The sequence below is a fragment of the Balaenoptera borealis genome (genome assembly GCF_965194805.1).
Source record: "Balaenoptera borealis genome assembly, chromosome: 9".
NCBI classification, from domain to species: domain Eukaryota; kingdom Metazoa; phylum Chordata; class Mammalia; order Artiodactyla; family Balaenopteridae; genus Balaenoptera; species Balaenoptera borealis.
In genome coordinates, this window is record NC_138873.1 from 54,741,686 (window position 1) to 54,813,774 (window position 72,089).

At 38.9% G+C, this 72,089-nt stretch overlaps 1 pseudogene across 1 annotated transcript; it reads left to right on the forward strand.

Moving 5' to 3' along the window:
• Positions 1–3,968: 3,968 nt before the first annotated feature.
• Positions 3,969–10,259, forward strand: LOC309634813 (large ribosomal subunit protein eL21 pseudogene; annotated as a pseudogene). Its single transcript has one exon. The product of its transcript is annotated as a large ribosomal subunit protein eL21 pseudogene (transcript).
• The last annotated feature ends 61,830 nt before the right edge of the window (positions 10,260–72,089 follow it).

Genomic DNA, 72,089 nt, shown 5'->3' on the forward strand with positions numbered 1-72,089 from the left:
TCCGCAAACAGTGACAGTTTTACTTCTTCTTTTCCAATTTGTATTCCTTTTATTTCTTTTTCTTCTCTGATTGCCGTGGCTAGGACTTCCAGAACTATGTTGAATAATAGTGGTGAGAGTGGACATCCTTGTCTCGTTCCTGATCTTAGAGGAAATGCTTTCCGTTTTTCACCATTGAGAATGATGTTTGCTGTGGGTTTGTCATATATGGCCTTTATTATGTTGAGGTAGGTTCCCTCTATGCCCACTTTCTGGAGAGTTTTTATCATAAATGGGTGTTGAATTTTGTCAAAAGCTTTTTCTGCATCTATTGAGATGATCATATGGTTTTTATTCTTCAATTTGTTAATATGGTGTATCACATTGATTGATTTGCGTATATTGAAGAATCCTTGCATCCCTGGGATAAATCCCACTTGATCGTGGTGTATGATCCTTTTAATGTGTTGTTGGATTCTGTTTGCTAGTATTTTGTTGAGGATTTTTGCATCTATATTCATCAGTGATATTGGTCTGTAATTTTCTTTTTTTGTAGTGTCTTTGTCTGGTTTTGGGATCAGGGTGATGGTGGCCTCATAGAATGAGTTTGGGAGTGTTCCTTCCTCTGCAATTTTTTGGAAGAGTTTGAGAAGGATAGGTGTTAGCTCTTCTCTAAATGTTTGATAGAATTCACCTGTGAAGCCATCTGGTCCTGGACTTTTGTTTGTTGGAAGATTTTTAATCACAGTTTCAGTTTCATTACTTGTGATTGGTCTGTTCATATTTTCTGTTTCTTCCTGGTTCAGTCTTGGAAGTTTATACCTTTCTAAAAATTTGTCCATTTCTTCCAGGTTGTCCATTTTATTGGCATAAAGTTGCTTGTAGTAGTCTCTTAGGATGCTTTGTATTTCTGCGGTGTCTGTTGTAACTTCTCCTTTTTCATTTCTGATTTTATTGATTTGAGTCCTCTCCCTCTTTTTCTTGATGAGTCTGGCTAATGGCTTATCAATTTTGTTTATCTTCTCAAAGAACCAGCTTTTAGTTTTATTGATCTTTGCTATTGTTTTCTTTGTTTCTATTTCATTTATTTCTGCTCTCATCTTTATGATTTCTTTCCTTCTGCTAACTTTGGGTTTTGTTTGTTCTTCTTTCTCTAGTTTCTTTAGGTGTAAGGTTAGATTGTTTACTTGAGATTTTTCTTGTTTCTTGAGGTAGGCTTGTATAGCTATAAACTTCCCTCTTAGAACTGCTTTCGCTGCATCCCATAGGTTTTGGGTCGTCGTGTTTTCATTGTCATTTGTCTCTAGGTATTTTTTTATTTCCTCTTTGATTTCTTCAGTGATCTCTTGGTTATTTAGTAACGTATTGTTTAGCCTCCATGTGTTTGTCTTTTTTACGTTTTTTTCCCTGTAATTGATTTCTAATCTCATAGCGTTGTGGTCAGAAAAGATGCTTGATATGATTTCAGTCTTCTTAAATTTACTGAGGCTTGATTTGTGACCCAAGATGTGATCTATCCTGGAGAATGTTCTGTGCGCACTTGAGAAGAACGTGTAATCTGCTGTTTTTGGATGGAATGTCCTATATATATCAATTAAATCTATCTGGTCTATTGTGTCATTTAAAGCTTGTGTTTCCTTATTTATTTTCATTTTGGATGATCTGTCCATTGGTGTAAGTGAGGTGTTAAAGTCCCCCACTATGATTGTGTTGCTGTCAATTTCCTGTTTTATAGCTGTTAGCAGTTGCCTTATGTATTGAGGTGCTCCTATGTTGGGTGCATATATATTTATAATTGTTATATCTTCTTCTTGGATTGATCCCCTGATCATTATGTAGTGTCCTTCCTTGTCTCTTGTAACATTCTTTATTTTAAAGTCTATTTTATCTGATATGAGTATAGCTACTCCAGCTTTCTTTTGATTTCCATTTGCATGGAATATCTTTTTCCATCCCCTCACTTTCAGTCTGTATGTGTCCCTAGGCCTAAAGTGGGTCTCTTGTAGACAGCATATATATGGGTCTTGTTTTTGTATCCATTCAGCCAGTCTGTGTCTTTTGGTTGGGGCATTTAATCCATTCACGTTTAAGGTAATTATCGATATGTATGTTCCTATGACCATTTTCTTAATTGTTTTGAGTTTGTTTTTGTAGGTCCTTTTCTTCTCTTGTGTTTCCCACTTAGAGAAGTTCCTTTAGCATTTGTTGTAGAGCTGGTTTGGTGGTGCTGAATTCTCTTAGCTTTTGCTTGTCTGTAAAGCTTTTGATTTCTCCATCAAATCTAAATGAGATCCTTGCCGGGTAGAGTAATCTTGGTTGTAGGTTCTTCCCTTTCATCACTTTAAGTATATCATGCCACTCCCTTCTGGCTTGCAGAGTTTCTGCTGAGAAATCAGCTGTTAACCTTATGGGAGTTCCCTTGTATGTTATTTGTTGTTTTTCCCTTGCTGCTTTCAATAATTTTTCTTTGTCTTTAATTTTTGCCACTTTGATTACTATGTGTCTCGGCGTGTTTCTCCTTGGGTTTATTCCGTATGGGACTCTCTGCGCTTCCTGGACTTGGGTGGCTATTTCCTTTCCCATGTTAGGGAAGTTTTCGACTATAATCTCTTCAAATATTTTCTCTGGCCCTTTCTCTCTCTCTTCTCCTTCTGGGACCCCTATAATGCGAATGTTGTTGCATTTAATGTTGTCCCAGAGGTCTCTTAGGCTGTCTTCATTTCTTTTCATTCTTTTTTCTTTAGTCTGTTCCGCAGCAGTGAATTCCACCATTCTGTCTTCCAGGTCACTTATCCGTTCTTCTGCCTCAGTTATTCTGCTATTGATTCCTTCTAGTGTAGTTTTCATTTCAGTTATTGTATTGGTCATCTCTGTTTGTTTGTTCTTTAGTTCTTCTAGGTCTTTGTTAATCATTTCTTGCATCTTCTCAATCTTTGCCTCCATTCTTATTCCGAGGTCCTGGATCATCTTCACTATCATTATTCTGAATTCTTTTTCTGGAAGGTTGCCTATCTCCACTTCATTTAGTTGTTTTTCTGGGGTTTTTTCTTGTTCCTTCATCTGATATATAGCCCTCTGCCTTTTCATCTTGTCTATCTTTCTGTAACTGTGGGTTTTGGTCCACAGGCTGCAGGATTGTAGTTTTTCTTGATTCTGCTGTCTGTCCTCTGGTGGTTGAGGCTATCTAAGAGGCTTGATGGGAGGCTCTGGTGGTGGGTAGAGCTGACTGTTGCTGTGGCGGACAGAGCTCCGTAACACTTTAATCCACTTGACTGTTGATGGGTGGGGCTGGGTTCCCTCCCTGTTGGTTGTTTTGCCTGAGGCAACCCAACACTGGAGCCTACCTGGGCTCTTTGATGGGGTTAATGGCAGACTCTGGGAGGGCTCACACCAAGGAGCACTTCCCAGAACCTCCGCTGCCAGTGTCCTTGTCCCCATGGTGAAACAGAGCCACCCCCCGCCTCTGCAGGAGACCCCCCCCAACACCAGCAGGTAGGTCTGGTTCAGTCTCCCCCAGGGTCACTGCTCCTTCCCCTGGGTCCCGATGCGCACACTACTTTGTGTGTGCCCTCCAAGAGTGGGGTCTCTGTTTCCCCCAGTCCTGTCAAAGTCCTGCAATCAATTCCCACTAGGCTTCAAAGTCTGATTCTCTAGGAATTCCTCCTCCCGTAGCCGGACCCCCAGGTTGGGAAGCCTGACGTGGGGCTCAGAAGCTTCACTCCAGTGGGTGGACTTCTGTGGTATAAGTGTTCGCCAGTCTGTGAGTCACCCACCCAGCAGTTATGGGATTTGATTTTACTCTGATTGCGCCCCTCCTACCGTCTCACTGTGGCTTCTCCTCTGTCCTTGGACGTGGGGTATCCTCCTTGGTGAAGTCCAGGGCCTTCCTGTCAATGATTGTCCAGAAGCCAGTTGTGATTCTGGTGCTCTCGCAAGAGGGAGTGAGAGCACGTCCTTCTACTCCGCCATCTTGGTTAATCTCCGGGGTTAGTGGTTTTAAGCATGAACTTTGAAGTCAGACAGTCCTGAGTTTAAGCCATAGCTCCTCTTGCTTCTTATTTGATGCGTTACTGTGGAAAATTACTTAACCTCTTAAGTCTTAGTTTCCTTGTGCATTAAATAAAAGAGATAATAGTGTCTATAACATGATTGTTGTGATGATTCAATCGGAGTGCTCACTAAACCTTTAGCACATAAAATGCCCTCAGTAAAATATATTTATTATTCATTATTATTGTTAGAATCAGTCATAATAATACTTATATAAATGTCTTGATTAGAGTTTATGGGGCAGCCCATTTGTATAAGAAGCACATTTTAAAAAATTATAAAAAAGCATAAGAACATTGAAGTGAAAATTCAAATAGCATAAATGTGGATAAAACAAAAATGAAAAGTCTTATTTGCCCTACAGCCTAACTTTACTTCCCAGAGGAAGCCACTGAGAAATGTTTAAAAATTAATTTTTCCTTTCAGCCAGAACCGCCATCTTCCAGTAATTCGCCAAAATGACCAACACAAAGGGAAAGAGGAGGGGCACCTGCTACATGTTCTCTAGGCCTTTTAGAAAACATGGAGTTGTTCCTTTGGCCACATACATGCGAATCTACAAGAAAGGTGATACTGTAGATAGTGAGGGAATGGGCACTGTTCGAAAAGGAATGCCCCACAAATGTTACCATGGCAAAACTGAGAGAGTCTACAGTGTTACCCAGCATGCTATTGGCATCCTTGTAAACAAACAAGTTAAGGGCAAGATTCTTGCCAAGAGAATTAATGTGCATATCGATCATATTAAGCATTCTAAGAGCTGAGATAGCTTACTGAAATGGGTGAAGGAAAATGATCCAAAAAAGAAGGAAGCCAAAGAGAAAGGTACTTGGGTTCAACTGAAGCGCCAGCCTGCTCCACCCAGAGAAGCACACTTCATGAGAACCGATGGAAAGGAGCCTGAACAGTTGGAGCCCATTCCCTATGAATTTATGGCATGATGGGTGTAAAGAAAATAAAAGACCTGGACGGTATAAATGTTTCTCTTAATTGAGTAGAAGTGTGTGTTCCCCTCCCCCCAAACACATATTTAAAGCACACACACACAAAAAATAAAAAAATAAAAAAAATTAATTTTTATGTAAAATGTCTCCCAAACACTCATTAAGGTGGTCTGTCAACTTTGAACAGTGTCAGTTGACCACATGCCATAAAAATTGGTGAATGTAGGTCTGTTTTCACATTTTCTTTCTACCTCCACCACACTAACTTCATTTGGGTTAATTACATTTTAGTTTTTCTATTGATTACTTTTATAACTTTAGATTATACACCTAAGCCCTATTTCTTGATCTGATTTAGACAAAATCATGCTCCCTGTGATTGACATGAGGAAAGTAGCACTCCTATCCTTTCCAATTCCCCTTCCCATATAACCAACTCCCAACTATCATCATATATATTACTTTTACTTTGTCAAGATATATTTATATTCTGTGTGGTAATATATATTTATACCTTACATGTTGGTCTGTAGGTTGATTCTGAAAATGGAAAACAAAGAGTTTTTATAATATTATGATTATATAAATATTTTCTTTGCAAAACCAAATAGTATGATTGGACTTGTGGAGAAGCTATAATCTTAATGTCACAAAACTAGTGTTGTTCATAAAGAATGTTCTAAGCACAAAGCTCAGATGGACTTTTTTTTTTTAACACTGTCAGTTTTTCAAGATCATGCCACTGTTTATTTAGACCTCATTCTTTTCCATATTTGTTTCTCCTGACACTTTATTTTTCTTTTTTATGCAAGAAAGCATCATATCTTAAGATTGTCTAGCTGCTTAACCATAATTTTTCTTTAATATAGATTAACCATATTAGGTGCAAGCGTACCATATTAGGGTACAAGGGAAATAAACTTTCTCATTTTTTTATGTCTCAAACTATATCTATCTTACCCTCATATTTGATAGGATTCTTGGGTATTGAATTTCAGTTTCAATATTACTTCCTCTGAATTTGAGGCCATTGTTTGGCTGTCTTCTAACATTTAGTGTGACTGAGGATAAATCTGATGCCATTCTGTTTCTCATTCCTGTGTATGAAACTTTTGTTGGTTTGTTTCATCCTCAGGAAGGTCTTTGGGAACCTTCTCTTTATCCTTGGGATTCTTGAATTTCATAAGGATTTGTTCATGTTTTCTGCTTTCACTGGGATTCCATATGAAGACTCATGTCTTTCTTCAGCTCTGGGAGATTTTTTTCAATCATATATTTCATTATTTTATCTCTATTTCTTTTTTCTTACTTTCTGGAGCTTTTATGAGATAAGTATGTGTTCTTGAGGATTTATCCTCTATGTATCAACTTTTCTTTCATATTTTCTCTTTTCTTTTGATTGTATGATGTGTGTGATCTTTTTATATTTCTCAGTCATATTTTTAGTTTCCAAGAACAATTTGGTTTCTATTTCCTTTCTTTTTTGGAGGGAGAAGGTTATAATATCATCTCAAATATCTCTGGGAGTACTAAGTAGCTTTCTTTTGTATCAGGTCAGTTGTTTTCTTTGCTCGTCTTGGTCCTTCTCTTTGGGATTCTTGCTGTTCCTTAGATAATGCTTGATTGTCTACTCAGATTCGTGAATAAAGAAAAAGTTCATTGATAAAGGTAGCTGCTGGGGGTTTTCTTTGTGTCATTGTGGTGAGGCACTGATTTTTAAAAGATCTTTTTTTGATTGAAAAATTAATGCATACCAAGACTAAAAATTAAAAACAAAAAAAACGTATACACCGAAAACCATCAACCTCTCAGAAACCCTCCCAACTGTTAACCACTGTTACTAGTTTCCTTAGTCTCCTTCTATATAGAAAGTATATACAGGAATGTTCATATTTATATATTCTCTATTTTCACAAAAAAATGGGAGTAAGCTATACATGTTGTTCTTCACTTGGCTTTAAAAAAACAATTTATTTTGCAGAGTATTTTGCATGTGGATATATTATTCTTTTTCATGGCTGCAGAGTTTTACATTGAATGGAAGTGCTGGAATTTATTGAACCATTCTCCTGTTGATGGAAAGGAAGTTAGATTCCATCTAATCTTTTGTATTACAAATGTTACTGCACCAAATATCCTTGTATAGACTTCTTGGGGCTTATTTGTAAATATTTTGAAAGGAGATATTTCTGGGTTATAGAGTATGTGTATTTGAAGCATGGATTAAAATTTTTTTTGTTTAATTAGTTAATTTCTTATATAGGTTATAGGTGTTCAATTGGACAAAAATCCAAAGGTACAAAAGGAGATAGTAAAAATTAAATCTCTTTCAACCCTTTGTTGTCTTCCTCTGACACCCTCCTCAATCTCAACCAAGACTTTTATCACATGTAGATGTGTGTGCGTGTGTGTATGTGTGTTGAGATTATCACATATGGATTTGTGTTTGTGTGTATGTGTGTGTGTTTCCTTCTTAGGTAAATTCCTAGAAGTGGGATAGCTGAGTCAAAGATATGGGAGGCATTTCTTTTTAAAAGTGAGTAAAATTTTTTTCTGTGAAAAATGTTCATATTTGATTACTTATAAATGGAGCCATTTGAGTCCTTCCCGCATTTTCCATGAGTCAGGCCCTGGGAGTTCATCCCATGCCTCCTTCACTCACTTCTGCTGTTCCCAGCCCCACATTCCGTCTGGATGCCAAGGGTTTTTCCAAGGATGCATATTTACCTTCACCAGTATTAGAACAGAGTAGATTCTTGCAGTTTTATATAATCTCTACTCCTTTCTTTGAGTGTTAGAATCCATGGCAAACGACAATAAAGAAATGGCATTTGGCTTGTTTGGTCTCTCTTCAGCACTATAGAAAGTAAATGGTGCGATTAGATGTTTGCATGACAACATAAAGAGGCCAGTATTTGATGCTGGGCAGCTTTCTGTGCAGAACAGTGTAGTTGCTGAAATGCTGTTTGTCTTCCTACCTTTTCATTACTATCATTTTTGTTCAATTCCAGTGCTTTTTACAAGCTTTCATTTCTCTATCTGTGGCCAGTCTTGGTTGGGGTTTCTAATGACACTGATCTGTAGAGAGGCATATACCCCTTATTACAGCACTAAAAGAATCAGAACAGTGTCAAGAAAGCATAGCTTTTGCACTGAAATTCTCAAAGGTAAGTAGTTTGTTTTATTAATTTTCATTGTGGGTTTAGGTGAACATTGTGGAGATTTACATTGGTAAATAAAGCAAGACTGGGTAGTAGAATGTTAATGAGATTTTAAAATCAGGAGATGTGGGATTGGAAACCATCTGTGCCTCCCAGAAATTGTGTGACCTTGGGAAAATCAAAGTAATATCTGTGTCTCCATTTTCTCATCTGTAAATATTCACAGGATTGTTGTGAGGATTAAAGAGATAATGTAAGCAAAGTGCTTTTTCAAGTGCTATCAAGTGTTATGTAAAATTATAATCTTAATGTTAAAGCGAGACATGGACAGAACTTATTAAAATCAACAAGATTAGTTTTCATTATAATTTCCAACATTGCACATTATGCTAGAGTGTTAGCTTCAGATGTGTTGTGTTTTCTTAGCTTAATGGAAAATATGGAAGGCCATAGGTTTTTGGATGGGGCATCTCATGATTCACATCCTTCTTGGTTTAATGAATGTTGCCAGCAGCCTAATAGGACCAGAGCCCAGGTGTAGTGGGAGACAAGGCCAGAAGGACTGGTGATGATGGACTGGGAAGGGCATGGAATGCCGGCCCCAAGGAGAATGGATCTTAGTTGTTGAGTATTGGAAATCTGTGGGGCTGTCACTTTGGGAGGGTGATGTGGAATATAGAAAGATACCAATAGACACAATAAGAGGATGAAAAGTTCTTCAGCGGCAAAAGATCCAGAAACATCCCTACTTGGAAGTAACTACATAAGGCAGGAGACTGTTTGGCATGGTCCCAGGTGGAGGCATAGGTCTCCCAAAGTTCCTATAGAGGGCACTGTGCTGCTGACTCTACTTCTGTGGGTGACCATTTGGCCAGGAGTGAGAGGTTCACCTTTGCGTTCTTGGCAGGATTTATAGCCTCCTGACCACCTGCCTGACTGTGCTGTAGACTCTGGCTTGGGTCTGCCTACTCACCAGGTGCAAGAAACTGTTGCAAATCAAGGTCAGCACATCTCTGAGTCTTCACTCAAGAGACTGGGTGGTGGAGTGACACAGCTCAGCAGACCCAGGCTGTAGGCCTGTCTTAGTTTATTCCTGCACGGTGCAACAAGGGTTTGTAAGAAGGAGGAAACACAATCGCAGAGTACAACGGATTGGTTAAGGAAGAGGCTGGGAGCAGGGAGAGCACTGAGGACCATTGCCATAGGCCAGGCATGGAGTAGCCATGTCTTAAGTTGGAAGGTGTGGTGGGAATGGAGAGGCATAGCCAGATGGCAGAAACAGTGTGAGAGAAGAATCAATATTAGGTGAGCTAGAAGAATGAATATTAGAAGGGAGAAGCTAGAGGGAGGAGTCCAGGACTATGTCAAGATTTCACACTCCAGCGGGTAGGAGTGTGGAAACATCATAATGGGAAATGGGCAGGAGGAGAAGATGTGGGTAGTGGGGAGAAGAGAAGTGGCAATGTCCACCAGGCGGTTGGAAATGCAGAATTTAAGAGGGTATTCAGAATTAGAGCGATAGAGAACAAATTTGGAAGGTTTCCATTTATAAGCCAAAGGAAAAGCCTTGCTGTAATAGAAGGTTCTACAAATTATATTCCAATGAAACAAACAGTTTTTACTTTCACAGAAGAGTTTACTCAGATCATACAAGGTCTAATCTGAGAGAGAATGTTTGGCACCCATGGGGGCTCAGCCTTCCATTGCCTTCCTTTAGGCCCGTGGTGCAGGGCACACCTTGGCAGTCAGAAATCATGATTGAATGAATATGTGGAGCCACAATGTCTGGCAGACCCTGAAAGCAGTAGTATGCACAAGGTGAGACCCACCAATTTTGAGTAATGACCCACTTACTTAGTCACCATGTATACCAGTGGTGCTCAACTTTGCTGTGCATAAGACTCACCTGTTGAGCTTTTAAAATATCCTGAGGCCAGGCTACAACCCAGATGAAATACATTCCTCTGCTTCAGGGGATTTTAATATGCATTCAAGGATCAGAAACACAGCCAAATATGCCCTCTGTGTTGGAAGCACTGTTGCTGCTCAAACTATATCGTCCTGTTGAAAACTGCCCTTGTGGGACTTCCCTGGTGGCGCAGTGGTTAAGAATCCGCCTGCCAATGCAGGGACACGGGTTCAAGCCCTGGTCCAGGAAGATCCCATATGCCGCGGAGCAACTAGGCCCGTGAGCCACAACTACTGAGCCTGCGCGTCTGGAGCCTGTGAGCTACAACTACTGAGCCCGCATGCCACAACTACTGAAGCCCTTGTGCCTAGAGCCTGTGCTCTGCAACAAGAGAAGCCACCGCAATGAGAAGCCCGCACACCGCAACGAAGAGTAGCCCCCGCTTGCCACAACTAGAGAAAGCCCGTGTCCAGCAACGGAGACCCAACGCAGCCAAAAATAAAAATAATAAATAAATAAATTTACATTAAAAAAAAAAAGAAAACTGCCCTTGTGGAGTTTGTGGTTCAGGCATTCTGTCCAAGTGAACCTCCCCACGCTATACTACAAGGCAGTATAGAAGGATGAGGGAGGTGAGGAGTAAGAAGAGGGACTGGGGAAGAAGTCAGAGAGGGAAGAGGAACCAGGAAAACACCACGGCAGGGTCACCAAGAGAGGGAACTTCAGAAGTGTGAGTTGGTCATCAGTATCTGTCACTGGTGTCAAATGCCATGGCAGTTTAGGGATGGTGGGGACCTAGAAGAAGCCAGAGTGTTGCACTGAGTTTCAGCATATGGTGTTTGGAAACCAGACTGTGAAACGAGTAAGGAGTAGGCCCCTGAGGACGTGGAGGAGTGTAGACAGAGGCAATAAAGTGGTGGTGCACGTGCCTCACAAATGTACTTTGGTTGGCCTTCACATTGTTGTCCTCCATAGCATTCAGAGACTTAAAAAAATAGTTTTCAACATTTATAAATTGGGAGGTTTCATATGAAACATAATTTTTGATTTCTGTTGAAAAACTGGAAGATCTGACACTGCGGGTTCACTTCCTCTTGGCAACAATTGGTTGTCCACCTTAGAAATACCATCCTCTCCCGGTTCACCACATGGTCCTGTCCCCGATGCTTATCCTTTCCGCCCAGCTCGTTTCTCTCATTTGCATGACCTCCCTGGCCTCTGTAGGAAAGTGAATTTGGGACTTGTAGGGATGCAGATGTCTGTTAGGTGGTTTGAAAGGGAGAGGAGGAGCCCAGAGCACCATTGTAGGTGTTAAAGAGAAAACCAAAAGCCCCAAATGGTATTCCTTGTGCTAAAGCCCATACCAAACCTAGATTTAGCACCTGACCTACTGGCAGTTTCAACTTCCACAGGAAAGAAATCAATCAGCCAGTCTGGAATATTCTGGTCAGCACCAATGAGGTAATCTGTCACATGGGCCCTCTCCATTTCCCACACCTGCCCCCCAAAGGAAGAAGAGATAATCTGCATGATAGACCTTCACTTTTCCCCAAAAAGAAGGTGACCTGGCCTGAAACAATCCTTTCTTTTCTTTCACTAGTAGCCTCCTTGCCCCACCACCCTGCCTATAAAAACCTGCCATTTTGTACAGCCTATCAGAGTGCTCTTCTGTTTACTAGATGGGATGCTTCCCAATTCATGAATGGTTGAGTAAAGCCAATTAGATCTTCACATTTACTTGGTTGACTGTTTTTTTTAACATAGGTGAGGGGGGAGAAGTCTGTGTTGAGGCTGTCATCGGGGCGGGCAGCAGGGGATCGGAACAGGTAGAGGGGAAGTTGGAATAAGGGAAGAGCTTCTTGGGGTTAGTCTGGAATAGTAAGAGCACAGAAATGGGGAGGAAGAAGAGGATGTGTGAAGATAGAGAATTTGGGGAGGAGAGAAGAGGAGAGGTGGAGGACGCAGCATTGGGTCTAAGCAATATGGAGAAGATTTGGAGCAATCATAATAGGAATAATGAGAAGAAACTTAAACTCAGGGTGAGGAGTGGGAAACTGGCCCTGAAAAGTACTCTCAGTACGTAAGGATTTCTGATGACTTACTTAGAAACAGCTTTTCCTTATTGATCTGGAGACAACCGTTTTAAAATAGAAAATTATATTTTGTAGCTTTTGGAGTCATGTTATTTTAAAACTCATCTTTTTGTAATTTATAATTTCAAGGGCAGTAAGGGATAAGTTCCATAGAAACCATTAGCATAATAAAGCTTATTTACATTTTATGGTAACTCGATTGTACATTGCAAAGTTTTCCGTTCTGTTACTTTTCCAGTGCTAGCACCATTTTTATTAAATCATGTAAAGGAATGGTTTAAAAGTACTTCTGCCAAAATATTCAAATGTTGTGGTTCAACGCCAATATTTCTGTTTGACTGAACCCTTTCAGATAACATAAAAGCAATTTGTTTTTATTGAATGGAACAAATGTTTGTTTCTTAGGGAAATTTTTTTTTTTGTTATTCAGGTCTGCTTATTTTTAGAGATGGAAGGCATTATATAAACCGAAATAGTGTTGCATCAAAATTATCCTTCATCAATTTGTTTTACACCACTTATTTTTAATTGATGCTGGCAGCTCCTAGGTTACTCATGGGTAAATTTGTTTTGCTGATTTAAGTATTTGGAGATTGTTGCATGGAGTCTGGAGAGCATTACAAATCCTGAGCTTGTATTTGAGGAGGTCATGGCTTATAGAAAAACAGGAGGGTAAAAATTCATAGTGTTTTATTTATAAGTTAGGCAGAAAATCAATTTTCATATTAAGAGTTTACGTATCTATCTTTTTATACTTCTCAGAATTGTGTTACATAACTTTTTGTACCATTTAATTTTCTTCACAAGGAGGGAAAAATTTCTGTGTTTTACAAGGCAGTCTCACAAATAGTTAAGTAAATTACATAACTTGAGAGGTGTTGGGTGTCGGGGTTTGAAGGTGCCAGTCAGTTCATTCCATCTCCCATCTGAGTTTTGAACCAACTGGGAAACAGACCCGAGAAATGGACTCCGAGACTAGAACACAGAAGTAGACATAGGAATTTTATTATGAATAAAACTGGAGAATGTAGCTTAGATGTGGGGCCAGAATGGGCTTCCTATTCTCCTCCCTTCCAAGTAGAGCCTGTGAGACCTTTGTGGTGGATGGGTTGGGCCTACAGAGTGATAGTTCTCTGCCATCTTCTTGAAAGACTATGGCCCAGCTAACACCGAGCGAGAGGCCACTCACGTATAGCAGCCTTGAGCCCACTGATTCACCCAGTGGTGAAGGGTGGACAAAGGCCATCAGACTCTCATCATGAAGCACAGAAAAATTGCTCCTTGTACTAGAAGCCAGTGAGTAGGGTCCAGATAGCTACAGTTTCTACAGGTAGAGCTACAGTTTCTACAGCTAGAGCAGAAGTTCTTATTTTGTGAGTCAGCAAGAATGTGAGGACATGAAAGGAAGGTTCTACTCATACTCGGAAACTCCATTCAAAATACCTCCAACTAAGTGCCACACTGCACAGAGTTTTACAGTTAGGGCTTATTTCTCTGGGCTGTTTCTTCTTTTATTCCTGTGATTTATTTAAAATGAATTTGATAGAAAGAGAAGGACAGTCATATTTTAAGTCATGAGAAGAACCATAGTATGTGTCAGGTAGCTTTTAACATGTTGGGAGAGGGTGACGTAGCATGAGACAAGGAATTGTTTATGCTTTTTTCCTCTTCCTTGCTTCTGTTCTTCTTCTCTACTTCCTTTTCTGGCTGCCACTGATAAGGCAGGTAGCAAATCCACTTCCCTCTGTGCCTTTTGCCCAAGCCCAAAGCTCATTTCTGTGCTTGAGTAACTGGGCCATGGTCTAGTGAGGCTTTTACTCTTGCCTGATTAAATAGTTGCCCATTAAAAAAAAAGGCAAAGATGCTTTTTTCACTTGTGAAAAAAAAAGTCACTTTATAAATTTGTTGCCCAAATTTTAGTTGACAAAACATGATCTGGTGGCTACACCAAGTACTCACAAATGACGCTCAGCTGAACTCAGACTTATGTTGTCTCCTACCTGGTCTCCTGGCTTCCAGATTAGCCTCCTCTGATTCCTCTTCCACAGTTCACCAGGAAAAGCTACCACATTATATGGAAAAGCAAGAGAAGGCTAATTACAAAGTTCATAGTGGATACTTTGGGGTGAGTAGGTTTGGAGGGGTCAGGGGTGGAGTTGGGAGAGGTCTTACGGTGCCATCAAAGGCACTGGCAGAAATTTTAAAATTGGGTGTTAAGTACAAGCATATGCATTTTTATTGGTATTTTTCTACTTTTCACCAATATTATTTATACCTTTTATAAATATTTCATCATTTGAAATTATAAAACTAATTTAAGAAAGAATCCAGGTCACTTTTCTTCTTGGCTCTCAGAGGCCCCTGTCCATCAGCTTGTAGGAGTATGAATTTAGGAACTTCATATACGCTTAGCACACAAGGCTACATTAGTCAATACTATGACAGAAATCCAACTCAAATTATTTAAGCTCCCCCCACCCCCATCCAAAAGAAAAAGAATTTGTTGACTTACATAACAAAGAAGGATACTTGTGCCCTTAACTTTGGGTCTGGCCACATCCAGGAGCTTAAACAATAGTGGGTTCTCTCTTTTCTCTTTCTCTCTCAGCTCTGTTTGTCTGCATTTTGGCTTCAGTTTGTCTCAGTACAGATGGCTTCATCCACCTGGCCAGGGAAGATGAAGTTCACATTGTTCTTCTAACTCGAGATCTTGGAAGAAGTAAGCATCTATCCTGGTAGCCAGGGGTGGCTATGTAATTTGTGGGGCCTCTTGTTCAAAAACCAGGAAAAAGTATCCTTAAAGTTACTAAAATGTAGAAGTGTTTTCCTTTCTTCTACATTCTCTCTCAACTGGTCATGGTGTTTTTAAAAAAATTTCTTATTTAATGTATTTCCAAGTAAAGAAAAACTAAACATTTAAATTATGAATACAATTCTTACCATTCATATTGTGCAATGCCAGTTTTCAATGCATTTAACTCAAAATGGAAGCTCCAAAAGTGCATAATTTTATTTCGTACATGCATATGTGTTTTGTTTTTACTAGATCAGTGGAAATGTTGTACAAAATGAACTCAACTGTTTTCATTTCACTTCTTGATACGGTTACATTCTACCAATCTCTTCAGCTTACTGATGAGTAAGGAAGAACTGAAAGGAAAAAGAACTACATGTTCCTGTCCTTCTATATCATCATTTTCAGTGAGTTTGTCTAGTAGAGGGAAGTAACACATGTAAGAAAGGATATGATGAAGTTCTTTGGTCTTGTTTCATAAAATGCTGTTGATTTCCTTCTGTACTGGAAGTAAGCTCTGGTTCATATGGAAAGCATGGTCTCTTGGGGTTGTCATTTATTCTGTTTTAAATATAACATACTTACCTTGTACTCACTTTGAATCTCACAGAATTGCCACACATAGTAGGTCAACTGGAGTGCTGTGCTGACAGGCATCATAAATGCTATACTGAAAATGGAGCGTGTATTTCCTCTGCTCATGTGCACGTCCATCGTCCCATTGGACTTCTCTTACAAAACACAAGTTCAAAGATAAAATTATTAAGAATTTCAAAATGGCAACAAAAGAACATTAAACCAAGTGCAGGACCGTGCTGGGCACAGGGCCGTTGTGACTGAACAGGTCACACACCTGAATCTGGATCTGCTGATAGCCCTGACGAGGATTCTGATTGGCCCAAATTGGGTCAGGTATGGATCCCTGAACCTATCCCTTGGTGCAGTGTACGGAGCACTCCGATTTGCCAAGCCTGGCTCACCTGTCCACAGCTGGGGCCAAAAGCAAGGTGTTGTCAGCCTCCCTGGCTAGGAGTAGTAGGGGAGCTCTTCCTCAAAAGACCAACAGTAGGCAGACAACAGATGTTTACAGTGTGGGGCTTTACATCTGTCTGCTTCACTTTCATCTCCTGCCTGTGTTTTAATCCTCAAACATGCCACACTGTTGTCTAAGGGACCTTTTCGTCTTTCCTAAGATATCCCAGGTTCTAGTGTGACTGTGCTTTTGTATACGCTATTCCTTCTTCTGAGAAAATATTTCCTACCCTGAGAAAACCATAAGTCCAAAAGAGACATGTACCACAGTGTTCATTGCAGCACTGTTTACAGTAGCCAGGACATGGAAGCAACCTAAGTGTCCATTGACAGATGAATGGATAAAGAAGATGTGGTACCTATATACAATGGAATATTACTCAGCCATAAAAAGAAACGAAATTGAGTTATTTGTAGTGAGGTGGATGGACCTAGAGTCTGTCATACAGAGTGAAGTAACTCAGAAAGAAAAAAAAAATACCGTATGCTAACACATATATATGGAATCTAAAAAAAAATGGTACTGATGAACCTAGTGGCAGGGCAGGAATAAAGATGTAGACACAGACAATGTACTTGAGGACACGGGGGGCAGGGAAGGGGAAGCTGGGGCAGTGTAAGAGTAGCATTGACATGTGTACACTACCAAATGTAAAATAGGGAAGCAGCTGCATAGCACAGGGAGATCAGTTTGGTGCTCTGTGACGACCTAGAGGGGTGGGATAGGGAGGGTGGGAGGGGATATGGGGACATGTGTATGCATATGGCTGATTCACTTTGTTGTGCAACGGAAACTAACACAGCATTATGAAGCAATTATACTCCAATAAAGATGTATATATTAAAAAAAAGAACATATTTCCTCTTCTCCTGGAAAACTTTTACTAATTCCTTAACACTCAGTTCAAATTCACTCTCTGTATAGTCTGCTCTGACTTCCTTGGGCAGAATAGTTGCTCACACCTTAAACGTTTACAGTTCTTTTATTTGTTTTTGAGCCACAGCACTATTGCTTCTATTCCAAAGTGTTTGTTTTCTTGTCTACTTCCCCTTGTGAGCAGGGACTGTCTTATCCTTTTTTTCAGTTCTCAGTGTAAAGCAAATGCCTGTTACTTAGTAGGTCTTGGATAAGTGTCTGATGAATAAGACAGTGAAAAGCTCGTGTCATAAAATAGTGTTTTCAAGCTGCCTTCTCTAATATTAAACTTGTACCCCAAAAGGATGCTTTCATAAATGAATTCTGTGTTTGGGATATCATTGGGGGTATAAGAGAATTTTCAGATTCTTTTTTCTCAAGCACTGGGCTGTTTTCTGAGTAAATGGAAGGATCTCTTGGTTAAAACTCTCAGAAGACACCAATGAAATGCAAAACTCAGAGAAGTAACGTTTTGAATTCAGATGAATTTCCAAGAGTCTATTTCCTAAGATCAAACGTGCTGTCTGGGGGTCAGTCCTTGACTACTGCCATCGGACAGGCAGTGGACACCATTTTCCTCCTTGCCCACTGGGCAGATCAACCTGGGCACTGGGAACTCAAGAGCTACACATGTCGTGAATATGAGACTGGTCATGTATCCCCTTTTATCATGATATTCGTTTTCACACAATTATGCTCTATTGTAGCAGCGCTGGCTACAGGTTCAGGAAACCAAGTGATATGACCCTGTTCTCACCTCGAGATCCCCTTTCAGCTCCACATACTTAGAAGCTCCATTCCAGCACATGTCAAGATGAAAGAGCTGCTGCTCAAAATTCCGCCTTTGGAAAATTTGCTCCAGGGAAGGAGCAGCCATTGGAACAATGTAGGCAATTTCCTCATGTTAGAAACAGGGGTAAGCTGAGAGTGTGGAAAGCCCTCTGGAACTTAACGTATGTAATTCTTGGGTTCCAACAAGAAGGATAAAATACGGAACTAAAATATACAAGATGAAATTGGCAACAATCAAAATTACATCAAAATAAATTAAAAAATCAATCAAGGGGCTTCCCTTGTGGCACAGTGGTTAGGAATCCACCTGCCAATGCAGGGGACACGGGTTCGAGACCTGGTCCAGGAAGATCCCACATGCCGCGGAGCAACTAAGCCTGTGTGCCACAACTACTGAGCCCGCGTGCCACAACTACTGAAGCCCGCGCGCCTAGAGTCCATGCTCCACAACAAGAGAAGCCACTGCAATGAGAAGCCCGTGCACCACAACGAAGAGTAGCCCCTGCTCGCCGCAACCAGAGAAAGCCCGTGTGCAGCAACGAAGACCCAACACAGCCAAAAATTTTAAAAAAACCCAAAAAACAAAAAATCAATTATTCATAAGATAATGGTATGAATGTGTGAATTAGTCTAAAGAGTAAAAAATAATAAAAAGAAACATTATGATCAGAATTGTGAGAGGAAACCTTTATTGTCACAATATCTCTGTTCTCATAGCAAAATCTTGATCCATTTCTGTCCACTATACTTTAGGTTTAATCTTTAAATCTTGACTGTTATCCAAGGAAATGAAACATATACAAATCATTTTTATGCAGTTCTACTTAAAATATTGTTTTCTCTGGATAAATCACCCTACTGGCTATTATTTTCAGTTTTACATTTTATTAAAGTTTTCAACTTGTTTTCTATTGCTCCATAATGTTGAAAACAAGCTGATAAAAGAAACCCTTAAATATAGACTGAAATGGAGTTTATAATGGAGAAATTGCTGGAATTTTAAAAACATATAAAAATTGAGCAAGTCATGTGTCTGCTCCCATATTTCTAGTCCTGAATACTTTTGTCAGTTTATTGATTCATAAAACGTTCACTATCTATCATACTTATAAGAAAACTGTAAACTATGATGAATGCACCTTGTAAGCATTATATTTGATTGGTCAAGATGCTGTATCATCATAGGAAAAGTTAATCACTTAAATCAATATTGAATTGAGAAATATGGTTAGGATATTTAAAAACACTCTGTCTCTAATCATTATTTCGTGATTTTTCTAATCCTGAAAGAAGATGAATGTCATGTGAGCTGATGACATCTGATTCAGGACGTCTTGTAACTAACAGCCCCAAAAGAGAGAAAGTCCACTAACAGAGGTTGTTATAAAGGGTAAAGGAAAGAATATGACACAAAAATTAGACGTGCCAGAAAAAATAGGCTGTAAATCAAGAGTAATGAATGTAAAGTAATGAATGTGAAGTTTTGCTCTTGCATGGCAGCAAGAATCTATCACCTCCCACACCCTTCTTGGATGAAAAAACCTAATTGGCCTTGGAGACAACATCTGCTAAATGTAGTGTCAGAATAACAGGTGGTTAGAAATGTGTTAAAAAGCACATTAATTGAATTGACACCCATGCAGTCTCAAAACTTTAAAACTTCCTATTAAATTATCACATACATTTGAAGAAATGTGTGGCTGTTTATTTTAAAATTTTATTTATTTTTTTATACAGCAGGTTCTTACTAGTTATCCATTTTATACATATTAGTGTATATATGCCAATCCCAATCTCCCAATTCATCACACCACCACCCTCCCCCACCCCTTTCCCCCCTTGGTGTCCCTACATTTGTTCCCTACATCTGTGTCTCAATTTCTGCCCTGCAAACCAGTTCATCTGTACCATTTTTCTAGGTTCCACATATGTGCGTTAATATACGATATTTGTTTTTCTCTTTCTGACTTCACTCTGTGTGACAGTCTCTAAATTCATCCGCGTCTCTGCAAGTGACCCAATTTCCTTCCTTTTTATGGCTGAGTAATATTCCATTGAATATATGTACCGCATCTTCTTTATCCATTCATTTGTCGATGGGCATTTAGGTTGCTTCCATGACCTGGCTATTGTAAATAGTGCTGCAATGAACATTGGGGTGCATGTGTCTTTTTGAATTATGGTTTTCTCTGGGTATATGCCTAGTAATGGGATTGCTGGGTCGTAGGGTAGTTCTATTTTTATTTTTTTAAGGAACCTCCATACTGTTCTCCATAGTGGCTGTATCAATTTACATTCCCACCAACAGTGCAAGAGGGTTCCCTTTTCTCCACACCCTCTCCAGCATTTGTTGTTTGTAGATTTTCTGATGATGCCCATTCTAACTGGTGTAAGGTGATACCTCATTGTAGTTTTGATTTACATTTCTCTAATAATTAGTAATGTTGAGCAGCTTTGCATGTGCTTCTTGGCCACCGCTATGTCTTCTTTGGGGAAATGTCTATTTAGGTCTTCTGTCCATTTTTGGATTGGGTTGTTTGTTTTTTTAATATTGAGCTGCATGAGCTGTTTATATATTTTGGAAATTAATCCTTTGTCCGTTGATTCATTTGCAAATATTTTCTCCCATTCTGAGGGTTGTCTTTTCATCTTGTTTATGGTTTCCTTTGCTGTGCAAAAGCTTTTAAGTTTCATTAGGTCCCATTTGTTTACTTTTGTTTTTATTTCCATTACTCTAGGAGGTGGATCAAAGAAGATCTTGCTGTGATTTATGTCAAAGAGTGTTCTTCCAATGTTTTCCTCTAAGAGTTTTATAGTGTCCAGTCTTACATTTAGGTCTTTAATCATTTTGAGTTTATTTTTGTGTGTGGTGTTAGGGAGTGTTCTAATTTCATTCTTTTACATGTAGCTGTCCAGTTTTCCCAGCACCACTTATTGAAGAGGCTGTTTTTTCTCCATTGTATATCCTTGCCTCCTTTGTCATAGATTAGTTGACCATAGGCATGTGGGTTTATATTTGGGCTTTCTATCCTGTTCCATTGATCTATATTTCTGTTTTTGTGCCAGTGCCACACTGTCGTGATTACTGTAGCTTTGTAATAAAGTCTGAAGTCAGGGAGCCTGATTTCTCCAGCTCCGTTTTTCTCTCTCAAGATTGCTTTGGCTATTCGGGGTCTTTTGTGTTTCCATACAAATTGTGCAATTTTTTTGTTCTAGTTCTGTGAAAAATGCCAGTGGTAGTTTGATAGGGATTGCATTGAATCTGTAGATTGCTTTGGGTAATAGAGTCATTTTCACAATATTGATTCTTCCAATCCAAGAACATGGTATATCTCTCCATCTGTTGGTATCATCTTTAATTTCTTTCATCAGTGTCTTATAGTTTTCTGCATACAGGTCTTTTGTCTCCCTAGGTAGGTTTATTCCTAGGTATTTTATTCTTTTTGTTGCAGTGGTAAATGGGAGTGTTTCCTTAATTTCTCTTTCAGATTTTTTCATTATTAGTGTATAGGAATGCAAGAGATTTCTGTGCATTAATTTTGTATCCTGCTACTTTACCAAATTCATTGATTAGCTCTAGTAGTTTTCTGGTAGCATCTTTAGGATTCTCTATATATAGTATCATGTCACCTGCAAACAGTGACAGTTTTACTTCTTCTTTTCCAATTTGTATTCCTTTTATTTCTTTTTCTTCTCTGAGTGACGTGGCTAGGACTTCCAAAACTATGTTGAATAATAGTGGTGAGAGTGGATATCCTTGTCTTGTTCCTGATCTTAGAGGAAATGCTTTCAGTTTTTCACCATTGAGAATAATTTTTGCTCTGGGTTTGTCATATATGGCCTTTATTATGTTGAGGTAGGTCCCCTCTGTGCCCACTTTCTGGAGAGGTTTTATCATAAATCAGTGTTGAATTTAGTCAAAAGCTTTTTCAGCATCTATTGAGATGATCATATGGTTTTTATTCTTCAGTTTGTTAATATGGTGTATCACATTGATTGATTTGCATATATTGAAGAATCCTTGCACCCCTGGGATAAACCCCACTTGATCATGGTGTATGATCCTTTTAATGTGTTGTTGGATTCTGTTTGCTAGTATTTTGTTGAGGAATTTTGCATCTATATTCTTCAGTGATATTGGTCTATAATTTTCTTTTTTTATAGTATCTTTGTCTGGTTTTTGTATCAGGGTGATGGTGGCCTCATAGAATGAGTTTGGGAGTGTTCCTTCCTCTACAATTTTTTGGAAGAGTTTGAGAAGGATGGGTGTTAGCTCTTCTCTAAATGTTTGATAGAATTCACCTGTGAAGCCATCTGGTCCTGGACTTTTGTTTGTTGGAAGATTTTTAATCACAGTTTCAATGTCATTACTTGTGATTGGTCTGTTCATATTTTCTGTTTCTTCCTGGTTCAGTCTTGGAGGGTTATACCTTTCTAAGAATTTGTCCATTTCTTCCAGGTTGTCCATTTTATTGGCATAGAGTTGCTTGTAGTAGTCTCTTAGCATGCTTTGTATTTCTGCGGTGTCTGTTTAACTTCTCCTTTTTCATTTCCAAATTTATTGATTTGAGTCCTCTCCCTCTTTTTCTTGATGAGTTTGGCTAATGGTTTATCAATTTTGTTTATCTTCTCAGAGAACCAGCTTTTAGTTTTATTGATATTTGCTATTGTTTTATTTCTATTTCATTTATTTCTGCTCTGATCTTTATGATTTCTTTTCTTGTACTAACTTCGGATTTTGTTTGTTCTTCTTTCTCTAGTTCCTTTAGGTGTAGGTTAGATTGTTTATTTGAGGTTTTTCTTGTGTCTTGAGGTAGGCTTGTATTGCTATAAACTTCCCTCTTAGAACTGCTTTTGCTGCATCCCATAGGTTTTGGATCGTCGTGTTTTCATTGTCATTTGTCTCTAGGTATTTTTTGATTTCCTCTTTGATTTCTTCAGATATCTCTTGGCTATTTAGTAACATATTGTTTAGCCTCCATGTGTTTGTGTTTTCTACGTTTTTTTTCCCTGTAATTGATTTCTAATCTCATAGCGTGTGGTCAGAAAAGATGCTTTATTTGATTTCAGTTTTCTTAAATTTACTGAGGCTTGATTTGTGACCCAAGATGTGATCTATCCAGGAGAATGTTCTGTGCACACTTGAGAAGAAAGTGTAATCTGCTGTTTTTGGATGGAATGTCCTATAAATATCAATTAAATCTATCTGGTCTATTGCGTCATTTATAGCTTGTGTTTCCTTATTAATTTTCTGTTTGGATGATCTGTCCATTGGTGTAAGTGTATTGTTAACTGTCGATTTCCTCTTTTATGGCTGTTAGCAGTTGCCTTATGTATTGAGGTGCTCCTATGTTGGGTGCATATATATTTATAATTGTTATATCTTCTTGGATTGATCCCTTGCTCATTATGTAGTGTCCTTCCTTGTCTCTTGTAACATTCTTTATTTTAAAGTCTATTTTATCTGATATGAGTATTGCTACTCCAGCTTTCTTTTGATTTCCATTTGCATGGAGTATCTTTTTCCATCCCCTCACTTTCAGTCTGTATGTGTCCCTAGGTCTGAAGTGGGTCTCTTGTAGACAGCATATAGATGAGTCTTGTTTTTGTATCCATTCAGCGAGCCTGTGTGTTTTGGTTGGAACATTTAATCCATTCATGTTTAAGGTAATTATCGATGTGTATTTTCCTATGACCATTTTCTTAATTGTTTTGGGTTTGTTTTTGTGGGTCCTTTTCTTCTCTTGTGTTTCCCACTTAGAGAAGTTCCTTTAGCATTTGTTGTAGAGCTGGTTTGGTGGTGCTGAATTCTCTTAGCTTTTGCTTGTCTGTAAAGCTTTTGATTTCTCCATCGAATCTGAATGAGATCCTTGACGGGTAGAGTGATCTTTGTTGTAGGTTCTTCCCTTTCATCACTTTAAATATGTCCTGCCACTCCCTTCTGGCTTGTAGAGTTTCTGCTGAATAATCAACTGTTAACCCTATGGGAGTTCCTGTGTATTTTATTTGTTGTTTTTCCTTTGCTGCTTTCAATAATTTTTCTTTGTCTTTAATTTTTGCCAATTTGATTACTATGTGTCTCAGTGTGCTTCTCCTTGGGTTTATCCTGTATGGGACTCTCTGCGCTTCCTGGACTTGGGTGGCTATTTCCTTTCCCATGTTAGGGAAGTTTTCGACTATAATCTCTTCAAATATTTTCTCTGGCCCTTTCTCTCTCTCTTCTCCTTCTGGGACCCCTATAAGCGAATGTTGTTGTGTTTAATGTTGTCCCAGAGGTCTCTTAGGCTCTCTTCATTCTTTTCATTCATTTTTCTTTATTCTGTTTGGCAGCAGTAAATTCCACCATTCTGTCTTCCAGGTCACTTATCCGTTCTTCTGCCCAAGTTATTCTGCTATTGATTCCTTCTAGTGTATTTTTCATTTCAGTTATTATATTGTTCAATTCTGTTTGTTCTTTAATTATTCTGGGTCTTTGTTAAACATTTCTTGCATCTTCTCAATCTTTGTCTCCATTCTTTTTCCGAGGTCCTGGATCGTCTTCACTATCATTATACTGAATTATTTTTCTGGAAGGTTGCCTGTCTCTCCTTCATTTAGTTGTTTTTCTGGGGTTTTATCTTGTTCCTTCATCTGGTACATAGCCCTCTGCCTTTTCATCTTGTTTATCTTTCTGTGAATGTGGTTTTTGTTCCAGAGGCTTCAGGATTGTAGTTCTTCTTGCTTCTGCTGTCTGCTCTCTCTCTGTGGCTCTTTTTGTAAAGTGGAGATACTCTAAATCCAAATACATTAGAAAACTGTCTTTGACTTAAATTGAAAATAAAAAAATCCTCATTTTTAACCTTTTGATAATTTACAACCAGAAAAAGAATTCATAACCAGAGAATTCTTGGGGGGTAAAAGTTGAGGTGAACAATTAACTGCTCATAGGCTTTGTATATCCATGTGCCTGTGGAGTACATACAATTAAATATTCAACACTGTTCTACCATTATTAAATTTAACATATATATGAACACCAGTAATACATTAATGGGTTTCTTCTTTCAAGTTTGGCCAGCATTTAGCCTGGTCTTTATACTCTGGAATTCTGTAATTCAAGTCATTCTGTTATTCATACAACCAAATGTAAGTACTTGCTTTTCCATAGGTCTGTTCTGTTTCAGAAAATATGTTTAGGAGGAAGGTTGAATATCCTAATTCCAATTGGTTCTGAATGCAGAATGCTGGTCCACAGATATATTCATACTAATAGGTGCTCTGTGAAAAAAGGGTTCTGTGGTAGACCTAAGTAGACATTTCTCCAAGAAGACATACAGATGGCCAAGAGGCACATGAAAAGATGTTAAACATTACTAATTATTAGAGAAATGCAAATCAAAACTACAATGAGTTGTCACTTCACACCAGTCAGAAGGGCTATCATCAAAAAACTACAGACAATAAATGCTGGAGAGCGTGTGGAGAAAAGGGAACCCTCTTGCACTGTTGGTGGGAATGTAAATTGATACAGCCACTATGGAGAACAGTATGGAGGTTTCTTAAAAAACTAAAAATAGAATTACCGTATGACACAGCAATCCCACTACTGGGCCTATACCCTGAGAAAACCGTAATTCAAAAAGAGTCATGTACCACAATGTTCATTGTAGCACTATTTACAATAGCCAGGACATGGAAGTGACCTAAGTGTCCATCGACAGATGAGCGGATAAAGAACATGTGGCACATATATATAATGGAGTATTACTCAGCCATAAAAAGGAACAAAATTGAGTTATTTGTAGTGAGGTGGATGGACCTAGAGTCTATCATACAGAGTGAAGTAAGTCAGAAAGAGAAAAACAAATACCGTATGCTAACACATATAAATGGAATCTAAAAAAAAAATGGTTCTGATGAACCTAGGGGCAGGACAGGAATAAAGATGCAGACGTAGAGAATGGACTTGAGGACAGGGAAGGGGAAGGGTAAGCTGGGATGAAGTGAGAGAGTGACATGGACATATATACACTACCAAATGTAAAATAGATAGCTACTAGGAAGCAGCTGTATCGCATGGGGAGATCACCTCAGTGCTTTGTGACCACCTAGAGGGGTGGGATAGGGAGGGTGGGAGGGAGACGCAAGAGGGAGGGGATATGGTGATATATGTATACATATAGCTGATTCACGTTGTTATACAGCAGAAACTAACACAACATTGTAAAGCAATTATACTCCAATAAAGATGTTAAAAAAAAAAAGACACATGCACCCCAGTGTTCATTGCAGCACTGTTTACAGTAGCCAGGTCATGGAAGCAACCTAAATGTCCACTGATGGAGGAATGGATAAAGAAGAAGTGGTACATCTACACAATGGGATATTACTCAGCAATAAAAAGGAACGAAATTGGGTCATTTGTAGAGACGTGGATGGACCTAGAGAGTGTTTTACAGAGTGAAGTAAGTCAGAAAGAGAAAAACAAATATCGTATATTAACACATATATGTGGAATCTGGAAAAATGGTACAGATGAACCTGTTTGCAAGGCAGAAATAGAGACACAGACGTAGAGAACAAATGTATGGACACCAAGGGGGGAAAGGGGGGGTGGGATGAATTGGGAGATTGGGATTGACATATGTACACTAATATGTATAAAATAGATAACTAACGAGAACCTGCTGTATAGCACAGGACACTCTACTTAGTGCTCTGTGGTGGCCCACATGGGAAGAAAAATCCAAAAAAGAGGGGATATATGTATACATATAACTGATTCACTTCACTGTACAGTAGAAACTAACACAACGTTGTAAAACAACTATACCCCAATTAAGAAAAGAGGGTTCTGTGCTCTACTGATTTTTCAGAAACACCTGGTTAAACATGTTTTTTCAACATTCTTAGAGCCTGTGATATGACTAAACTGTATTGTGACTCTCTGTGAGGAGGATATAGTATTTAGCATTGACCTTAATTTTTTGACCATGAAACCCTGGACAGCAGAAACCTTGACCATAGGATGGAGAAATGTGTTGCCCAAAGTCAGTTTCCCTGTTTGTGACTGTCATTGTATACCTCAGGGAGGGTTACACCCTGAACTGTGAGTGAAGAAAGTGACACCTGACTAGTATGTAGGTCCTGGGACCCCTACCCAGGAGTCCAAATTGTTTTCCCTACCACACAGGATGGGCTTTGGAAAGAATGGGTGACCAAGACAGGTATCTTGAGCAGCACAAAGTCAGGCATGCAAGTCGCTGGGTGAGATGCATGGGGACCCTTCCTCCATGTCACATTTTGATCTATTCTTTCAGCTTTATAGAATTTATTCTGTATATGTGTGTTCACTATTTTGTTTTTCTTACATTAACCTATCAATTAATAATTAGCACATTAGTAAATGGATGGTGAGGCAAAGCAGGGCCTGATCCTAATGGAGAAACTGAAGGCTAGTTCCTTTATTCTGAGGAGGTTGAAGAACTGCCCCTAGAACAGTCTTTCATTCAGTTTGTGGAACTTTCATGTGCCATATACTCAAAGCTCTCTGATCCAACGGGTCACCCAGATACACTTTGAACTGCTTTTAGTTCACTGCTACCCATTTTTTAAAAAAAAATAAATTTATTTATTTATTTATTTATTTTTGGCTGCGTTGGGTCTTCCTTGCTGCGCGCAGGCTTTTTCTAGTTGTGGCGAGCAGGGGCTACTCTTCATTGCAGTGCACGGGCTTCTCATTGTGGTGGCTTCTCTTGTTGTGGAGCTTGGGCTCTAGGCACATGGGCTTCAGTAGTTGTGGCACGCGAGCTTAGTTGCTCCGTGGCATGTGGGATCTTTGCGGACCAGGGCTTGAACCCGTGTCCCCTGCATTGGCAGGCGGATTCTTAACCAGTGAAGCCCCTGCTACCCATTTTTATACCCTTTACTAAGATCTTAAATGTTTTATGATGTTCCTCCAATATTACTTCTACCCCTGGTGACGATACTTGTGGCAGTGACTTGTGTCGTTGGGTTATCTCCTAGTGCACCTCCTCTTCGACCCTCTGCAGTGGCCTATGAAGTGTGCCTCAGGTGCAGTGAGTCAGGGGGGCGTTATCGGCAGAGAATTTGAAAACAATAATAAAACCAGATCGGTCTGCTTTCCATTGTTATCATGCTCCAGTGATTTTAAACAGTACAATGCAATAAAAGTACTCCTACCTGCAGAGGCAAGCGCCACCCCTAACCAATGCTCTATATTAAAAACTTGTGTTGAAAAAACTAAGCATACTTTATTTTTACATGTTATGCTTTCCCCTCTTAAGCTGTCTTAAGGACAATTTAATCTCTCTTAGTTGGTAAAATGGAATTATTTAAAATTAGGAATCTTATCCACAAACATTTAAAACCAGTTTCTCATTAAGTTGCTTCTTCTTGATTACTTTACTGAAAGAAAAAATGCCTATGTAAGAAAAAGCACTAGGCTTAAAATACATTAAATCCTAGGCTTTTATTTGTTTTAAGAGAGGAAGCATCATATTGTAGACTTTACTCTCGATGCAGAGCCCTTGCTTGTAGTGGTGGCTCTGAAACTGCGTAACCATTGAGGCCTGACCTAGAGTCAAGTCTCCAGGCCTCAGTTTCCCTCTTTTAAAGTCAGGTTGATGCTCCTAAAAGTCATGAATGAAGAAACTAGGAAGATAAGTCAACAACATGGTCATTTCAACTAAGTATGCCAAATTAAAATGGTTTTTAAAAATCTGGATTAAAGGAATAATAATTGATTATATAGCCATCACAGCCTTGCTCATTTTTAGAAAAATGAATATGTAAGGTTTACCAACTCTCAAATACTAAACTCTGGGCATTTAAAGATATTCTCTCAAACTTCTAGAACTCTTAAAATGGGAAGGGAAGAAATTCCTTTATGACCTAGAAATTCTGTTGCAGACAATTGGAGGTGAAAAAAAAAATCCAGAGAGGCATAATGTCTGCAGATGGCAGATGCTTTATAATCAGACTGAAATTACCCCACTCTGAGGATTTTGGTACTCCTCCTGCCTCGTTGCCTTGACTCATTGTTTTCTTTAAAGTTTCTTCCAGGTCTCTTTCCTATCTTGGAACCCTCCAGAGTATACAAAAGCATTCAGTATCCATGGTGGACATAATTTAATTTTTTCGGTCTTTACCTGGGAAATGGGTATTTTAGACTTGGTTCCCAAATATCTGTGAATGTCAGCTGCTTTTTCCAGTGATCGAAAAGACTGGTTTTTCTTCATTTGTTTATGCATTTATTTAAAAAAATGATTGCTTGCGTAGTCTGTGCTAACACCATTGTAGGGGCTGAGATTGAGCAGGGAGTGAGTTCTCTGCCTTCAAGGAACTTGCCTTCTCCTCATGGGATGGGGGTAGGAGAAAACAGATGGAGTCAAGATGTGCAGATGTAGTTTTTTGATCATGTAGAGTCCTTGCATAATAATCCTTTTATTCTAAACATTGAGCCCAGCAATGTGAGAGTAATGTATTTTTGGGGGTCAAAAGTTCCTACAAATATTTCCAGATGTCAGACCTTATAGTTTTGACTTAGACTGAGCAGTCTGCCTGTCTTTCAGGGAGGCGAAACTCTCCCTAGGCCTGGCCCTGGTCATGTTTCCTAAGCCAGTGCAGTCAGAGACTTTCATTTCATCTTCTATAACTTCCAAATCTGGCTGTGCCTCAGAATCACATAGAAAATCACTTAAGGTACGAGTTGAAACAAAATCCATTCTCTTAGGTATAGTCTATATTTCTAGGAATGAGGGCATGTGGGACCTGGGATCTGTATTATTCCTAAAGTGCCCCAGGTGATACTAATTAAGCCAGCTGGCACCATTTTTCAAACCAGATTTCAGAAACTGCTACCAGATTAGTCTTTCTAATGCGGGGACTTCTTCAACCTTTTCTTCTGAACACTCAGGACTTCACAGTGTAAAGTATAAGGTAATTGAGGAGTCAGTCAAACCCGCCTACTTTCTCCTTGATGCCATCAGCACTCCTGCTTCCACTTCTTCTCTGTGCCTTTCCTCACAGTCTCAAGGTCCAATTCCCTCTTCTCCAGGTGTCCATTCTTTCAAAGCCCGGCTCAAGTCCCACGTCTGACATGACAACGTCCCCACCCTGCCGACCTCAGTGACCTCCGTTTTAGACTCTCTTAGATTATCATTTGGGTCACGCATTTGTCAACTCTTGGAAAGGTTTCTCAGTGACTGGGACACCTGGTATGTCATTTATAGTATTCATTAATGATAAACAAGTAAAGAACACTCACCAACTCTCTTTAGAAACTAGTGCTGCTACTTTGTATTTCAGAAGACATTCTGTATAATAAATTCAGTGAAGGCGTGAGCCTGTCTTTATCACTAAAACCATGCTCAGTGCCTGGCACAAATAAGTCTATAATTATTCGTTGAACAAAGTTAGGAAAAAGCCTATATTATTGTCTCAAATCCTTTGGTGTAGCTTTTTGTTAACTGTGTGGTGCCTGCTGTAATGAGGGTTTGAAGCTTTGCTTTTCACTCCTGTGTTCTCATTATTTCCTTTTTAGCACACGGCGGGAGTTTAAGCTGCCCACTTGACACCATGCCTGGTTCCTGTCCCAGAATGAAGCTGTTTACCATGACTTCAGAAGGCAAGTAGAGTAACCTGAATTACCCTGTTATTAAAGTAATGTGTAAACCTAGAGGCTACTCCACGGTGAACATTCTGTCGGCTCAAAAACTCTCACTTTCTCATGAAAGTGATCTTGTTGGCTCTCTGGGCTTGTTTATTGTTCTGGGGTTTAGGGCAACTCTGACCCTAGTTCACTAGAGAAATTTCTACATTACATTCTTTCTAAGCACACTAACTTCAATCTTTCTGATTTTAATTGTGTTCATGCTTCATAATATATTTCATCTTCACTGCATATGATCTTTCTGATAGCTATCAGAAATAGCCCTTGTTATGTCTGGAAGTAGACCTTCCATCAATTCTCATAGTAAATCTTCAAGGAAAAAAAAAAAAACAATTGATAAAGCAGTAGCCTATACACATCTGGATTTAGAAAGCATCTTTTGCTGTCAACTCTGCAGTTGTAAATAATCTTTGGTAACACAAATACTTTGTGTGAATGGCAGCCAAACTTTGCTTATTTTGGTGTAGATATTTATACTGGAAGCTGAAAAATGGTTCCTTGACATATTTTTACTAAACTACCCATTGAATACAGTTGATTCTAAATGGGCCCTTGAGATTCAGGCTGTTTTACCCTGAGCTGAAAGCAGAAACCTGGATGTTTCTACTGGCAGCAAGCAAAGGCTTCATTCATTCATTTATTCAGTAATTATTTATTGAGCATCTTTTATAGGTCAGATACCACAGGGGGACCTGGGGTACAAAGATGAATAAGACAAGTACATCCTTGTTGCATGGAAATCGTAGTTTATTCAGATGGACGGACATTAAGTGGAGGATTAAATAGTAATGATTTAGTTACTGTTGTGACAGTGGTATAAAGTAAAAACCTAGTGTATAATGAAGAGATGTAATTACAGCCCCCAACCTCATCTGAGGTGGTGAGTTGGGGGAGAAGGAGTGGGAGAGGGAAATGTTCAGAAAAGCCTTCCCCAAGTGGGTATTATTTAATAAAAGATCTAAAAAACAAAGTGGGAATTAACAAGGCAGAGACAAGAGTTACTAACTCCACAAATATAAGAATAATGAATACTTATAGAAATGACATTCTTATGATAAAATCTCAGTTATACACATCTAATCCTATTTCATACTTGTCCTAACACTGATACTAGGTAAGAAGGACTGTATGATCTGTAAAACCAGTTAAAATAACTATGTTATGAAGGAATAGAATGCTATTAAGGAAACTTTGAAGGTCAGGAGTTGAGAAAGATTGTAAAGGTTCTCAAGGAGAAAATGCCTGTTTGAAGCATCACGTGAGGGTTTTAGCCCTTTCTACTAATCATTTACACTAAGCGGAAGAAAACTTTTCTTTGATGTATTTCTTGACATATGTGAATTATAACATATTTTAGCATACTAGATAAAATTGTGCCTGATTTATTATCCAGCTATAAGAAAATACTAAGCATTTTGGGTGTTTAATAAAGTAACTACTGCATTCTCCATTTGCTGAAAATAATATAAGGAAAGAAAGAAGATGAATCAGACAGACAGAAAATAAGCTCAATAGGTAAATTTAACACACATTATTTTATGAAAAATATGTTTAAAATTAAGTAACTTAATTTTTCATTCTCCTTCAGAAAGTTAAATGCTCATTTAAGAACTGGAATCATTCTATATTGACAAGAATGATAGATAAACATATTGACTGGAAAATAGTATTGAATTTTCTCTATCCCTCACTTTGGAGCCCCTGGTATTTTAGGTGAATCTAAAATGCAGATCTTACGTGAAATTCACTTGTGTTTCCTTTCAATATTGGATGCTGTACTAGGTGTAAGGGCTAAGAGAGAGAAAAGGAAACTAGCACTGCAGTTGCAGGCAGAGGTCGGCTGGGGTAGCAGTCATCTGAGCTAGTCACTTGACTGGTGCTACTGAATTTAATTCTAAGAGCAACTTTTTTTTTTACACATGGGAAAGCTAAGGCTCGGAGAGCTTAACTAATTTGCTGAAGTATTTGAACCAGGATTCAAATGCAGTCCAAAGCCCATTTTATTTCTTCTCAATTAAAGAAAAAATGTTTTTTTCTCCCCTAGAGAAAAATGCCTGATTTTCCTTATTATTCTGGATTGGTGGTTATCTATAAAATGCTGAAAGATCTCATAAAGGTAAACTTATAGCTGGTGTATGGGTCAAAGAGAATTTTCTTAGCTAGATGGTAAAATGTTCCTTGAAAGGGCTGAGTGTAGAAATAGAATTTGGATTGCTAATGACTTTCTTGTTCATATTTACTTTAAAGTTTTACTTTCTTTTCTTACAAATGTAGGGATGTTTATTCTAGAAAGATGGAAATACATAAGAGCATAAAGAAAAAAATCCCAACATGCCACCAAAGACAACTATTTTATTAACATTACCGTTTTCTGCTAGCCTATTTCCTATGAATGTGTATTCCCAGCCATGTATTCATACTAAATATAAAATTTTGTGTCATTTTTCACTTAAAACTATAGTATAAGACTTTTTATCTCTTAACCAAAAACTATTCATAAAGCTGATTTTAATAGATGCATATTATTCCATTGTGTAACTTAGAAGCAAGCAAGTGAAATATTCATGTTACAAATCAATTATTATGACTCATGTTTAGAACTATTGAGGGAAATATAAGGTGCAATAAGATTTAATATTTTCTTTCTGTGAAAACTCTTCTAAAAACCAATTAACTTGCTTCAGGTTAAGACATTTGCCAAACGGGATAGATTCCCAGTAAACCTTGTAGGTCAGGTTGTGTATCTTTTATCTAGACTTCTGGAGAAAATTTTGGTCCAATTCCTTAAACTTTACTGTAATTTGGGACAAAGCATTTCCTCATATTTCCTGTGTCTGAAGATGTATTTGGTAGGAAGGCTTTGTATTCTTTGCGTTTTGGTTGGATAAAGCAAATAATTCAGCAATTATAGAAAGTAAGCACATACCTTTTCTTCACTTTTAATCAGTAAATATTTTTATCCCAGAAAACCTGAAGCATTAAGATCCACTTCATATACATAGTCCTACCTATAGTCTGACGTTTCCTTACCTGGCTACTGAGTTAAGAGCGTAGATTCTTAAATTATATATCCTGAAGTCGAATTCTGATTCTAATACTTAGTCATTGTGCAGTTTGGAGCAAGTTACTCAACCTTTGACCTCATTTTTCTCACCTATAATGTGGGCATAATAAACATTACCTACCTCAGAGGGCTCCTTGTGAGGATTAAATGGATCAATACGTGTAAGGCATTTAGAATAGTGCCTGGTGCACTGCAAGTGCTGAATAAATGTCACCTATTATTATTGTTGTTATTATGCTCTCATCTCTCATTTGGTAACAAAGATTTTGTTAACCAGATCTTTGGTCAACATGCCATTTTCACAGTAAAGCCTGATCCCTTCTGTAATGCCTTTGAGGGCATAGAATCTAGATCCCTCAGGAAGGCTACCTGTTGTTTTAGCTCATTACATCGAGTCAGGAGTCTGTTTCTAGATGTTTATTTCTGAGATTACTCTTCCATTCAGTTGCTAATTTGATTATTGATAATATAATTTGGGACTTTGGAACTCACTGTACGGTGCTGGAAAAATCCCTCAAGTAACAGAGCTGATTCTGCCACTACCTCCATCAGAATTTCTGCCTGCTGCAACCTCTGCTGGGAGGGAAAGAGGAAAGCACGAACCTAGGACAAGGATTGTGCTCGTCTCATTGGAGTGAAGACTTTGTTATGGGGAAGGTGGGATACAAGTGGGTGAATGCAGGTTGGCATTTAGAGTACAGAGGGCCTTGAATGCTTGGATTCTCTTCTGTAGGTTATAGGGCGTGATAGGTTGAAAGAAGGACATCTTTCCAAAGAAGCCACAGTATGAGTCACCAATCTGTTTATGCCACAAATCCCCCAATTCCTGTGTTCTTAAATTTAATTCATTTCTTAGTTAGAGGATGTCAGAGGGCATCGTTTTTACATTCCCGCTAATAACCAAGTAGCCTAATCACCGAGGAAGATATTTTTTTGGGTAGATAGTTTTTCTGCAATCCTCAAGTCATCACATGCACATGACTGCCTCTTCTGTTCCTGTAGAGCTGGCCCTGGGCCCCAAAGATTTTGTGTGACATTTTTATCCTTTGGGAGCTAGAAAAATTGAGATTCGACGGGTTTAGAAGCATGATTATGAGGATTATTGTTCTTTAATCCCTTAACTATAATAAAATTTTATTCTTATGAATTGTTATTTGCTAGGCTATGTACGTACTCATACAAAATCGATGCTCTGTATTTCCTAAGTAATCAAAATTCCTGAGTGTTGTGTCCAGCAGTAAGTGGCTGCCTTAGTCTAAAAGGTTAATTCTTTTATCAGTTAAAGAAGTTCTCAAGCATCTTCCAGAACACAATTGTCTATGTAACAAAGTTGCTGGATAATGAGGGGAAACATTTCCATTAATAATATAGTGCAGGAACTATGAGGCAATTTCAGTGAGGTTAAAGGATAAGAACAAAATGCCAGAAGGAATTTGTTAATTGAAAGGCTAATTTTTATTGTGTTTTGCAACAAATTCTGTGGAGATTTTAGGTACCACCCCGGACACCAATTAATTATACCCAGTTCTGCTTTCCACAGTTTATTCATGCCCTCATTTTAGCACTTCCATATCCTGTTGTAATTAATTGGTTTACATCTGTCATCCCCACTAGACTGCTGATGCTTGACATCGGGGATGGGCCCCTTATTCTCCAGCAGCTGATGTAGGCATGGTAGGTAGTACGTGCTCAATAAATGCTTGATTCTTGTTGAGTGACAATCTGTGTTTATAAAAGTCAAGGCTAAGCAATAGACAACTGCCCCCATCAGCAGCAGCTTAAAAGAAAACAAACCTCATTACAGAGTCAGACTTAGAAACAGTATTCTACCGGGACATGTCAGCATCTATAGAGACTAAAACACTTGATCTATTCTCTATGACCCAGAAGATCTACCAGATAATGTTTACAAGTTATAATATTCAGCTTTTTTTTGGTGAAAAGTAGGTGTAATTAACATAAAAGATTGATAGATGCCTTTTCAGTTGATCTCTGACATAGACCTAGGAGTGGATTTTTTTTTTTTTTTTTTTTTTAATTTTATAGCTACTTTATTTATTTATTTATTATTTATTTTTGGCTGTGTTGGGTCTTCGGTTCGTGTGAGGGCTTTCTCTAGTTGCGGCAAGCGGGGGCCACTCTTCATTGCGGTGCGGCGACCGCTCTTCATCGCGGTGCGCGGGCCTTTCACTATCGCGGCCCCTCCCGTTGTGGGGCACAGGCTCCAGACGCGCAGGCTCAGTAGTTGTGGCTCACGGGCCCAGCTGCTCCGTGGCATGTGGGATCTTCCCAGACCAGGGCTCGAACCCGTGTCCCCTGCATTAACAGGCAGATTCTCAACCACTGCGCCACCAGGGATGCCCTAGGAGTGGATCTTAAGTAGATCAGGGCTGATATTTTTTTGCCAGGTGGCAAAGAGGCAGCAGTGGGAAAAGAACAGCTTTGGCCTTGTCCCATTTCTAGAGTCCCCTGGGTCCTCAGAACTCCTGAGTGACAGGGTGGCTCTCTGCTATGGCTGGGCTGGTGTTGGTCTATGGAGTCCATGTGAAAACTCGCCCTCAAGAGTGCTTGCTGCAGAGGACGTTCAAGATGGCGGAGGATTAAGACGTGGAGATCACCTTCCTCCCCGCAAATACACTAGAAATGCATCTACATGTGGAACAACTCCTACAGAACACCTACTGAACGCTGGCAGAAGACCTCAGACTTCCCAAAAGGGAAGAAACTCCCCACGTACCTGGGTAGGGCAAAAGGAAAAAGAAAAAACAGAGACAAAAGAATAGGGACCTGCACCTCTGGGAGGGAGCTGTGAAGGAGGAAAAGTTTCCACACACTAGGAAGCCCCTTCACTGGCGGAGACAAGGAGTGGCAGGGGGGAAGCTTTGGAGCCACAGAGGAGAGCACAGCAACAGGGGTGCAGAGGGCAAAGCGGAGAGATTCCCGCACAGAGGATCGGTGCCGACCAGCACTCACCAGCCCAAGAGGCTTGTCTGCTCACCCGCCGGGACAGGCTGGGGCTGGGAGCTGAGGCTCAGGCTTCGGAGGTCAGACCCCAGGGAGAGGACTGGGGTTGGCTGCGTGAACACAGCCTGAAGGGGGCTAGTGCGCCACAGCTAGCCGGGAGGGAGTCTGGGAAAAAGTCTGGACCTGCCTAAGAAGCAAGAGACCGTTGTTTCGGGGTGCAAGGAGAGGGGATTCAGAGCACTGCCTAAACGAGCTCCAGAGACGGGTGTGAGCTATGGCTATCAGCACAGACACCACAGACGGGCATGAAACACTAAGGCTCCTGCTGCAGCCACCAAGAAGCCTGTGTGCAAGCACAGGTCACTATCCACACCTCCCCTCCCGGGAGCCTGTGCAGCCCGCCACTGCCAGGGTCCCGTGATCCAGGGACAACTTCCCTGGGAGAACACACGGTGCGCCTCAGGTTGGTGCAATGTCATGCTGGCCTCTGCTGCCGCAGGCTTGCCCTGAATTCTGTACCCCTCCCTCCCCCCAGCCTGAGTGAGCCAGAGCTCCCTAATCAGCCGCTCCTTTAACCCCGTCCTGTCTGGGCGGGGAACAGATGCCCTCAGGTGACCTACCCACAGAAGCAGGGCCAAATCCAAAGCCGAACCCCAGGAGCTGTGTGAACAAAGAAGAGAAAGGGAAATCTCTCCCAGCAGGCTCAGGAGCAGCGGATTAAATCTCCACAGTCAACTTGATGTACCCTGCATCTGTGGAATACCTGAATAGGCAACGAATCATCCCAAAATTGAGGTGGTGGACTTTGGGAGCAACTGTAGACTTGTGGTTTGCTTTCTGCATCTAATTTATTTCTGGTTTTATGTTTATCTTAGTTTAGTATTTAGAGTTTATTATCATTGGTAGATTTGTTTATTGATTTGATTGCCCTCCTTTTTTTTTTTTTACACATATATATATTTTTCCTCTTTCTCTTTCTGTGCGTGTGTATGTGTATGCTTCTTTGTGTGATTTTGTCTGTATAGCTTTGCTTTTACCATTTGTCCTAGGGTTCTGTCTGTCCGTATTTTTTTTCTTTTTTTTATTACTATACAATTTTTTTTATTTTTAATAATTGTTTTAATTTTTTATTTTAGTAACTTCATTTTATTTTATTATTTTCTTTCTTTCTTTCTTTCTTTTGTTCTTTCTTGCTTGCTTTCTTTCATTCATTCATTCATTCTTTCTTTCTTTCCTTTCTTCCTTTCTCCCTTTTCTTTTGAGCCGTGTGGCTGACAGGGTCTTGGTGCTCCGGCCGGGTGTCAGGCCTGTACCTCTGAGGTGGGAGAGTCGACTTCAGGACATTGGTCCACCAGAGACCTCCTGGCTCCACATAAAATCAAATGGCGAAAGCTCTCCCAGAGATCTCCATCTCAATGCTAAGACGCAGCTCCACTGAACGACCAGCAAGCTACAGTGCTGGACACCCTATGCCAAACAACTAGCAAGACAGGAACATAATCCCACCCATCAGCAGAGAGGCTACCTAAAATCATAACAAGGCCACAGGCACCCCAAAACACACCACCGGACGTGGTGCTGCCCACCAGAAAGACAAGATCCAGCCTCATCCACCAGAACACAGGCAACAGTCCCCTCCACCAGGAAGCCTACACAACCCACTGAACCAACCTTAGCCACTGGAGGCAGACACCAAGAACAACGGGAAGTACAAAACTGCAGCCTGTTAAAAGGAGACCCCAAACACAGTAAGTTAAGCAAAATGAGAAGACAGAGAAACACACAGCAGATGAAGGAGCAAGGTAAAAACCCGTCAGACCAAACAAATGAAGAGGAAATAGGCAGTCTACCTGAAAAAGAATTCAGAGTAATGATAGTAAAGACGATCCAAAATCTTGGAAATAGAATGGAGAAAATACAAGAAACGTTTAACAAGGAACTAGAAGAACTAAAGAGGAAACAAACAATGATGAACAACACAATAAATGAAATTTATAAATGAAATTAAAAATTCTCTAGAAGGAATCAGTAGCAGAATAACTGAGGCAGAAGAATGGATAAGTGACCTGGAAGATAAAATAGTGGAAATAACTACCGCAGGGCAGAATAAAGAAAAAAGAATGAAAAGAATTGAGGACAGTCTCAGAGACCTCTGGAACAACATTAAACACACCAACATTCGAATTATACGGGTCCCAGAAGAAGAAGAGAAAAGAAAAGGGACTGAGAAAATATTTGAAGAGATTATAGTTGAAAAATTCCCTAATATGGGAAAGGAAATAATCAAGTCTAGGAAGCACAGAGAGTCCCATACAGGATAAATCCAAGGAGAAACATGCCAAGACACATATTAATCAAACTATCAAAAATTAAATATAAAGAAAAAGTATTAACAGCAGCAAGGGAAAAGCAACAAATAACATACAAGGGAATCCCCATAAGGTTAACAGCTGATCTTTCAGCAGAAACTCTGCAAGCCAGAAGGGAGTGGCAGGACATATTTAAAGTGATGAAAGGGAAAAACCTACAACGAAGATTAGTGTACCCAGCAAGGATCTCATTCAGATTCAATGGAGAAATTAAAAGCTTTACAGACAAGCAAAAACTAAGAGAATTCGGCACCACCAAACCAGCTTTACAACAAATACTAAAGGAACTTCTCTAGGCAGGAAACAGAAGAGAAGGAAAAGATCTACAATAACAAATCCAAAACAATTAAGAAAATGGTAATAGGAACATACATATTGATAATTACCTTAAATATAAATGGATTAAATGCTACAACCAAAAGACATAGACTGGCTGAATGGTTACAAAAACAAGACCTGTATATATGCCATCTACAAGAGACCCACTTCACACCTAGGGACACATACAGACTGAAAGTGAGGGGATGGAAAAAGATATTCTATGCAAATGGAAATCAGAAGAAAGCTGGAGTAGCAATTCTCATATCAGACAAAACAGATTTTAAAATAAAGACTATTACAAGAGACAAAGAAGGACACTACATAATGATCATGGGATCAATCCAAGAAGAAGATATAACAATTGTAAATCTTTATGCACCCAACATAGGAGCACCTCAATACATAAGGCAAATGCTAACAGCCATAAAAGGGGAAATCGACACTAACACAATCATAGTAGGGAACTTTAACACCCCACTTTCACCAATGGACAGATCATCCAAAATGAAAATAAATAAGGAAACACAAGCTTTAAATGATACATTAAAGATGATGGCCTTAATTGATATTTATAGGACATTCCATCCAAAAACAACAGAATACACTTTCTTCTCAAGTGCTCATGGAACATTCTCCAGGATAGATCATATCTTGGGTCACAAATCAAGCCTTGGTAAATCTAAGAAAATTGAAATTGTATCAAGTATCTTTTCTGACCACAACGCTATGAGACTAGATATCAATTACAGGAAAAGATCTGTAAAAAATACAAACACATGGAGGCTAAACAATACACTACTAAATAACCAAGAGATCACTAAAGAAATCAAAGAGGAAATCAAAAAATACCTAGAAACAAATGACAATGAAAACATGACCACCCAAAACCTATGGGATGCAGCAAAAGCAGTTCCAAGAGGGAAGTTTATAGCAATACAATCCTGCCTCAAGAAACAAGAAACATCTCAAATAAACAACCTAACCTTACACCTAAAGCAATTAGAGAAAGAAGAACAAAAAACCCCCAAAATTAGCAGAAGGAAAGAAATCGTAAAGATCCAATCAGAAATAAATGAAAAAGAAATGCAGGAAACAATAACAAAGTCCAATAAAACTAAAGGCTGGTTTTTTGAGAAGATAAACAAAATTGATAAACCATTAGCCAGACTCATCAAGAGAAAGGCAGAAGACTCAAATCAATAAATTAGAAATGAAAAAGAAGTAACAACTGACACTGCAGAAATACAAAGGAACATGAATGATTACTCAAGCAACTATATGCCAATAAAATGGACAACCTGGAAGAAATGGACCAATTCTTAGAAAAGCACAACCTTCCGAGACTGAAACAGGAAGAAATAGAAAATATAAACAGACCAATCACAAGCACTGAAATTGAGACTGTGATTAAAAATCTTCCAACAAACAAAAGCCCAGGACCAGATGGCTTCACTGGTGAATTCTCTCAAACATTTAGAGAAGAGCTAACACCTATTCTTCTCAAACTCTTCCAAAATATAGCAGAGGGAGGAACACTCCAAAACTCATTCTATGAGGCTATCATCACCCTGATAACAAAACCAAAGATGTCCCAAAGAAAGAAAACTAAGGGCCAACATCACTGATAAACATAGATACAAAAATCCTCAACAAAATACTAGCAAACAGAATAGAACAGCACATTAAAAGAATCTTACACCATGATCAAGTGGGGTTTATCCCAGGAATGCAAGGATTCTTCAATATACGCAAATCAATCAATGTAATAAACCATATTAACAAATTGAAGGCGAAAAACCATATGATCATCTCAATAGATGTAGAAAAAGCTTCCGACAAAATTCAGCACCAATTTATGATAAAAATCCTCCAGAAAGTAGGCACAGAGGAAACTTACCTCAACATAATAAAGGCCATATATGACAAACCCACAGCCAACATCATTCTCCATGGTGAAAAACTGAAACCATTTCCTCTAAGATCAGGAGCAAGACAAGGTTGTCCACTCTCACCACTATTATTCAACATAGTTCTGGAAGTTTTAGCCACAGCAATCAGAGAAGAGAAAGAAATAAAAGGAATCTACATTGGAAAAGAAGAAGTAAAGCTGTCACTGTTTGCAGATGACATGATACTATACATAGAGAATCCTAAAGATGTTACCAGAAAACTACTAGAGCTAATCAATGAATTTGGTAAAGTAGCAGGATACAAAATTAATGCACAGAAATCTCTTGCATTCCTATACACTAATGATGAAAAATCTGAAAGAGAAATTAAGGAAACACTCCCATTTACCATTGCAACAAAAAGAATAAAATACCTAGGAATAAACCTACCTAAGGAGACAAAAGATCTGTATGCAGAAAACTATGACACTGATGAAAGAAATTAAAGATGATACAAACAGATGGAGAGATATACCATGTTCTTGGATTGGAAGAATCAACATCGTGAAAATGACTATACTACCCAAAGCAATCTACAGATTCAATGCAATGCCTGTCAAACTACCCATGGCATTTTTCACAGAACTAGAAGAAAAAATTGCACAATTTGTATGAAAACACCAAAGACCCCGAATAGCCAAAGCAATCCTGAGAAATAAAAATGGAGCAGGAGGAATCAAGCTCCTGGTTTTCAGACTATACTACAAAGCTACAGTAATCAAGACAGTATGGTACTGGCACAAAAACAGAAATATAAATCAGTGGAACAGGATAGAAAGCCCATAGATAAACCCACGCACATATGGTCACCTTATCTTTGATAAAGGAGGCAAGAATATACAATGGAGAAAAAAGAGCCTTTTCAGTAAGTGGTGCTGGGAAAACTGGACAGCTGCATGTAAAAGAATGAAATTAGAACACTTCTTAACACCATACACAAAAATAAACTCTAAATGGATTAAAGACCTAAATCTAAGGCCAAACACTATAAAACTCTTAGAGGAAAACATAGGCAGAACACACTATGACATAAATCACAGCAAGATCCTTTTTGACCCACTTCCTAGAGTAATGGAAATAAAAACAAAAATAAACAAATGGGACCTAATGAAACTTAAAAGCTTTTGCATAGCAAAGGAAACCATAAACAAGACAAAAAGACAGCCCTCAGAATGGGAGAAAATATTTGCAAATGAAGCAACTGGCAAAGGATTAATCTCCAAAATTTATAAGCAGCTCATGCAGCTCAATATCAAAAAAGCAAACAACCCAATCCAAAACTGGGCATAAGACCTAAATAGACATTTCTCCAAAGAAGATATACAGATTGCCAACAAACACATGAAAGAATGCTCAACATCACTAATCATTAGAGAAATGCAAATCAAAACTATAGTGAGGTATCACCTCACAGCAGTCAGAATGGCCATCATCAAAAAATCTACAAAAAATAAATGCTGGAGAGGGTGTGGAGAAAAAGGGAACCCTCATGCACAGTTGGTGGGAATGTAAATTGATGCAGCCACTATGGAGAACTGTATGGAGGTGCCTTAAAAAACTAAAAATAGAACTACCATATGACCCAGCAATCCCACTCCTGGGCATATACCCTGAGAAAACCATAATTCAAACAGAGTCATGTACCACAATGTTCATTGCAGCTCTATTTACAATAGACAGGACATGGAAGCAACCTAAGTGTCCATTGACAGGTGAATGGATAAAGAAGATGTGGCACATATATACAGTGGAATATTACTCAGCCATAAAATGAAACGAAATTGAGTTATTTGTAGTGAGGTGGATGGACCTAGAGTCTGTCATACAGAGTGAAGTAAGTCAGAAAGAGAAAAACAAATACCATATGCTAACACATATATATGGAATCTAAAAAAAAAAAAAAAAGGTTCTGAAGAACCTAGGGGCAGGACAGGAATAAAGATGATAAAGATGCAGACATAGAGAATGGACTTGAGGACACGGGGAGTAGGAATGGTAAGCTGGGATGAAGTGAGAGAGTGACATGGACATATATACACTACCAAATGTAAAATAGATAGCTAGTGGAAACAGCTGCATAGCACAGCAAGATCAGCTCAGTGCTTTGTGACCACCTAGAGGGGTGGGATAGGGAGGGTGGGTGGGAGACGCAGGAGGGAGGAGATATGGGGATATATATATATATATATATATATATATAGCTGGTTCCCTTTGTTATATAGCAGAAACTAACACACCGTTGTAAAGCAATTATACTCCAATAAAGATGTTAAAAAAAAAAAAGTGCTTGCTGTAGCTTGCTCCTGTCATTCTACTCTTTCTTTCAGACCCAGACCATCCTTAGGTCACGTCCCACTTCATAGCTAATCATACATGTCTGTCTGTATCTGTGTCCTTGTTTTAGGTACAGGAGAACTGTGCTAGGCAATGATAGGCAAAGGAAAGGGAGCTAAGTGCCACTGTGCACTCTTAACAGACCCCAGACTAAATTCACTAAATGTTCCCATTTATTCCATCTCTACCACCAGCTCTAGACCCATCCACCATAGCCTCCTAACTGGTCTCCTGAATATACTTATGCCTGTGTCCAAATCGTTTATCAGTCAGCAAGATCTTCCTAAGATGCAAATCCCATCATGTCACAACCCCTTGCTTTCCAATGCTTAAATTCCTGCAAAGTTTCCTTATCTCTTAGGATGAAATCCCAAAACCTCACCCGGGCCCCCAAGCCCTGCATGGTGTGGCCCCCACATACCTTGCCAGGCTCAGCTCTGGTCTGCAGTCGTTTCCTCTGGTGCAACATGCTCCCTCACCACAAGACCTTTGCACATACAGCTCCTTTTCCCTGCATCTACGTCTCCCGTCCTCTTTGCCTAATTAACTCCTCGTCCTTCAGCTCTCGGCTCAAATGCCTCCTTCCCAGTGAAGACTCCTGTGTTTAATTATGCTTTCATAAAACTGTTTGCTTTCTTCCAAGCACATATCTCAGTTCATAAGTAAACATTTATCTATGTGATTATTGGAATAGTGTTTATCTCCCCATTAGACTTTAAATTTTATAGACACAGGGATCATGTCTGTTTTTTGTGTCCTCAGTGACTAGCACAGTGACAGATACACAGTAGTTGCTCCATAAATATCTCATTACTAAATGAAAAAATGGCAGCTATCATTATAACTTCCAGACACATTTCTGGAAGTTATTTATAACTCATCCAGTACTCACAACAGCCATATTAGGCACGTTCACTCCACTATGCCCGTTTTACAGGTAAGGAAACGGAGTCAGAGATAAAGAATGCTCAAGCTTACACAGTAATTGGCAGCACTAGCATTTGTACCCAGTTTCCATGCTCTATATTTGTCTGCTATACTGCCTCTTGGGGTGAGGAGTTTTATTATCCAATCCTGACACCAAACCCATGAAATAAGTATTACCACCTCCGTTGCACAGATAAGTAAACTGAAGCTTAGTGAGTTATAGTAACTTAACCAAGGTTGCATGCTTGTTAAATGGTGAAGCCAAAATTTGAACGCAAGTCCGCTAAAAATCATTGCAGTTTCCTTTGTGGCAGTCCTTCTCTGGGTGTGTTACAACATTTTGAATGAGAAATTCTGATCTAGAGAAAATAACTAGAAAAATCACTAATTATGATAATACAAAAAATAACACGATTCAATGAGTGCTTGATATACGTGCGGTGCTGTGTGATGTTCTTTAAGGGAATTGCTGCCTTGAATCCTGACAAGGACCCTGTGAAGGAGAAGCACCCCAATCCTTTTAGGAGCTTAGTAAAATTGTACTGTGTGAGTCCAGGGAGCAAGTATTCCCCCAAAGAATCAGAAGATAGAAAGCTAGCATGGTCTGTTATTCGTGTGGCTGGATGCTGATGGCTGAATTCGCTTTTGAAGCTCACTTAAGGTTACAGAGAATGAAATACCCGTAAGGGATATTTAAGCTGGAGAAAAGCATATGATTTATGTGTTTTCCTCTTTTCATTTAAACAGTGCAGACACTGATCAGGTTGGAAACCATGCAGGGAAACCTTGGTCTGAAAATGTCATTTCACTCCAGTCTCTTTAGTGTTATGCAGTCTGGTTGCAAGATATGCTGAAATGGTAATTTAGCGCTGCTCTATTCTGAGATGTATTTACATGGTGTTTTTGTAGTCTGTGCATGTACCTTCTGTTTATTACTAAATAAGCTCTATATTCATCATTATTGATTTAATTGAAGACTGACATACTGACATTGAAAAGATGAAGCAAGACTGTATCTCAGAGTAAAACATACAGCTTAGAAACTGGAAGCTCAGAAGTAAATACCAATATCTGAGAATAAGAAGTAATTTTCAGAATTTGCTTTACATGGCTTTTAAGGAGCCTATCACATTTATATCTGCGTACATTATTTCTCACTACAAAACTAGTGAATGCTCATTTAATACTTTCAGATAAGGGTGAGGTTTTACTGAGAACTCGATTCTTCCAGAAAAGCCAAGAATGACAAGAAAAAAAAAATTCCCAAATGTAACAAATTATTGCTTGCATTGATTACAGTACCTTTTCCCCCCCAAGAAGGTTTTTGGTTGATGCGATCCTAGTATCAAAGGAGTGATTTGCTCAGAACTGTCATTTGTGGTGTTTGCCTCCAAATTATGGGCTAAACATATGTCAGGGCATGAATAGAAATGTCTCTTTTTGAGAAATGCACATTCATGTTCCTTCTGTATGTGCTATGAAACATTCCTATTGTCCTACAGATTCTTTCTTTTCCTCTATTAACCTCTTCCCTTTCCTTCAGTTTAACCTATAGAAAAATGAAATGCAACTATATTTTATATTAAAATAGTGGGAATTTCTCTTTTTCTTTTACAGCGTTGAGAGATTTTTTCCAGTCAGAAAGATTTGCTGCTACCTGTATCTTTGGGCTTTACCTAGCTGATAAACAGCCCATGGATTTCACAAACATAACTGCATTTTCATTATCTCTCCCTGACAAATTACAGCCTGCCAGTGGAACTGCCATAGCAGAGAGCAGGCATTTGGTTTTAAACTGTCTTCTTTTTCTTAAATCCTTAAAACAAGGCCATGATTCTTCATATTCAGTTGAAATGGAAAATGCTCAGGCTCAGTGCACACAAGGAAATTGCAACCTAACTCTCTCCCTCTCCCCCTTTCCCATCTCCTTTCATTTACTGTTAACTCTTTGCCACACTGCAGTCCTGCAAAGCTCTCAGGGAGCTGGGACCACGGGTTGGGGTGGAACTACATGCCCAGCACCACCACCTCTTTTATAGCCAAACCACAGAGCCTCGCTTGAGGTCATCTTTTACATTGTATTTCGATTTTATAGAGCTGCTTTTTTTTTTTTTTAATACATTTACTTATTTATTTATTTTTGGCTGCGTTGCGTCTTCATTGCTGCTCACGGGCTTTCTCTAGTTGTGGCGAGCGGGGGCTACTCTTCATTGCGGTGTGCGGACTTCTCATTGTGGTGGCTTCTCTTGTTGCAGAGCATGGGCTCTAGGCACTGGCTTCAGTAGTTGTGGCTCACGGGCTCTAGAGCGCAGGCTCAGTAGTTGTGGTGCACGGGCTTAGTTGCTCCGCGGCATGTGGGATCTTCCCGGACCAGGGCTCGAACCCGTGTCCTCTGCATTGGCAGGTGGATTCTTAACCACTGCACCACCAGGGAAGTCCCTATAGAGCTGCTTTTGATAGAAAGAAGACAGACACATTGCTGAGATGTGTGCAGCAGGATGGTTTTATAAGAAGAAAAGAAAAACCCAAAGGTTACTCAGTTACCTGCCAGTCTCATCCAGTGCTCCAGTTTTGGAGGAGATGGTGGTGGGAGAAGGAAAAGTCCTCATTTCAGTATGGAATGGTAGATACAGGAAGCTGTTTTGGCCAGATTAATTTTCCTTGAAGAAAATAGTCAATAAGAGAGAGAGAATGTGCTTGCTGCTCTGTTAGACTCTAAGTTTTTTATGTTATCATGAAGTTACATCATATTTTGAAATAATTTTACTTGGTCTCTTTTTGACAAAGTACATTTGTAAGAGATTCTTCTGCTTTGCTTGGGTCTCCAGGACTCTGGAGTGAGATATTTTCCTCTCTGGACCTCAGAAGGAAGAGATGCCTACTCTCACACTTTCCAGGTTATTGAAGGAGGGATGTCCTGGTCCTGAGGAAGTTTCCTGGAAATGGCCTCGGCTGCACCCCTGTCATCCAGGTGGCCCAGCGAACTCCTCTCATTGTGTTGTGAGGGTGTATGATCCACATTGGGTTCAGCACAGTGGAGACCATCCATAGAGGTTTAGTTGGTGACACCTTAAGGGAGTCCTTTTACTCTCTGGGCCTCAGTTTCCTAGTCTGAATAACTGAGACAATAAAACCTACCTTCCCCTTCCCCTGCAGGGCTCTGACAATTAAATGGGATCATGCTCATTGAACTACTTTCTAACACAGAAGAATCTCTCCAAATAGAACCTGTTTTTGGTTTCATATCATTGTTACTATTTAAGGAGATGGATGTTCCTCTCTTTACTTGCCCCGTCTCCCTAAATGTATTTGAACCTTCTGTCCAGGCTCGAAAAATTCCTTCCCAAATTCTTCTTCCTAGCCATTATCAGAAGGGTAAATCAAATATTTGGTTTGTTGTCTACCTTTCCTACTAGGTGTCAACCCTAGGAGGAAGGTACTAGTATACTGTTTGTCTCATCACTGTTTCCTTGTAGCCTAGTGCCAAACACATATGCATTCAGCAAGTATTTGTTGAATAACAATGGTGAGTGCTCAGAAAGTTCATGAGTCCACCGTTTGGACCTCTTTTGTTCTTCTACTTCCCCCTTCTGGTAGGGTCTTCCCTCCTGGGGACTATGAAGATATGGAGATATTTTGGGCAAGTGTGAGTTGTACTCTGGACTAGTCTAATGATTTTACATTTCACTAAAATATCCCCCAGTTCCATTATGGCTTGATTTTCTGAGCACCTACACTTCTTTTAGGAAAGCAGGCCAAATGCCTTTACTAAATTATTTGGTTTTTAAAAAATGCTTCAAGGAATGAAAGAATGAGTGTTTTTATACTCGTTCATTGAAACCAGACCTCTAGCTAAAAACGCTTGCTTGTTTTATTGCTGGCCTCTCATTTGAAGCTAGTTCAAGTGAAGCCTAGATTGTTTTTAGAAGCTTACAATTAACCTCAAGTCATGAAAGTGAGAAGAAAATGATGCAAGTGTTCATTTTATTTCAGTGCATGCTCAGAACTTCTGGGACCTGTGTAATGAACTATAATCTACACATGTAGTACATTTATGATTGAATGGATTTAAAAAATAGTTATCTTTACTAACATTGATTTATGTTGAAATCTTAATAAAGTATACAACTTTTATGAACTGTGGAATTACTGCAATGTTTCGAAAGTTGTTCTTTATTCTCTCTTTCACTGATTCAGTGTGATACTGCAGAGAGTTTTGTGATTTTTATATTGAGTACTTAAAACTAAGATAGCATGCAGTACGTTTTAGCTGCCTCTTTGAAGGACTGCAGAGTTAAAAGGAAATATTTTCTGAAAAATGATTTTGGAAGAGCAAATATGAAAGCTAATATATATTGTTTTGTATGTGTATATATGTATATATACACATACAAATGTAAATATATATATAAATGACATTTTAGAACTTTCAGTAGAGTCCTTTTTAATTCTGAAATATTTATACAAAATAACATCTGTAATAGATATACAATGTTATTAAGTATAATAATGGACAGGCAATCCATAACATGGATAAATCTCAAAAAGTTCTCTTTAAAAATGAACACTTCAATCTGCTCCTGTGAGCCCGGTGGCAATTGCTACTTCATTTTCAAAGTAAAACGTAGCCACATGAGTGACATTTGGTTTGTAGCACCCAGAAAGAAGGCTTGTTAGAGTAGCATTCTATATTGGAGGGTGAGTGGCAGGTCATCCTATTACCTGCCTGCCCACCTGGGCCCCTCCAGGCACAGAGTGAACACATCGTCAGTGTGGTCACTCTGTCCAGCAACCAGGCAGGATTATAAAGACCTGGAGAGTTTCTTCAAGTCAAGTTTAAGACAATAAAGTTACTGAGAATGATAGAACATATACTGTGGAATCTGAGTCGCATACACTTATATAGTATTGGTTTAAGTGCAAGTATATTAAACAAAAATATCAAATGATATACCAGGACACTCAGCGATTCATTTCTAGCCCCTCCTGCTAGGAATCGATGACTCTTAATTTGTATCTCTGATTACCATGGGAACTGTTTCTCTTATGGTCTGGTTCCCATTTTTCCTGTTTGTTAGTTGTTCAGTTTCTGCATGCCCTCTTCTCTCTGAGCTATTCTGTCTTGTCCCATTATTCATTTGTGCTGGGATCAGAACCCTCCTGTTACCAGACTTTTTTTTATTAATTGCAGAAAATTTTCATTGTATCTACAGTTACTCAAAGTAAAGATTTCATCCCTTGTGCCTCCATCATCTGTATTGCTTCTGTGGTTTGCTTTCTTTGATACACTGTGAAATGTTTATATCTGTTATTATCAGATAATAACAGAAAATGCCATTTTCTCAGTTATGCATTTTTCCATTTCCATCTGAGTCATCTTCTTGTTTACCTCTGTGCTGACGTGGAGAGGAGGGTTATGGGCTCCTTCGTTTTTTTCGCTAGGAAGAGTGATTTCCACATTGGGTTTGAGCTGACAATGGGTTTCTTCATTGGGCCAATGTGTCGACACCATTACACTTTGGTCTAATGAGATTTCACTATTACTAAGGGATTACGTAACATGTCGGCCAGTCACAAAGCCTTCAAAATTCTCATGAGTTAAGATAGATATTAGTTTTGTATGTAACATTTCCATGTAAGTAATGAACATAGACAGGTAAGTTCAATATTCTGCTCTGTTCCATGAATACAGAATTTTCATAATATGTGCTTTTTAAAATGCTTTACTGGTTTGGATAATTTCATTCTGGAAATAACTGCTTCTCTTACTTTTCTGTGATTGAAAATAGGTCTTGATTTACAGAGACTTTGAAAGGCCGTGGTCTGAGTGAGAATACAAATATGTTGTGCTCATGTTGGAGTGGTAACCCCTTTGCCTTAGTGTGGCCTCTAGAACTATAAAATAGACTTAATGTCAGAAGTCAACTGAGAACACGTGTTCTTTGTTAATTGCATGTTTATGAATAGGTTCCAAATAAAATCTTGGAAGTTTTTCTTCTCCAATTGCCTATCTTAAATTGAAATTCAAAGGATGCTTTTCTTAAAAAACTTTTGTTTTTAAGGAATTTTAAATTTGCAGAAGACTTGCAAAGATAGTACAGAGAGTTTCTGTACACCCTTCACCCTGCTTCCCCCCGCTTCCCCCCATGGTAACATCTTATATAACCACGGTACATGTATCAAACTAAGAAATTAACATTGGTAGAATACTGTTAAACTACAGAATTTTTTTGGGTCTCGCAAGTTCTTTCTCCTGTGAAGGACAGATTTTAAAATCGTTTTTATTTATAGAGTATAGCATTATTTTATAAAAAACTTAATGAAATTATACCTTTAAGGGATTGTGCAGTCTAATGTAGATATATTTTTGGGAGCTTCTCAGGAAAGGTTAATGAAGAATGTTAAATAATTTTATAAGATGAAAACATTAAAGCGTTCAGCATCTTAATTTGGTACACCAAAATTAATTTTGGTACACCAAAATCAGAATTGATTATTCTGACCAACATGTTCATTATTCTGTATCATGAATAAAGTATTATTTATATGGATATTTCTTTCAAATGAATGTAGTGTTGCTTTTCTTAAAAGTCAGTAGTGTGGATATAAGGAAATTTCTATAACAATTTCTCCTTTCATCCTGTAATCTTTAAATTCAGTGACTCTCTCACAAGCTTTTCCCTGTAAAGATAAAGAATTTTGCACATTATGGAGAATACTGCCAGTTTTGATGAAAGCTGGAATAATTTTTATTTTTAAAGAGTGCATAACAAGCACAACCAACAATCTGATGAATAAAAAGATAAGTACTACAAAGGTGTACAGGCAAATAGCATAATTAATTTTGTCTTCAGAAAAACACATTACATCAACCCTCCTATTTTTTCATTTTATTTATAGCTTAGCAACTTTAATACATTTGAGAAGACCATTGTCTCTGTCTCACTTTGTCCTTTTGTGCTCCTTGTGCTTGGTATAGGCATGATCCCTTGGATCACTATCTTTTCAAACATTTTGTTTTTATAAATACCTGAGCACTAAGGCTCAGTAGAACACGAAGCAACTATGTGCAGCATTCAAACATAAGAGAAAAGATGAATACTAACTTTAAAAAACTCCTAATGACTCAATACACTAGGGAGTTGGAGAAGGTAGTCTCTGGGGCTTCCGCTAGAATTTGAGGCTTTGCTGTCATCTTTTTTCAACAAAGCAAATACTATCTAGCAGTACTGATGTTAAAGTGGAAAGTAACTGTATATATATATATTTATATTTTTAAGTGCTTCCCAAACTTTAACCCAGGAGATAATATTGTGATTTTCACTAAAAAAGAGATTTAAAATCTAAATGCTGGAAAGAATTCTTAGAAAGGTGAGAATGAGGGTTATCAATATAAATGTAAGGGGCATAGATTAAAAAGTATATGCCTGAACTTCTTTTGAATCTGGTAAAGGAAACCTTAAAATTGAAATTAGATTTCTTCATTCATAAATGAAATACATCAAGGGGAGGTTTACAGGAAAAGCGTTTTCCCATTGCTTCCCATTAAGTTCCATTTATGAAGGTAAATTTTAAGTGGTGGCGAAGAGGATCAGTATTGTTAGGGCCAAATTCTAATTTAGGTATTCCTACTTGGCACTCAGTGGTGCTGCAGCGGAGAGTTTGGGCTTAAATCTATGGCTGTTCCCAGAATGGAAGCCTATTTAAGAGAACTGTTCATGTTGAAAGGTTGGCGCATGTATTGATTTTTATGTAGGCCAATGTTGTGGAAAGGTTAAAACAAAGAGGTGGAAGTAGGAATGTTCTCTTAGGCTTTCCTCCTTTGGATTGCCCCTGTTGGACTGGTTCCCTCCATGGTGAGGCCATGGGGCAAGGGAGAAATGCTTTCCAAAGTCTTTTAAGTGTATTTTTTTGTCTTTATATTTGGAAGCTCTCTGTAATCCAGAACTGTCTCTCTGAATTTGAAAAGCCTGATATCACTGTGGTTGCTGTGCTCAAGAAGACCTACTATGTAGCACCTTGTTGCTAATAGCCAGTGGCAGTACTATATAGGGGCTGTCTCTTTTAATCAGTATTGTATTTATTTTGGGATTATAGGAGCAACCTCGAACAGTGTTCTAGAGAACTTCCTTAGTTTTTCAAAGATAAGCAAGGAGGGTGTTATTCACTTAGATATAATAAGAGCTCCTCTTTGGTTCACCCAAATAAACTTGAGTTTATATTAAGAGAAATGATGGTATTTAATCCAAAAGTAATTCAATTCAAATTACAAACTCTTAATAATCTTAAGTGATTTAATTTTCTTTGCTGGTGTTAGCTGGGAGTTTATCACATTTTATTTGTCTCTGTGTGTGGCAGAGTCAAGCTGGGAACTTCAGGGGGCTACCAGGAAAGAGTTGCTAAAGGAGAGATTGGCTGTAATACCCTCAATTGGTGGGGGGGGGGGGCTGCAGATGTGTTTCTCTTTAAGTGGAGAGGGTATCATATCCCTTGGTTACCTGAGCTTAGGGATGCCCCAAACTAACCCCAGGAAAGAAAATCATCAAGTTCTGACTAGTTGAACAAATAATTTAAATTATAGACAACAGATACTTTGCTAGGGTTTGTTAATATCCCATGCAATGTTATGAGATTATATGAAGAATGACTTGGAATTTAATGGCCCACTGTTGTTATTGTCCTTTAACTTGCTACCTTTGCATGCAGCCTCACCCCAGTCCCAATCTTCAGCAGATGCTCAAGGAGGCATGGGGAAGATAGAATTTTACAGTATAAGTAGGGTTGGGTGAAAGTAGAAAATGTCAAAGGGAGACAGAATACAATCTGAAAGTGCTTTCGTGGTGTACATATTAGTTATCTATTGCTGTGTAACACATTACCCCCAAACTTAGCAGCCTAATACAATAAACATCTATTATCTCCCAGTTTCTGTGAGCAGGAATCCATACATGGCTTAGCTGGAAGCCTCTGCCTCAGCTTCTCTCACAAGGCTGCAATTAAAGTGCGGGCTGGGAATGCAGTGTTATCTGAAGGCTCAACTGGGAGAGGATCTGCTAAACTTGCTTATGTGGTTGTTGGCAGGATTCAGTCCTCCCTCAGTTTCTTTCCCCACGGGCATCTCCATAAGGCAGCTGACATCAGGGTGTCTGACTTCTGGCAGAGCGAGTAAGAGAAGGCATGCACCATGGAAGCCACAGTCTCTTTGCAACTTAATCTTGGAAGTGACATCTTACCCCTTTTTCTGCATCCTATTTACAGAAGTGAGTGTCTAGATCCAACCTATACTCAGGAGAAGGGATTACATAAAGTCACGAATATCAGGAGGCTGGGATCAATGAGGGTCATCTTAGAGGCTGTGCCCATGGTATTCTACAGCTTTTCCTATTTCAAAAGAAAATTGAACCACTATCAGTTTATATAAGTTACCTATGTAGAAGTCACTGATTAGATGAAGAAAATGCCATTTCTGAAGTAAGATTGTTATTGAGTAAAATGTGGCTAAATCTAGTGGAGCATGCTCTGATAATTGCTTGAAATCTTTCTTGAAATCTTTCTATCTTTTAAGCTTTCTATCCCTTTCAGTAAACATTGTCTCTTGTTTTCTCCTTCACCAAGGTTGAGGACCTGCTCGTTAATCTGAATCCTGTGTTCCTAACCCATTGTATCCTTCTCCCATATTAAATGTAATCTATTCTCGTTTTTTTCTTTTTCTTTTTTTTTAAACACAGTTTTACAAGGTGATTGGATTAAAAAAGTCTGCCAAATTAATTCAGAATGAGATTTTAGCAAATAATAATTTTTTTCAATGCCTTAACCTCTTGGAGTCATAATTGTATTTTGTCATGGAGTTTCCCTATGGGCTTCTCATTCTTCAAGTCCTCCAGTCCTTAGATGTCACCTCCTTAGAATGGTCTTTCTTGACCATTCTCCTTAACTTGTCCCCCTTACCCCTCTCTGGGTTTTTTTTCCATGTCATCCAGTTTATACCTTCCTAGCACTTCCCATTACTTGAGAGTGTCCACCTCATTTCCATGTTTATTTGTTTATTGCTTCTCTCCTTTCACTAGAATTTAAGCTCAGTGAAGACAAGGGTATTGTCTCTTTTGTTTACTCTTATATCATCACTACTTAGAACGGTACTTAGCCCATAGGAGGGATCCAGGAAATAGTTGTTGAATGAATGAATACGGGATTTCAGGAACCACAGCAAGAGTAGGGAGAACTGTTTTCACCCAGGAAAGCCTTTAGGTATTCCGTCCATCACACCTGTCTCCTTCAACCTTGTGTTGAGTTTGTTTGACTCGAATAGTTCTAGAGTGGTGTGAAATGCGGTCGGTTGACATGACTGGACCCCTGAGTCTGAGACATTCAGGTGTAACGTGGTGCTAGTAATAGTGGCTATCGTTAGGAGGCTCATAAAGGTGTACTTAGAATGCCTTCTAGCTTTAAAAGCTATGAATCTATGATTCTTGTTTTGACCAAACAATTAAAAAGAAGAAAAAGGAAAATGTAAGGCTTTGGCAGAAGGAGGCGCTCAACCTTTGTAATCCACATGTCTTCTGATTTTTTACAGTGATGGCTCCTGCTATCAGGTATGATGGCCGTATTCTGCGGACCCTTGAATAATTGTGGAACAGCATAGAAAATGACAGAGAATGCAAGCAAACCACAAAGAAACACCTTCCAGTAAATGTGCAGAGGACAATAGCTGAAGGTTGAGATTAAAAAAAAGATCATGGTCCTGCCCTGAACAGAATGACAGTTTAAATTTTTAAAAAAACCTTATTCTTTCCTTGCTTTGGTTTCATTTTCACCCAATGTGGAGCGTGACTCGATAGTCGTGTATTGTGGTTTAATATAGCTCATCATCGTGTTTCTTTTCCATTGCGGCAAAGTGGGTTGAAAGCTTGAGGGATTTCTCCTGTAATAATTCCCCAGATCTCATTCCTGGTCAGCACCATGCAGCTCATTTCCATTAAGCAGATAGTCCTCCTTTTTCTTCTTTGCTTCCAGACTCATAATTCTGTGCTTATCTGCACTGAACTTCATTTGCATTTATTAGCTGGGTAGGTACTTGAAATTTCTAAAACCCTTTTATCTGCCTGCTTTGTTTCTCATTATTTGCTGTCTCTTCCAATTTAGTATTAACTGCAAACTTGAAATGTTTCTTCTGAAGCTGTTGTTCAAATTCTTTGCATACCAGGGTAGGGCCTGAAACTGATGTCTGCTGGGATCCCAGTCAATAACCTGGTTCTGCCTTGAAAAGCTGTAACTTCTCACATCTTACTTTTCCCGCTTGACTGACTCAGGTATAAACTGTTTATGTAGATTTGTTCATTTGGTGTTTTGTTGGACATTTGAACCATTGAGCCTCTCCACTATAGTAGATGGTGCTCCAAGGAGCAAAACAGTGAACAAGACAGGGGCTGCCTGCCCTCATGAAGCACGCAGACTCTTTTGTGCCAAAGCGTATATGTTGTCCGTATCATTTTGCCCTCTACCCAATCCCAACAATTTTCCTGAACTGCACTTTTTTAGGCTTTGGGCCTGCACTGAATAATATAATACAAGATGACAGTCTGAAACTCAGAATTATTTTAAAGACATTGTTTACTCTGTTTCACATATTTTTTCCTTCACAAAGGCCCATGGGAGAAATTCCTTTTAGATTTCAGCATCAGGAATGTTTCTCCTGAACCACTGGTTTGTTTTTATCATACATTGTGATTGAAGAGTAGATCCTACCCACCTTTCTGTGTTGGCTGCCGAGTAGCTTGCAGGCAGATTTGTAATTCACTCCCAGAAAATGCACCAGATCTAATAGCAGACCTTTAAATACTAATCTTCCTAGGCGTTTTAGCCCGTCTCTTCTCGGCTTTCATACAACCGCCCAACCTCACAATCTCTGTCATCCACCATTGTAGGATTCCTTCATTAGCTGTAAGAAAACGAAAGTCTTATTCCTTTTAAGTATGTCTCCAAACTGTCCAAGAGCTTTTCTGTAACATAACAAATTAGAAGTAAGTAAATTATTTATGTAAGCTTGGAGGGCAGTTGTGTTCTAGTTTGAGGCATAGGTTTAGATCACTTACCTCGCCCAAACTGGTGTTCAAGGATGAACCTGGACTGTATGAACAGCTGTAGGAACTTGAATAAGTCACGTAACCTTCCTAAATTCTCTAGTTCTCACATGCCAATTAAAAGGATTCGATTAGACTTGCAAAGTTGTCCTTAGCACTCTAATTTTGTGTTTGCACAGACATTTGCAATTGTGCCACCAACATGTCTACTTTTCATCTCAGAACTTAGTTGGCTTCTTTGCAGAGTTTCACTTGTCAAGTGCTTCTCAGATACTGTCCTGATGCCGGTTGCAGAGTTGATAAACTCAGCTCAGGAATCATAGAGTCTAGGAAGTGACACTGAGCAGCAAACCAGCAGTGAGGGTCCTCTGTGAAAGGGCTAAGGGAGAGGCAAGGGCAGGCTGTGAGGGCCACCCAGAGGAGGATGCCAAACAGACTTCAGGAGCTGTTGAAAATGTGGAAAGAAGCATGTATTAGTGGCACTTAGAAGGGCAGGAAAGAGTTAGCCAGGAGGGCACTTTTAACTCCTGGAAACTGCATTTGCCGGCATATTAAGGCATAAAAAACAAGTGTCTGTTCAGGGCGACAGTTTTGTCTCCTTGGGTTATGGAGGGGGTGGGAAGTGAGACTGGAGAATCAGCAGAGACTGGATATTGAAAGGTTGTATGTGCTCTGCTGAGACATTTGCACCTCATTCCAAAGATCGTAGTGATCCACTGAGGGAGTTTAAATGAGGTGGGCGGAAGTGAACAGATTTGAAGTTTAGAAAGTTACCCCTCTTATACAAGTATGGATGATAGATTCTAGAGTTAGATTAAAAAATTGGGGCAATTTTTCTTCTAACTCCTAGGAGAGTGCAGGAGTTACCTAGACTTCTGATTTGAGTGAATTGGTGAAGAGTGGCAGCACCATTCACCATAAAAGAGAAGGCAGGGGAGGGGCAGCTCATAAGAGGAAATGAAGCCTCTGTTGCAGACACGCTGAGTTTGAAGGGGTATTGGGATACTTATGTTGGGATGATCCAGACAGTTTGAAATAATAATAATAATAGCCAATATTTATTGAATATGTATTAAGTGCCAATTGCTTTAACTGTACTGTCTCATTTAACCCTTGGAATCAGCTCTATTATCCTATTTCTAGATGAGAAAATGAAGCCTGGAAAGATTAAGTACCTTGTCTAAGGTCATATAGCTGGGAAGGGGCTGATCCAGTATCACTGGGCTCCAGATCCCACTTTTCACTACAACTAGGTACTGACTGGAGCTTAAGAGAGAGGTTGGAATGCACATGTACAGTTGGCAAGTTAGGCTCACAGTGACATGGGTGAAGATGGAAGGCTGGAAAACACCAACATGTTGGGGTCCAGCAGAAGAAGAGGGGCCTGTGAAGGAGGCAAAAGGTAGAGGAAACAGAGGAAGGAAGAACACTGAGAGAGAGGGTATTATGTCAGTAACACTGGCACCACCAGGCATTGGCAGTGTCATTGATGGCAATCTATTTATCGTCTTGGAGCCTCTGCTGTTTTTCTCTGTAAAATGGGGATAATACTACTTTCAAAGCTTCTCTTGGGTATTAATCAAGATACATTTATCAAGCACTTGACCTACTGTGTGGCACATAGTAAGTGCTCAGTAAATGGTGGCTGCTGTTATTACAATGAAAAAGTTTTAAGCAGTGAAAGAGTTTTAAGAAAGAGTAGCCATTACTTTTAAATGCGGCAGGGAATTAGAATAGTAAGGGAGACAGCATAGCATGTGGGATAGAAACACAGAGAGTAGAGTCCAAGAATTAAAAAAAAAAAAATTTAAAAGTTTTATTACATTTTCCCTTCACTCTTTATGCAGTTATATTTCTATGCATGTATTGTGTAAGAGAAAAACTTAATTTTTTTCTATAGGAATACATTTGTTTCAACACCATTTATTGAACAGTCCACAAGAGTTTTGATAGCTATGAAAACAGCAGGAAAAAATTTCCCTCAATCATACATCTGCTATTAATGTTACATTACAGAGAACAAATACTTGGTATCAGTTTTCTTCAAAATCAATCACAGTGAATTCTGTGAATTATGAATGCCAATGCAAGTGAAATGAAATGTTGATCATTTATAATTACTTGAAAATAACATTGCACTGAAAAAGTGTTAAGGCAGTCTTATCATAGAGTATTAAAACCTGCTGTACATCGATAATAAATGAGAGGATTTGGCAAATGACAAAGACAAGTATAGTTTAAGATTTAAACTTTCGTTTGTTATGGCATTCTTTCCCCCACCCTCCCTTCATGATATCATTTTACAGAAGCAAGGAGGTTCAGGAACCCCCAAATCAAAAGAGGTATTCATATTTGAGTGACCATTTTACTCTTGATGGAGTCCTTGACATTGGACAGTTTCCTTTACCTCCTCATCACAAATTTTCTCATCTGTGAAATCTGAAGGATGCAATTTGGATTTGTATATAAAATCTCCCAATTGGCAAATGATGACAACTAGTTAACAAAAATTCACTGTAGGCCAAACAAATCATATTTGTGGATAGAATTTGGTTCCCAGACCACCAATTTGAAAAATCTGGTTCACACAAATTCTGAGGTTTTAGTTAGAAAGGATTTCGAGAGCCCTCACTGTGTTCTTAGCCTGCAAAATGATGCCAGGCATAGTAAAGATAAAGGGGTGCACTAAAGATGGTTTCAGGCAAAGCTTTTGGCTCTAAAGGAGTTATAATCTCCTTGGAGAGACAGGATTTACCAATGAGAAACATAGAACACAGAGTTATGCAAGAGTGGCGTTATATAGGTAAGAAATCTGAATCTCAAAAAGACCCAGTGAATAGCAGAGCTGGTTCTTGAACCAGGCTTTCTGAGCCCTTGCCAAGGTGCATTCCACAGATGTTGTGGCTTCTCGTGGTAGTGATACTGTTGGAGTTCAGAGGGAGAAAATGGTTGGAGCTGAGGTCTTCATCAAGGACACATGAGTAGAGTCCTGGAGGATGAGAGGAGGGGTAACTGCTCATTTGGCTTGAGGGGAGAACATGGAAGAAAAGCAAAACCAAAACCAAATCAAGACTGAAGAATAAATATGCTGTATTAAGGTGTATCAGTTGGGATCCAGTCAGGTAACAGGAACCATACCACTATTTGGCAGGGAGAACGTGCTATAAAGAGTTACTAACCAGGTATTAGAGAACTGTAAAGGCAAAAGGGAACGAACAGGTGTCCCAGAGGCAGTAACCGCAGGAAGCAGCAATCACCTCTAGGGTTGTGGAACAAAGAGAAAAAGTTGGGATTATTAGAAATTAGAAGTTTGGAGGAGTGACCCCAAGAAGGTAGGACTCAAACCTCAGAAGAGGGACTGCTGCTGGTATCTCTGAGGAAGAATGCTAAAGTTGGCTCTGAGAGTCTAAAAAAAAAAAAGCAGCAAACTAGAACTGCAGCTGCAACTAGAACCAATTAATTGATCCTTCCAGAGTGAAGAAGTCCTCCAGATGCTGACAGAAGCAGGGAGAAATAGGAAAGAGCAAGATTCTTTTCCTCTCCCAGTCCTTTCCCCTAATGCCCCTTATTGGCAGAGCCCAGCTGGCAAAACAGAAATGTGATTTGCAGAACACAGTTCCAGCACCACTGGGCCAAGTTGAGAAGGGTGAGTGAGAGGCTCAGAGACAAAAGCTTCTTCTTCTTTTTTTTTTTTTTTTGGGAAAAAATATTTATTATTTTTTTCTTTCCTTTTATTTTTTTAAAATTAATTTTTATTGGAGTATAGTTGCTTTACAATGTTGTGTTAGTTTCTACTGTACAGCAAAATGAAACAGTTATACATATACATATACCTCCTCTTTTTTGGATTTCCTTCCCATTTAGGTCACCACAGAGCATTAAGTAGAGTTCCCTGTGCTGTACAGTATGTTCTCATTAATTATCTATTTTATACATAGTATCAATAGTGTATATATGTCAACCCCAATCTCCCAATTCCTCCCACCCCCCTGTCCCTCTTGGTATCCATACATTTGTTCTCTATGTCTGTGTCTCTGTTTCTGCTTTGCAAATAAGATTATCTATAAGATTTTTCTAGATTCCACATATATGCGTTAATATACAATATTTATTTTTCTCTTTCTGACTGACTTCACTCTGTATGACACTCTCTAGGTTCATCCACCTCTACGATTGGCCCAATATTGTTCCTTTTTATGGCTGAGTAATATTCCATTGTATATGTACCACATCCTCTTTATCCATTCCTCTGTTGATGGACATTTAGGTTGCTTCCATGTCCTGGCTACTGTAAATGGTGCAGCAATGAACATTGGGGTGCATGTGTCTTTTTTTTTTTTTTTAAATAAATTTATTTATTTATTTATTTATTTTTGGCTGCATTGGGTCTTCGTTGCTGTGCGTGGGTTTTCTCTAGTTGCGGCGAGCAGGGGCTACTCTTCATTGTGGTGCATGGGCTTCTCATTGTGGTGGCTTCTCTTGTTGTGGAGCATGGGCTCTAGGCATGTGGGCTTCAGTAGTTGTGGCACACAGGCTCAGTAGTTGTGGTTCACGGTCTCTAGAGCACAGGCTCAGTAGTTGTGGTTCATGGGCTTAGTTGCTCCACAGCATGTGGGATCTTCCTGGACCAGGGCTCGAACCTGTGTCCCCTGCATTGGCAGGTGGATTCTTAACCACTGCACCACCAGGGAAGTCCTCATGTGTCTCTTTGAATTTTGGTTTTCTCAGGGTATTTGCCCCTTAGTGGGATTGCTGGGTCATGTGGTAGTTCTATTTTTAGTTTTTTAAGGACCCTCCATAGTGTTTTCCATAGTGGCTGTATCAATTTACATTCCCACCAACAGTGCATGAGGGTTCCCTTTTCTCCACATCCTCTCCAGCATTTATTGTTTGTAGAGTTTTTGATGATGGCCATTCTGACCGGTGTGAGGTGATACCTCATTATAGTTTTGACTTGCATTTCTCTAATAATTAGTGATGTTGAGCATTTTTTCATGTGTTTGTTGGCCATCTGTATGTCTTCTTTGGGGAAATGTCTATTTAGGTCTTCTGCCCATTTTTTGATTGGGTTGTTTGTGTTTTTGATATTGAGCTGCATGAGCTGCTTGTAAATTTTGGAGATTAATCCTTTGTCAGTTGCTTCATTTGCAAATATTTTCTCCCATTCTGAGGGTTGTCTTTTTGTCTTCTTTATGGTTTCCTTTGCTGTGCAAAAGCTTTTAAGTTTAATTAGGTCCCATGTGTTTATTTGTGTTTTTATTTTCATTACTCTAGGAGGTGGGTCAAAAAACATCTTGCTGCGATTTATGTCAAAGTGTGTTCTGCCTATGTTTTTTCCTCTAAGAGTTTTATAGTGTCCGACCTTACATTTAGGTCTTTAATCCATTTCTGAGTTTATTTTTGTATATGGTGTTAGGGAGATTTCTAATTTAATTCGTTTACATGTAGCTCTCCAGTTTTCCCAGCACCACTATACACTAACAATGAAAGATCAGAAAGAGAAATTAAGGAAACAATCCCATTTACAGTTGCAACAAAAAGAATAAAATACCTAGGAATAAACCTACTTAAGGAGGCAAAAGACCTGTGTGCAGAAAACTCTAAGATACTGATGAAAGAAATCAAAGACGACACAAATAGATGGAGAGATATACCATGTTCTTGGTTTGGAAGAATCAATATTGTGAAAATGAGTATACTACCCAAAGCAATCTACACATTCAGTGCAATCCTTATCAAATCACCAATGGCGTTTTTCACAGAACTAGAACAAAAAATTTTACAATTTGTATGGAGACACAAAAGACCCCGAATAGCCAAAGCAATCTTGAGAATTAAAAATGGAGCTGGAGGAATCAGGCTCCCTGACTTCAGAGCTACAGTAATCAAGACAGTATGGTACTGGCACAAAAACAGAAATATAGATCAATGGAACAGGATAGAAAGCCCAGAGATAAACCCATGCACCTATGGTCACCTAATCTATGACAAGGGAGCCAAGAATATAAAATGGAGAAAAGACAGCCTTTTCAGTAAGTGGTGCTGGGAAAACTGGACAAAGCTTCTTCATAAGCAGCTCACTCAGCACAGCAGGGCAGCAGTGAGGAACTTGACTGGGGTGGAATGCTCTTGTTGGGTGTGGGAGAAGATAAGACTGTAGGGGTTGACGGGGGCAGGTGATGGACACTTCTGAATGTTGAGAAGAACCATTTAGATTTGAATTTCATAAGGGACTTACAGACTAGGAGGAAGGATGGGATTCTGAGTCATGATTGTATTATAGTCCTTCAGTTGTGTTCTCTTAACAAAGCCATTCTTCTGGTGAGGTAAAAGATGGCGAGATGGATGTTGGTTTTAAGGGAGTGACTCTTTCTCAGGAGCCACTAGAAGAAAGTTGTAACAAGTCAAGTGCTGAGGAATGAAAGAAAGGCTTTGGTTAGCCTTGAGGCATTGCCTTAATTCATGAGATAGAATTTAATGTCAAACTCCCCTTATTCTACACATTAACATGTACAGTTTTCCTCACTAGTCTATTGGCTTCCAAAGAGAGAAATTATGTCACATTCACATTTATGTATGCTGGGCTCAGAAGATTGTCTGAAACATAGTTAAGTCCTAAATAAATTTTAAGTAGCTCTACTTATGTTGTGTAAATGATAAAATCTCTATCTCAGAGGCCAGACTGTGTATCTGTCCAGGTGAGAATCAGGTAATGTGTATTTGTCATTGGTAGCATAAATGGATTGGATACAATGCCATAGACTATCAAAATATGGCAGGCTTCACAAACATGTATTAGTCAGCTTCTGCTAGTGATCTTTCTGTGTAACAAGCAATCCTCAAATCTCAGTAGTTTATGAAAGAAATAAGGGTTTATTTTCCTCATTTTACATGTCAGTGGCTGTGGGTTAACAATGGTGGCTTTGCTTCATGCTTCACCTCTGATCCAGGTTGGGGGTTAAATTTTGGTCTGCTCCACACGCTGTCTTAATTCTGGGGTCTGAAGTAAAAGAGAAACCTTTCTGTGGAACAAACCCATTCTCATGACAGTGGGGAACAGCCAAACTGAGCTAAATCAAACCACAAAATCACACTGCAGTATTCGTTGCAGAAAGAGCATATGTCCCATTTGCTAAAGCAAGTCATGTAGTCAATTCATAGAGCAGGAAAATATATTCCTGTCGCTGGGGCGGGAAGGAATGAATTTTTGTAACCAAGAATACCATCTGTCAGGCTTCCCTGGTGGCGCAGTGGTTGAGAATCTGCCTGCTAATGCAGGGGACACAGGTTCGAGCCCTGGTCTGGGAAGATCCCACATGCCGCGGAGCAACTAGGCCCGTGAGCCACAATTACTGAGCCTGCGCGTCTGGAGCCTGTGCTCCGCAACAAGAGAGGCCGCGATAATGAGAGGCCTGCGCACCGCGATGAAGAGTGGCCCCCACTTGCCGCAACTAGAGAAAGCCCTTGCACAGAAACGAAGACCCAACACAGCCATAAATAAATAAATAACCCACCCCCAAAAAAAGTTAAAAAAAAAAAAAAGGATTACCATCTGTCAGAGTCTTCGTGATGGTTAATTTGATGTGCCAACTTGGCTAGGCTATGCTACACAGGTATTTGGTCAAACACTGGTCTAGATTCTACTGTGAAGGTTATCTTGTAGGTGTGATTTAAATGTACAATTAGTTAACTTAATTTTTAATTTTTTTAAATTTTAATTTAATTTTTATTTTATATTGGAGTATAGTTGATTTACAATGTTGTGTTAGTTTCGGGTGTACAGCAAAGTGATTCCGTTAACTTTAAGTACACTCCATAATATGAGAAGGCTGCATCCAAGCATCCAGTCAACTGAAGGCCTTAAGAGCGAAAACTGAGGTTTTCTGAAGGAGAGGGAATTTTGTCTCAAGACTGTAACGTAGAAAACCTGCCTAAGCTTCCAGCCTGCCAGCCGCCCTATGAATTCTGGACTTGCCAGGCCCTACAACTCAGGGGCCAACTGACCTCTTAAAGCAAATGAGCCAATTCCTTTAAATCTGTCAATCTGTCTAGGTATGTATACGTGTATGTGTGTATGTCAGGCTCTGGTAAGCCTGAGGTCACAGAGCAGGTCATCTGATCACTTCAGGACACCAGCCTGGAATACCCTGGGAAGTGAAGCAGGAGATGTTCCACTGTGGGAAAGGAGGGGAGAAGCTGTATCTCAGACCCTCCTACCAATCCAATCTATTTCTTGGAAAAACCAGAATGAGCCAGTCTGCCCATGCGCAGGCGCTGTGACATGGGAGTGGTCTGCTGGGTGTTTGCAAAATGATCATACTCTCCAGTGTCTGAATCCTGATTGTTTCACAGCCAGATGACAAAATAAAACATGGTTACCATTAAAAACATATGTATATGTATACATATACATATTTGGATATCGCATATATATATATACATATATATATATATATATATATTTGGAGAGAGAGAGAGAAGTAGCTTATATCTATTGGTGGTGTTCCTCTGAGGATCCCTGACTGACACAGTTCTGTTGTTCTTGTGCCACTTTTTTGTTTGTCACTTTGCCTGGTATAAAGCAGAGGTAAAGTGCACAAGAATATTTCTATTGTACTAGGAGGACTTACTTTTAGAGAGTGAAATTCTAGTTATTAATAGAGTCAGAAAATAGACCAGAGCCTTAATCATTGAGTGGTCGTTGTGCCAGCTGCTCAGAGAAGGAGAGGGTGCTGTGGGAGCCTATCGTGGGAGAGCCTGACCCCCGACCAGTGCCCTGTGCGGAAGTGATGGTGAGCTAAGCTCTAAAGAAAGAGTGGGGCTGGCGGGCAGGAGGGGTGTTTCAGGCAGAGGGAATATATGTGAAGCACCTAAGCCAACAAAAAGATGGACTTATTTTGAGGCCCTGAAAAAAGGCAGGTGCAGCCAGAGGTTAGAGAGCCAGAATGGAGGGGGGAGATATGAGGCTGCAGGGGTGGGCAGGAGCTTTGTCACGCTCTTGTCACTGTGGGCCCAGTAGAGCCTGTGGAGCCTGTTGTCTGTTTCCCATGGCAACCAGAAAGCCACTGCGGGGTGGTAAGCAGAAGCGGGAAGTATTTGTTGAAGGAATGAAGGGCCGTTTGAGTTACAGATATGATAACTGTACTAAACAATGCAGGGAGCCTGGAGTTTTTGATGATTCTATACACTTGTCTTAACTTTAGAGGATAGTTTCTTTTCTGATAGAATATATATATATATGATATAACTTTTTGTTGTTTTTGGCCCATTTGCTATAAATAGAAAGTCTTATATGTGCAAAAACAGAGATCAAATTAATGATTTATAAAAAATGAAAAACGGTACCACTAATCACAAATAAGGGTGAAATTTATTTATTATTAAATTTATTAAAGAAATACAATTTAAAATTCTTAGGAAAGTATGATAAGTAAAAGAAGAAGTTTTTCCAAAGTAGTGACACAATTAATTATTGAAAGTTAGTAATACATGTAAGCTTTCCTAAAAAACTTCTCCAAGGATGCCACATTATTATAAATATTAGAAGCCATCATAATATCTGCACATTGTTCATAATGGATGGTTGAATCATATATAGTTATAGCTAATCAAAAGCCATTACAAATGTATATACTCTCTTTAAACACTTTAATATTTCATTACAAATGGCTGATTGAACACTTCCACATCCATTACAGTATTATATTTCCATTCAATTTACTGTTAAGATTTTTTGAACAGCTACAGTGTAATAGTAGCTGTTGTGCATTATAAATATTTCATCACCTCTCCTTGGTAATCCATTTCTCATGTTTGCCAAAACTTATGAAGTGCTTATTAAACATTGATAAATAATATAGCACATGGTATGAAATATTGTTGTCTTGCAAATCAGCTTATTGGTAAACCTTGAAGTTGGTGATACTTTAATCTGCATTATCCAGTCTTTGTACTTCATTATAGACTATGAATATTGTTGTGTCATTGGATTGGGGGAAAATGAATCATTTCCAGGGAAATCTTCACCAACTTAAACAATTTTCCTGTTCTGTGGGGTCAATTAGGTGTTTGCCTGTTAGTCTGTGAGGGAGGGCAAGTAGGGGTAACAGGTTCTTTTCCATCTAGAAACTTCTCAGACTCATAGGGAGTCTTCAGTCCTATTGCACCCACCTTTCCTTATGCATTTTCTTTGTCTCTCTCTCTTGTCAAGCTGGGCATCATCCTATTCAATATTTCCAAAGTTAGTGGCTTGGATCGTCCTGCTGTGAATTGCAATGGACATTTAATCATCTGTGGCAAGTAGAAATCCTGGACAAGAAAACTAATCTATGTTATAGTTGTACAAAATCACAGAATATTAGACTTGACAGAGAATTTTAAGAACCATTTAATCTGGTAATGGTAAATTTGTGCTCCACATACCCTCACCTTCCCCTTCCATGGCAGACATTACTAATTGAACACAACACTCCTGCTGAGCCTGGATTCAATCTGTCTTCCAGGCTGCTACTACCTGTTGACTATTTATGGGACTTCAGGTGAAATCTATTTGTTGTCCCTAATCACGTCTGGCATTTCATTTTAAAGGCAAGGAAATGAAAGTTCTTAGAAGTGAAATGATTTGGACAAAGTCACTCAACTAGTTAGCGTCAGAGCTGGGGTCCAAGCCCAGTTCTTCTGAATCCGATACTAGCATTTGTCCTATCGTCCCTAGTACAAGTTTTCTTTCCCTATACTTTTACCCTCCAGAGGCCCTTCCAAATGGTAATCTTTATTTTCTCATCCAGTTTCAATGTTGGAGATTGGAAATCATTCTTAGTGTTCTGAATTAATTATTTGAATTGTGTTGTCATTTTTTTCTTCCTAGGTTTGATGCTTTTCAGAGGAGGCTATAGATGAAGTATGGATATTCAGCAATACATATGGTGGAAAAAATATTTTTATATATTACATGCATGTATCCCTGATATAAAATCACATAAAATATCAATTTATGTTACTACTTTTCACACTGGAGCCACTAATCTTAGTTCCAAATTCAAATTCAGTTTCTAATGAGCAACTGAATGAAGTTTTTTTTTAAAAAAAACTAGTGAAAAATTTCCAGGAAAGACAAGCATGATTGTCTTGTTTATTTACAAGAAAAGGGATGACTGGCCTTATATAATTCCTTTAAAAAATCTGAGACTGTAGGGAGAAAATGTTACTTTTTCTTTGGAGGAGGATAATAAAGGAACCACTCTGATTATATTTGAATAGGTGTCCAGTGTGGGTACCAACGTTATGGGTCCTGAGAATTGTAATGGGCCGCCTATTAAAAATCACATTAATCCTCTATTGACTCTAATGACTTGTATCTTTTGGGAGTTGGATTTCTTTCTTTATTCCATATGGGACTTATTATTCTGAGGGAAAGTTAATAATATCTCTTCCAGACCTGCTTTGCCATGAAGCCTTGTTAAATTCCAAGATTAATAGGAAATGAATTGAGCTAATAAAAAGATACCTTAATAGTTAAAAAATCTTGGGGAAAAATTTTGAAAAGGCAGTTGACAAAAGCATTAAAGAGTAACCTTAAACATTAGCTACAGAAATCATAATGACCTGTTTTTTCTTTTTATAATTTGCTTGTCCTGATGATGTATGCACACTTCTACCTTATCTGTATTAGCTTCATGATTAACTATTTGGGATAGCATTTGTGCAGTTAAGAAGTTGTTTGTCAGTTAGCACAAAATGCTGGTAATTAACTTCCTAAGGCACCTTTACTGTTGGGCAAAAAATAGGCTCGATAAATTTATACCGCGTCATACCATATGACAGAAGCTCATCCATCCTCTGATTTCAAACAAGCTACTAGAAACAGGTTGAGTTTCTTAACAAATATAACCCAGAATTGACATTTATATAAGACCAATTCATTTTATAACAGTGATGACTCACTTTGAGAAGTAGGCATAGCAGGTATTTTGAGCTGACTAGGAGTGCAAATTCTTATAATTTGACATTGTTTCCAGGGACTCTTGGAAAAGTGAGGTCTAAGTCACAGGAAGCCTAGGGACTTTAAGTCACTGCTTGTGGATGCCTGGCGAGCTCAGATGAGGCAGGAATGTCATTTCTACAATTTGTAATGAGTTGGTTGGCACAAGCAGCATGATAGGAATCTGAGGAAAATGAGAAAAAAGAGTTTCCTGTCTTTGAACTAAAAAGAAAAAAGTATGATTCTGCAGTTTTTTTTAAAAGGAAAGTTAACAGAAGTAAACAGCAAAATCCCACCCATGTCTCTTCTCAGAGCAATTTATCTTTAAACTCAAACAATTAAGTCAAGGTTAATGTTCTTCTTTAAAAAGTAGCCTTTACTGGTCCATTTCTATGGCTACTGGGGCTGTTTCTTGAACCAGTGTATTTTTCTCTGATTAGAGATGGCTGGAGTTTTAAGTTGCTAAGTGTCCATCACCAACATGAAAGTGTGAAGGACCCTGGATTTGGAGTCAGATGACCTTAATTCAAGCCTCAAATCTGCTATTTAGTAGTTATATATCTTTGGATGTGTCACATAACCTTCCCCATCCGCAAGTTTTCTTGTCTTTAAAATGGATCAATATTGCCTGTCTTACTTATCCCACAGGGCTGGTGTGTCACATTGAGTCGGGATCTATCATAGGAATTGGTGATCAGTAAAGAACTAGACAATTTTAACCAGAAAGTGAGTTCCAGCTGAACTTTATTTTTATTTGAGGAAGTGTAGTGAATTTCTCTCTATATTTCTTTTCTTCTTATCGAATTTCTCTCTATATTTCTTTTCTTCTTATCCATGTTTGTAAGACTCACTAAATGTTGCCTTGAAGAGGGACTTAGCAATCGTGGTATCTGAGAAGTGACCTTGCTGTGTATCTAGATGTGATTGCATGCATTCCTTCATGGTTCTCTAGCATTTCTTTGTTATTTATGCCTCATTATAAACTATGTTTTAGATGGACTACAAACATATAAGAATCAATAGTTCAATATCTTTGGTGAAGTGGATGGGTTGATAGAATGTTTGTAGCAATGAAAAAGTTATGTAGTAGGTATATTCCAGTTTTGAGGCCAGTTATATATTACAAGCTTGCAATCGTTACAAAAAAACACAAGTCAGGAGGAAAAGAAAACTCCAAATCCCAGCATTCTCAAATTCAGTCTTTGTGACACCAGTGTTACTGTGATAGAGGTAAGGGACCTGGCTGATTGTTACACCCCTTCCTTTACTTATTGTTGAGCACATATTGATGGGAGCAGTAGTGACAACCAGCAGCTCCCACAACAATGCCACATGTACTTTCTTGAGGGTGTCTTAGGTGGCAGGCATGGTGCTGGGTGTTTACATGCATGTCACATTTTCTCCTCCTAATAGCCCTGTCAGATACTCCTTACAGATTCCCTGTTTTACAGACAAGGGAGTGAAGCTCAAAGAGGTTAGATAACTCACCAAAATTAGAGATGGCAGGATATGAAGCCAGGTTGGTCTGATTCCATGGTCCAAACAATTCAGATCTCTAGACTGTAATTTCAGCCCTTCAAACTGTGAGTGTCTTTTATTTATATTCCAAGATACTAACTTCTGGTGTAACTCACTGGAATCTGAATCTTCTGCTTGTTTCATATTTATTTACTTTTCTTTTCTTTATTGGAATAACAGAAAGGAAAGAAGGAAGGAAGGAAAGGAGAAAGAGAGAAAGAAAGAAAAAGAAAGAAAGGAAGGAAGGAAGAAAGGAAGAAAGAAAGACAAGTTCACTTAGGTTAAATCAGTTTTTGAGGATTTTAGTTCTTATTTCTCAACTAGATGATATACTTCTGTTTTAAAAAATTATCTGTTCTCCTTCTATAACCAATTTGTTAATCATGTTTTGGTGACTGACTTTTGGGCACACTTCCCAGAAACCTTAAGGCAACCCTTAATAAACACTAATAAGTCTGCATGCAGAAGCAGCCTATTATTATTCATGGACAGTATTACGTAGAATTAAACTTTTGGAAACTGCACCAAACACATTCAGCTAGACATGAAAGTAAGCTGAATTTCCATTTGGTTTGCTTCTTGCTGAGCCTTCAAATTATAAAATGAAGCAAAGCCAAAAGATTAATACAATGAAAACAAAGATTGGGAAATTAAATGACACGATGCAATTTTCTGCCTCATCGGTCTGGCACCAATAATATGCAAAGGAAAGTCTGCTTAGTGTTGGTTGGCTGCTGTGTAAATGCAGGACAATCAGTCTCCTTCTCGAGGGAGACTATTTTCTTGAATCATATAGCCACTGACTCTTCCAATTCCCAGAGCCCCCACACACAGTTTGGCTTTATTTTTTTTAACTTTCTGCTCTGCCATGGTATTATTAGTATTACCGTTTACACAGGTACATGATTTTACATTATCTGAAATATTTTAGTGATAGCTTCTGGGCATACATAAAAACCTGGAGCCTACTGCCACACTCATAATTACATAACAATAATACTTTATAAAATGGATCTTTATGGGTAGTTGAAGGCCATAATGGTCTATCTTTAAATCACATCTATCAGAGAAACATTAACTCATGGTTGATGTGTCACATTTGGGCGTCTATTGGCATGCTACCCATAATGTATCATTGCTGATCATTGTCAAGATTTGTTCTAAAGTGATAAGAAATGGCTCTAAGCTACCCCTAATGTTATTTGAAATTACTTATATCACAGTTGTATTCAAAGGCTGTTATGTCTATACTACCAAAATTCTCCAGATGATTCAGACATCCTCTGGAGAATTAAATTGTTCATTAACTTTCAAATTTCCCTCTACCTCTGCCAGACAATATAAACCAGTCAACAGTAATCAATCTGCAAAGTGCAGAGCACCATACTTGATCTGAAGATGGTAAAATAAAGAACAGAGTGCCGCAGGCCTCCAGCACCTTGGAGAGAGATTGTTCTCTTTGGTTTCACTTCTGGGTCATCTGCAGACACCAAACGGAAGTCAAGAGAGTGGTCACCCACCTACTTTCCCCAGGATCCAAGACCTTCATTAGGATCCTTGCTCTTTTCTGCCAAAAGGCCAATCCTTATAAAGTAAAAAGTGTGTAAACGTGTTCATGCTTATTTGTTTTCAGTCTTTGTAATAATATAGGGCAAAATGTTCAAAGAAAATAATATTTACTGTAGAGGATGAATCAACTCTCTACTTGTTTGGTGGACTTGAGTTACTTTTTTCCACTCTGAAATTTCCTATAAATACTCATTTTTAGAAGTCTATTCTAGACATTTTTTTTTTTCCCCTTCAGATTTCTGAAGAGTCCCTGGAGGTATTGATTTTGAATTTTCCATTTAAACAATCAGAATGCTTAAAAGATGTGTAAAGTACTTTCATATATGGCAGATGGAAATCAGAGCTGCTAGGTGGTCAAGCATCCAGAAGTGGGATGGAAAAAGTTGGGATAAATCAGACGGAGTAGAGCAGAATGGAGCGAAAGGATTCTTACTGTTGCCAAATTTTATTTTCTGTTTCCTTTTTGCTGTTTTCTGAGTGTAGACATGTGAATTTTAAAATGATTAGTTTGGGATTCACTCAATTTTTGCATAAGAACATGCCTTGTTTTTCTTTCTAATTTGTATCTTACTTCCTCCCAAATACGATTGGGGTGGAGATAGTCAAAACCTGCTTTGGGGCCATCAGCTCTGAGACTCTCTGATGTGGTAATTTTGAAACATGATACTAAA